Here is a 72,089-nt window from a genome sequence, read left to right as displayed (position 1 = left end):
TTACAGTCATCAATTAACAGCAACGTGTTACTTCTCCTTGGCGCTATCTGTGCCTCATTCCCTTATCTTTTCTCAGCATGACTCACCCTGCTGATCGTTATCTATTCACATTCCTTGTCCTCTCAGGGTTTGTGGCCCACAAGCTCGAGCACATTCCTTTCAGCTAACTGATTGTTACTTATGGTCCTGATTTCCAGGCCCCCTCCTGCAGGCAACCCCTGGCTTAGGGAGCCTGTGTAGTTGGGAAAAACCTTCAGCAGCCCTGCCTGAGGCTGCGCACTAATTTGCACTAGAAGCAAGGAACTTGCAACCAACCCTGTGTGTGAATGAAAATATTACATGTACTATGAATGTGCAAGCACTCTGCTGTGTGTAATGTGTGCCCTCGAGTAACTTGGTGAGCATGTTAGGGAGAAAGATCCCCCCTGCACCCAGTGCTGCAACAAACCAATGTCAGCCTTCTAGACTGTCATTTGGTTTTGAGAGTTTTCCTGGTTACAATCTTGGGTTACGAGATGGCTTGGGGATCTAGCTTATTTCTAGATCTCATTGCCTGAATTTACTTTGCATGTGTCTGGCAGCTCAGATGATTGACTGTGGCCCACACCACAGCGTGAAAATGCATGTAGACACTGCATAGGGTAGCATCTGTCTGCTTGGTTTGTAATGCTGGCAACAGGCTAATGACACGTGTCTGACTGGTCGTAGACATCAGCACAGGTTGCCTCCCGTTGCCTCCTTAGAGATGCTTAGTTATGGTATGCCAACTCTATGCAGCAGAAAGCAATGCCCACAGCAATGCCTATTTCCAAAGCAATGCTCTGACTGAAGCTGGGATGCTTATAGGGTGCAGTGCTTGAGTCCTGGAAGGAGCAATGCACTGCCTACTGTTCTGGAGATGGACAAGCCTCAACCTACTGCATCTCTGGAAAGAAAGGCACATAAGCCCCTCTTTGTCACCATGTGCCCACCTGTTTACTTAACCTAGATAAAGATCTGCTACCTTAAGGATGATGTTAACACTTCAGTTATTGTTGTTTGACTTAAATAAATGGCCCTGAGTAGTAACTGCCTGGGGAATTAAGATGAATGTGTTTTTAAAGTGAATGTAAAAGAGTGGCCAGTAATATGTGTTGGGAAAGGTATTGCAAACATCACTTACTTGTTTTTCTGGGGAGCAAGCCTGCCTTTAGTGCTTCAGACTTAACAGTAGAAGACTCAGGAGGACAGCACTGACATATAATTTGAGAAGGGACAGAATTTCTTAGCCACACTCGTGCAGCTTCCTGTTCAGTATGGTACAAACTAGATCGAACCACAGTAATATCATTAGTGCTGGATTATGGACCCCATGCTCTGTCCCTCTCCAGTCCCCATTGATTGGTCTGATTAGCCTTATGTTGAGCTGTGATTCTGGTCACCAGAACACCAGTACATCAGAACCACAGTTCTAGGTGTCCCCCCAAAACCTTTTTATTTTCTGACTAGGTTAGCACAGTTAATTCAGCAGTCCTACAGTGAGCATTATCCTACAACCTGTCTGCATAAGCTCATACTGTGTGGCAGAACTGAAGCACTGTTAATCATTTAGACAGTAAGACACAGGCAGTAACTCATCAGTAGACCTGCATAAGAATAATTTTATTTCCATTGCTGTTGCTCATCCTTCAGGGTTCCTTCTGCCAAGAATTTCCCCCATATAAATATTTACAGCTAAGTTAATTTCCTGAAAATAAACCTTTGTAGTGGAAATGGTGACAGAACTGCAACTCTAATGATGTAGTAGACATCACTGTAATATACTTTCAAATCAAATTAAAATCTAAAAACTGACTGTAAAAGAAATGTAACAATCACTGTTTCTTATTGTCCCTAACCAAGCTGCTTGTACTGCTAGGTATAAGTATTACAGGCACAGGATGGAGCAGAAGCTTTTGAATCAGGAAGCAGAAAATAACAATGTAAATAAGTATCAGGCTTGTTTTACATTTATAACAGTTGTTAGCTTCTGAAAAATGGGGTTTCGGTTTGGTTTTTTTCAATTTTAATTTAGTTGTTGGTAATCAGAAAGCCATGGCAGTTACTTAACATAGAGAAAGAGCACCTTAATTATATTTAGTACAAATGCATCATACATCATCTTCTTAATGCAAATCAGGTTTTTAGTCATGCTGTTATATCAAGTTGTGTTTGAACAGAAATTGAAATTAATTAGGAGTCTGCAAAACAGCTTTTAAAAATCTGCTTTTATTTATATTGTCTACCTTAAGTCTGTTGAATGGATAAAGAGAAAATAATTAATGAAAACAGGTTTTGCATCCTGAAATTAACTTTTTAAACAAAATAAACACAGCTAATAAAAAAATATGTTTAATTATCCAGTTGTGGTCAATCTGGCTTTCAAGACCTCAAATACAGTTCCCACTCAAATTACACAGGAAAAAATACTTTCTGGTGCTCTTTCTCCCAACTTCAACCATTTTCCTCAATTCCCAGTACACCAGTCACTGATATAAATTTGATAAATAAAGAAAAAGTACAAGGACATTCTTGCTTCAGTATGTACATGGGTGTCAGGCTGAGTCTGTCTTCCTACACCGATACAGCCAGGTTTTTCACCAAAACCTGTCACAGGCCAAGTTTAGCCAATGTTTTGTTTCTGAAAGTGCAGATAGAAGCAAATAATTATAGCAAATGCTAGCAAATGTAGTTACCTCCAGAGATTATTATAATACAAAATTTATTTTCAGTGAGTGAGTTTCCATATGTATATTCAATATTTTCATTTAAATTTCTAAGAAAAATTGCTTTCACTTGGAGCTACAAAGCAATATAGCAGCCTGAGGAAGACAACAAAGACATCTTCTCCTCAGTCAGGAATACATGTTTTTCTATTCAGAAGAAGAAATTACACAGAGCAGCAGGCCTTTTTATAAGTCACAGCCAATTACAAGAAGATGAGTTATAAAAAAAAAAAGACTGTACAGTAATAGATTGTTTTTCCGGTACCTTTGTTTTTTTCTGTACTTGTTATATCATGAAGTGATGATGCCTTTTTGGAAACCTTCTAACTACCAGAATCAGAATCCCCAGAGTTGCTACGAAATTCTCATCTTGGTTTGTGTGTTTTCCTGTCACCATTTGCGAGTGGAGTCTTTTCTCATTCCACTAACACCATCTACATGTCTGTTGCAGAATGTCTCAATGTTTAGCCAAGAGAAGCACAGCTGCTTTCAGTTTCCAAGTGACCTTGTAAGAACCATTAGCTAGTCATGCAAGAAAGAAGATAAAAGAGCATCAAACAGACTTAGGGTTTCTTGACACAGAAGGCCAAAAATAGACATACTTCTTTTTCTAAATACCTGCACTTCCAACAGTTCAATAAGACTATGTATTTCAGGAAAAAATCACTTTCAGCTACAGGATCTCTCTGTGTCCTGCCTCTCTTTAGCAACTGAGAGAAGGAGCTAGTTCCAGGAAGGTACAAGATTTGGGTGCATACAATTTATTGGATGTTCTGTGAAGGATGCAGCTTCATGACTACCACAGCAAACCTCGGTATAAACCATGTGTCTCCCCATGCAGAAAAAGAACTGTTATCCAGCTGTGCAAAGTTTGCCAGGTTTGCTGCTTTGCATGATTGCCTGCCACAGCACCATCAAAGCAGGATGTATTGCAAGGTCATAAGCCTATTAACTCTGGTGATATCACTCAGGAGACAAGCTCAAGTTCAGAGTCCTCTAGCCCTGTACAAGTCCTCACACCCTTACATTTCTTCTTGCAAATGTCCTGAGAGAGGGTAGACTACTGAGAAGAAACTTTATCTAATGTTCTCCAGCCTCAAAATGCCCCAAAAGCATGGAGCGTATACCTTTTGGAAAAGCCAGACCTACCACTGCTGTCCCCACTACATGCAGGTCATCCTGAGGCCACCACTAATGAGCTGTGCAGAATGAAACCCTCTTCCCCCACAATGCAGCCAATGTGTAGCCTTTAGCTCACACTCCATCACAATCTTGGGTACATCCAGCACAAAAAACTGGCCTGTAAACAAGCCTAGCCTCAAATAAAAAAAGATTCTATGGCCCAGAATAATCCAGGTCCATGTTGCCACAAGAGACAGGTTTTAATTTAGAGTCAGGTCTCCCTAATATGTAGGATACAATTATCTCTTCGAAGCTATAGACATCCAGTGTCTGTGCTAGATAATGTACAAACCTTCAGGACAAGAAAACATGCAGTCAGCATCTAAGGAAACGGGAAACCAGAGCATATCCTGGCAAGAGAAAATGGCCTCCTGGACAAGGTCTGCTCCTGCCTTTATATTCAAAGGCAAAGTGTACATACACATGAACACACACATGCATAGATGTTCAGAGACACATACAGGCTTAGATGACAGGAAAGATAAAGACAAAAACATAAGTAGGTAGGTAGGTAGATACATAGATAGACAGAAGGATAGACACACATGAAATTACGCAAAGGCAACACACCACATACAAATTGCTTCCTCTTGTAGAAGACACCACCTGAAAATCTACAGTGTCTCACAGTTTGAGAGGATTGCCTTGATCCTCTCTTTGCAGTCCTCTTTGATGCCAAAGGTGCAGGGACAGGGAGTCCTCTTATCAAGGAAGTTAGGAAGGTAAAAAGAGTGCCACATCATCTTTAGCAAACCAACACACTTCTCCTGTAACGTGGATGAAGGCAGTTCAGCAGACACTTCAGAAAAAAATGCTTTTGTACTTACTGTAATTCTGGAGGATTGATACATTAAAACATATGGGAATCCTTTCCGGGAACTCTGAATTCTCCTGGATTGCACCCTAAAAGAAAGAAAGAGGAAACAGCAACTGAGCTAAAAATTCTGGTTTGTTTTGGTGTGAATCAGTGGTTTTCTGCAACAGTGACTTTCCTCATAAATAGAAAATTCTGGTTTGGTTCCATTACTGACAAGAATTGTAGCAGATTCAAAGTAATACAGAAAGTCACACATAGCAAGTGTGTTGAATTTCTCTGAAACAAACACCAGCTCCCTATGATATGGTTAGTAATCAGTGTACCAGAGACTGGCTTTATGGTTAAAAAGATAGAATGAAAAATCTCAAAGCTTTTCTTTTAACTGCAAGCAAAATCTTCAATAAAAAGGTAACAAATGAGTGCTTTTTTTCTTTTTTTTTTTTAAAAAAAGTGCTTGACAAAAGGAATTGTGGATTACTTTTCTTACAGATTTCAGGAAGTGATGCTTTCTTCTTTGATTTTAATCAAAGACATGTCAGATCTTGTCTTTCATGTCCTGAAAAACATTATACAAGGGATTTAGGAAGAATAAACATCTTGCAGGTTGCATTTAACAAATAGGCCAGTTCTGATAGGGGTTTTCTTTACACTGTGTTCTCCCTGTTGGCTCACTTTTATGTCAAGTAGCATTTTGTGAGGTTTTTCAGTACTGTGAGAAATTCAGTGGTAGTGAATGCTTTATAAAATTTCACTAGGGTTTTTTTATTTTTCTTTTTCAGCTTTAGAAACATGGTGAAGTTTTCTATGTTAACAAGTTTATCCTGACACCAGGTCACAACATTTCTGCAGGCACTAATAGTGATCAAGAGACTGGAATCCCAGCACATTTTATGTATTATGCACTATGTTGATGGTCTTTTAAAATTTCTCATTAGAGAGTTAGAATGCATTTGAGCCTTTCAAATTCTGATGTTTTAATAAAAACTGTAAGACAACAATGTCCACACTGCAGATACTCAGGATTTCTACCTCTATACTTCGAGACTCATGTTATCAGCCCCCCATATCACATGAGTACAATTTTAAGTCCTGGGAAGATGCAACTGCTGGCAGAGCATATAGTACTCCTGAGTACTCCAGTATCTGCTCATTATTTCTGCCATTCCCTAGGACACAGTGCACTTTTCTTGTGTCAGGGAGGCACTTTTATTCTGAATAGGGTTGAAGGCTTAAGGTGTATTTTACTCTGTCAAAATGAGAGCTATAACAGACATTTGTACCAAATGGGAACAAACACAAAAGAAAGCATATAGATTTTAAAGAAGACATTTCATTTTAACTATTTAAATGCCTCATCCTAAACTTATTCCTGTATCATCTTGCTAGTATTAGACAGCCTTCCACCCCACCTCCAGGAGCAGGAGTGACAGGACTCACAAAGCTCTACTTGTTCGCTTTTCACCAGGCCACGAAAACCCTTCTTATTTTCAATTCCTTGCAAAGTTTTAACTTTGTGGTACTGCTGATGGGTATGGGATGTCACACAGCAGTCCATACAATTCTACTTCTTTCTTTTTCTTCTTAAAGTTTCTTTCCCAGCTGTAGTTCTTTGCTGGATTATCTTGTAAGGATCTCTGAAGACAAAGTATCAAAACATGATTTACGACAAAGAAACAAAACAATCCTTCTATAAATCAACTGATCTAACTCACAGACATTTTAAGAGCATTCTTTAAAGAGCTGTCACAAAGGAAACTATAGTGAGCTCGGGAAAGGAGTAGTTTCAAAGTGTCTCCCCCTTTGTATTTTCTGTACATCTTTGGTACGGTTCTTGTGAAGGTGGAAAGCTAGAAGCTGAATCATGGAAATGATCATAAAAACAGGGTTTGAAAATGCTGACTGTTTCTCCATAAGTACAAGTTAAATTGTCCAGGATGTGAAAAGCTGGCAATCAAGTCTGATGAGGGTACTGAAGTAGTTGTACAAGCACTCATGCAAAAAACTGAGTATAGGTGTAAGCTCAAGGCTAAAAGGACCTATGATAGAAAGAACATGGTCAGATCTTTGAAATCAAGGCTTTCGTCATAGACTGAATACATCTGATAAGTCAGCCTGTGCTGCTCTGTTATTACAGCTTTGTTCTTACTAAAAAAAAAATTTAAAGTATTTCTCAGAGCTGTCCAAAGAGTCAAAACCAGGCACAACTTTCCTGTCTTGGCTTTCATGTTTTTTCTCCAAAACATTAGTGGCACTTGACATTTGGCAGATACTTAATCTGCTAGTACGTAGATCCCAGAAGAAAGAAATTTTTGAGTGGGAGAGGGAAATTAGACTGGAAGCCATGCTTTGTCGAAAATACTGCTTAAAGGTTTCAGCAAAAATCTGGGAAACTGCACAAAGAGATAAAAAGTGATGGAGGAAAGCAACTACAAAAGCAGCGTTCACCATCATAATAAAACTGAAAACACTCATTGCCTTTAAATCCAATAGCCGGTCCCTGTAACGAAGAACTCAAAGCAATAGAGGCTTTTGTGGGAGCCATCTAGAGTAGAGTGATGTCACTGATATCAGAGCTATAGGGTGGAATCTGATCCAGTATAACAGGGACCAAAGTAAGCAGGAAATCAAATTTTCCAAAAATGTAGTATAGTCTTTGCCCCTGGCACAAGACATAATAGGATAGCAATATAGCTGGAACAACCCTATACTGTCATTCCATATAGACCACAAGCAATCTAGGTAAAAAATATCTTCAAAACCAGCTGCAGGGCAATGTCAAAGATCTTTCAGATCAGCCATCACTTGTTGAGCTTTTTTCTGTGAATGCTAAGCTCTTATGAGTCACTCTCAGAAAGATGGTAAGGGTAAAGTTCAGAGGAGGAGGAAACTGTCTGTCCCACTGCCTAAAGCTGCTGTTGAAAGTCTTGTGGGAAATATCCTGGAAATTATTTTTATTCCTATACAAAGTCTTGATCTATTGAAATCACAAAGGAAAATACCCCTCAGTTGTAATTAAGTTTATTACTTCCTTCACTCTTCCTCACAAATGACTTAACACCATCTAACATCTAAGCTCCTATGCTATCCCTCAGATCAGCTAAGCCACTAGTTGAGCAAGGTAGAAAGGGTGACAGCACCATGTGAGGAAGGGCTGCTGTGCTCTGCTTGCTTTTGTGACAGTTGCACCTGCAAGTATGATTAGAACAAACTTCCATAATATGTATTCTCCGTCTTCTAAGGACAAAACAGGGGGCAGACAGATGCAGCCACAAGACATGAAAAGATTACAGCTGAACTGCTCAGAGTGAACAGTTGTCTGGGATCTTTGGTGCAGAACCAGAGGTGTTTGCCCTCTTAAAGCCAAGGAGACCATATATTCTTATCATCCAGTTCATGCAGGGATCTGATTCAGAAGAGGAAAGTATATGAAATCCTTTCTTCTAGAGTTTCCTCATGAAAAACAGCAATTACTATTGTATTAAGAAGTCTAACAATAGGTTAGAGAAAAATATCACCCCTTCCCTAAGTCAACAATAGTCCTGGCAGCAGCACAGCTATGACCGTGGTGTAAGTTAAAAAGCGCTCCCAAAGACATGCTGCTGTTTGGAAGAGCTCACATGTTGCTTGTGCCTGTGAGAAGTAGTAATGCAGATTTTTCCCTAGGCAAACAGCTTGGGATCCCAGCTCATGTCTTGGCAGTCAGAGAGAAAATAAGAAGAACTGTGAAGGAGGTTAGTGATGATAGATTTCATCAGTCATCCAGCCTAGCAAGCGGTAACACAGCTTCACCATACACTGGTTATTTTCTCATATACAGGGCTTTCTATAGATGACTGGATTTCTACTGTTTCTTCTGCCTTCTGATTCCCACCCAGAGAATCTTCTTGTATTCAGTTTAGACTTTCTTAGTATTCTCTGGTCATTCTACATTGGAATTATCACTGGTCAATCCTTCCCATTAACTCAGGTAAGCTAGCACTTCCAGTTTTGCAGTCCTTGGTGCACCTCTTGGTTAGTATAAGATTCGATCTAGCCCATAAAGAGAGATCTTTGCAGATGTATGTGGAAAGTGAATAGTTATGTTTGCAGCAGACTGCCTACAATCACATTTTGTGGTCCTGTTGGCCTGCTTTCTGCTTCCAGCTTTCTCTTCTGCATAGCTGACTGCACTTTCTGCTCCCACCCCTGTGCCTTTCTGTGTCATACCGTGATCCCCAGACAGCTCTCCTGCTCCCCCTGCCCCTTCACACTTGGCATATATGGGTTTTAAATACCCCTGATTCATGAAGATGTTTGTAGGTGCTGATACTAACATTAGAAGCCCATTAGAAAAGCCAAAAAAGAGGCTCAGCACCTCAGCTCTGGCTGTTCCTACACAGAATGCACACTTTTCACTAACCCAGTTCAGTCACACACTGCTAGAAAATCACCTCTCCTGTACAGCAGAAGGGTAGGAGCCAGAAGTCAGTCAGAAGAACCTCCTTTCACCAGCAAAGCTGTGGTTACAACCTGTGAAGGTCAAGAAAAGGCACACAGAGAAGAGGAAGAAAGCTGCAGTTTTGCAGGACATTTTCCATCCAAATGGTTTTGAACCTGGAAATGTCTGAAGTACCAGAAGCAAATACATCATGTGTAGACGTGTCACTTCAGGGAGAATGGCAATGCAGAAAAAAGCTTTGTATGAGTGCATCATGTTCATTTTGACCATTTTGAAACTAAGGACCTGACATTTCTAAGTGGGACTGTTTTTTTACTGCAGCATCTTCTGCAACATTTCTGAAAGGTCAAAGCTAAAGCTCAATTAACTTTTTTGCAGTGACATCTGTATTGCTGGGTGCTAGAGGAAGAGTCTTCACAAAAAAGTTTCTTAATGGTGAGTTGAACTAAGAACAATTAATAGGAACATAATCAAGCAGAAAGAGAGGGAGCTCCCTGAAGGTGCCAATTCTCAATTTTAAATTATTTTGATCCATTTTGCTACAGAAATCAACCACAAAAAGAAAAATTATTCTTCCCCACTCATACATGCCACAGATTCAGGTTTTTTCCAGCACCCATAACAAAGATGAACAGTATCTAGGAAGGAGAATTAGCATGAATACGTGTTTTCCAAAGCACTGAGGACAGGAATATGGGATAAAGACTATGAAATCAGTGGGGAATTCCTGTGGTTCCACAGCAGGGTCATCCCACCACATGGAGCAACCACCAAAAGAAGGAAAATTCTTTTATGATACCTGGCCTTTCTCCCTGGCTGGATAGTTGTTAAAGACAGCACAGAGAGAAATTTTGTCTAAGTAAAAAATGGAAAAAATGTTTGACTCCTCACCATCACAATCATCATCATTATCTTTATCTGAAACTAAAATTTTCCTGGGCAAGCATACAAGGAACTGGGCTTTTTTGGCTTGAACCTTTGAATTTCTTCTGTTCTTTCCTGGTGTTGGAAAAATGAAACATCAGACCAGAATTAGCAAGGTAATTCTGAGAAGCAGCTTTCACATACCTATGCAGTTTTCAACCTCCTGGTAATTCAACTTGATTTGAAGATCTGAGTAATGATGGAACTGCTGACAGATCTCACTGTTTCCACTGTATTCCTTCTTTATGCTACAGCCAAATGAAGCCTGAAGGAAAGTTAGTCTTTTGAGCTGATATTTTCTGAGGAAATAGAAGTAGATCCATTCCCTGTACTTTGAGGATGGAAATATTATAATACCACTGTGCCTGGCTGGATTAAGACTATTCCCTGCTTTATTGCAGTAGCAAGTATCCGTGCAGCTATGAGAAAGGCAGTATCCAAAGTACTGAGAGACCATGATGTTGAAAAATTTCAACACTGAGCCTGCATCCTGAAGATCTCTATAATGTCCAAACCTGGCAGAAAACAGAGACAATCCTTTCTAATGTCTGATCAAACTACATAGCCACAATATATCAAACACGGTAAATGAGTATACTGCAGTAAAAGTTAATGTGAACACAAAACCAGTGTTCTTGAATCAAATTAAAAGTCTCCTAATCATGTATCCTGTCCTCAGTTGCAGCCTACAACAGATGTGTAAGTGAAATGCAAAGTATCCTTTTATTATACATCCTCAGTATCCACCAAAAGCAACTTTGAAAAGCTTCCTGCACTAAGATATCATCATATCTTCATCTGTTAAAGTGCCCAGGAATAAACATATGTTTCACTACAGCATTTAATCCCTTTCTAAGACCACTTAAAATTCTGACAAAATTCTGTGGCAGTGAGTTCCACAACTGAAGTATGAATTAAAATAGTTCATTAGATACAGGTGGTTTTCATTTAACAGAGAAAAAAAGCAGAAATACAAGGAAGAAAGAGTCCAATGGCTTAGCCATGATCTTAATAACACTTAGAAAAAAATGCAATTGTAGATGGTAGAAACTAACTGCATATTTCCATGTTAAATTCAGTTAAATTTCTGCTGTGTCTTTGTAACAGTTTTCCAAACTTGTGAAAAGTAATCTGCTCTGTATGAATAACCAGGTTTTGATGAGAAAAAAAACAATTTTTAAAAATTAGTTAGTCAGTCTGAAATTAATTGCATGGGACAGAAACAAAAGAAGTTCACTGTGAGACTAAATACATTTTTACATGTCCTTAAAAAATGGTTTTAATGAGTTTTGAGCATTTATTTATTTTTTTAAATGCAGCATGTTGCAAAGTAACATTTTGTTTTGAGCAACATCAGTACCAATAATGATGCATCACAGGCTTTTTGTGATCCTTTGTCAGTTTTCTTGCTGTTGAAAACTAAGCCAGAAACAAACTACATTTTTTAAGACCCTCGACACGAGGTTTTTTCCCCCCACAGTCAAAAAACATCACATACGATTTTACCTACCTCATATCACTACTTCCCTGGTGTGAGGAGTCATCCTTTTTTTTTTTTACATGCAACATTGTAACAAAACGTGCTAACAAAACGTGCTTGGAAAAAGTTCGTCCCACAAGGTCCTTTCTTTCTCCAGATTTCTCTTAAGTGTTTTGCTAGTTTCTTTTATGGTTTGTGAATATTGAGCCAGCTTCCATGTCCATTTCGCATTTGCTGCACATCTAAGAGCTTATATCTTCTTTCCTTACATTGGAGTCTAGTAGCACTTGAGAGGCCTCCAAGATTTTGTGTTGGATTATGGGGAGAAACCAGTCTGGATTTTGCCATCATATAAGAGAATTTACCTTTTCAGAATTCCAGGATGTCTCATTTGAAAATCAGTGACCACCAGTCCCAGTCCAAAACAAATCACAAAGCTATGCTGATGAAAAGTGCTCCTTGATGTGCATATCATCAGGGACTAAAACCACACTATTTAGTAACCAGCCATTGAAGTAGTGCATTGCTTGCATGTAAACCTCACCCTTGAAGCTACAGGGAGAACTTCCTTCAAGGAAGACATATAAGACAGGAGAGCAGGCAGGCAGAGCAAGAACCCATTCTCTTTTGATACCAATTAGCAGTTCACTCAATCCACAAAGGGAGTGGTTTTGTTGGTTTCCCTCACCCTGCTTCCAAGACCTCAGAAAGCCCAGAGAAGGTAGCTGCCAGGTAGCATGTTCTCCCTCCCCGTTTTTTTGTTGGGTTTTTTTTTTTTTTTGAGATGCAGGAGGAAGAAAGTAACATTGTTAAGCAACTTTCCTCCTGGAGGCAACCCAGTCAGGTCTCATCTGGTTATACTCTAAGCCTCACACTTCTCACAGACAAGCTGTCATCCTGGAGAAGTTCACTATGTTCACCAACAAAGCTGTGTGAACCAGCTCCAAAGAGAATCACAGCATCTTATATGTCCTCCTTGACAGGAAGTTCTCCCTGTAGCTTCAAATATGCCCAAATATTGGTACCCCAAGGAGGAGCAGAGAGGAGAGATTTCAGCACATCTACATGGTATCATCAGTGCTGCCTCTAAGCAGAAAAATCAATAGTGTTGTGACACTAATGCTAGAGAACTTGCAGCCAGTGGTGCCTTTTTCAGTGTCAGAATGAGATTTACCTGTTATTGTCCTTCCTGTTGTTCAGACAAAGCCCAAAATACTTGGGCAAATACAGTAACAGTGCAGAGAAGGGGAGGAGAGGACTTCTGTAGAGCTACTCAGACCACTCATTTACTGTCTTGAGAGCCTGATGAGACATTCTCTCTGTGTCTCCTCCATGAAAACAGGACCAGGAAGCAAATTTTGAATGGCATTTCTGGTGAATGTCTACTCTGCAAACCAACAGCTCTACACTGGAGCTCCCAGCTCCAAGATCTGGAGCACCATCCTGAAGACAGCAGACCCCAGAGTCCCCTGCATCCTGTGTGTGTGCCAGACTTGCCATGCTCCAGCCGCCCCATGGGCATTCAGCAGCATGGTAGGCAAAGTCCTGTATCTGAGGCTGCCCAGCAGGATGAGCATCAGTAACCAGGCTCACAGACAGCTTTCAAAGGCCAGAAACAGGAACATCACAAGAAGCTGCCAGAAAAAAATTACGTAGCAGGGGCTAAAAAGTGTCTGCCAGCCTTCCTGCTCAGGGTACAGGATGCTCTGTGGCACTCATTTGTCTGTAGTAGGGCAGATAGTATATTCATAACATGGTCTGAAGGACTGTGGGAAACGCACCATATTATGGATTGAGCCCTCTCTGGTTTAGAGTGTGAGGAGACTAACTGTGTGTATGAACTGGGCTGCCAAGTCTTAGAGACAGGCATCTTTTCTTTAGAGTCTAAAACTCCTTCGGAAAACCAGAGCTGTCTTTTTATGGAAAATATAGGCAAAACAGTTGGAAGCATCTGTATAAGATTGCCTCTGAGACACTGAAGACTTCTTGGAATAATTTGCGTTCTATGATGGGTGTCCTATTGAAGGAGCAGTTGGGAGGTAGCACTATTTAGCAATGGCTACAGTAATTCACCTGATGTGTCAGGTGCAAAAGTATTGATAAATCAGAGGAAACATGCATTCGAGAGGCAAGGGCACTTGAGGTCCCAAAAAAGATAGAAGATTCTTCCCTGCACCAAGGTGTAAAGCAGACTCTTCAAGAAACATCAAATAGTTGTGTCTGTCCTGGTCAGGACAGACTGGTAGGTACCACCAGCACACGTAAGCCTGCAAAGCACAGAATGCAATTCCCATCAAGGCCTAGACATCTGCATTGAGGACTCTGTTTTCTTTGGCTTATAAGAAGAACTAAAAGCCAAGGTACTCCCAGGGCCATGGGCTGACAGCAGCACCTTGCATCAGGTATCACTGCTCAGGTCCACATTGCAAGTCAGCTGTCACACAGTAAAAGGTATCCTCCAAATCTCTCTCCCTAGCTTCTTTTCCTCCTCCTTGTCTCTCTTCCCTGCTTTCTTCTATTTCCGCCTCCTCATTGTCTTTGCATGTCATTTTATGCTTTGCTCCAGCTCTTGCCCAAACTCCACATCATTCCCCAGTGACATGATTTTTAGCCTCATCCCTCCAGCACCTGCCAAGGAAGAGGCTGAAAAGGTTTAAATTTTTGGTTGATATTGGACCCAAATCACAGCTCCTTAAAGCTGTTCTACACTTTTTTTCCCATCCAGAATTACAGCAAGAAAAATCTGAGAGTTGATTCTCAAGCACTAAATATTCCCTCTGCCTGTTTCTCCAAAAAGGTAAGAATTCTCCAGTCTTCTATTATTCTCTCCTTTGTTAAAACTCCATCTTGCGGAAGATCTAATTAAATTATAAGCTATTTTGGGCTGACAGATGTGCAGCAGACTTATTACTACTGTTCAGTTCCGCTCAGTCTAATTAGTTTCTCCATACACTTCTTTCCATTATTTCCCATTGCTATGGAAATATATGTTTTGAAACCTTTCCATGGAACAAAGGGGAAATTTTGACTTGTCTGCCTTAAGGCCATGAGTTTAATTAAACTTGTCAGGTATTGAAGTTGCTATTTAAACAATATATTCCTCCTTCATTTACAGATGTATTACAAACTACCAGTTTTTAAGTGCCTGAACTTCTCAGTAATTTTTACATCAGACAGGTCCATTTGTCTGTGACAAGGAGGCTCCATAATCTTAGAAAACTTTCATAACTAAATACTTTTGCTGCAGTTTGCTGGAGAAAAACTTCCTTTACCTTGCAGTGTATTGGGTGCAGGTGCCGAGGTTTTGGCAGCAGGGGGCTGCAGTGTGGTCCCTGTGAGGGGAGACCAGGGCCGCCCTGTGCTGGGCTCGGATGCTTCCCACAGCTGCCAGCAGATCCACTGCAGGACATGGGGTGAAGGGGTGAAGGTGAAGCAGGGAAAGAGGGGAGGAAAAATGTTTTCCCTAAGCTGGTATATAAATGCTTTTTGCTTTCTGTTTTCCAATAGTCAGATCAATAGCTTCATAACTTTATATACACACACACAATATTATATAATAGTATGTTTGTAATTATACATAATTACATATAATATACAGTTGTGTAATGTATGTGTTTTGTATTTGTATATAAGAAATTATATGTTTATTTAAAGTATAAATAAATTATTTCTGGTTTATATATAAATATCTGTATCATAGCTTTATACATATAATATATAGATACATTAAAATGGATTTTTAAATCTAGCAATAAATTAAGCTAATTTCCCCAGGTCAGGTTGTTTTTCCCCACAATGGTTACTGGTAAGCAGTCTCCCTCTCTTTGCCTCGGCTCATGAACTTTCTCACTCCTGTTCTTCCTGTTCTCTCCCCTCTTTCTACTTGGGTGGTGGGAGTGAGCAAGTGGTTGGGTGAGAGTTTGGCTCCAGTGCCAACCCACTACACAATGAAAACTAACAATAGCCATCCCCTGGACTGCCTCAAGACAAATGTGTGGCTTAAAGGACTGACACTTAACTAGCTTCTGCTGTATTTTAACTTTTAAAGTGGACTTTTCTTGCTGAATTTTGAACAATATTATTTTTTTTCCCATTTAGCTCCCTCCCTTCAGCTCTTATAACATCAGGGTGATAATAATAAATCCACTTTCTCCATACCCAGAGGATGTATTTTCTTTCATTAGTGAGATGAATCAGGGGAAGAAAACTAATATTTTGCCTGGTTTACAGACAGTCTAAGTCCAAGGAGCTTTACCCACAGCTGTTCTTGGGATGTCAACACCAGATGATCACTCTTTTTGCAAGCTGAAGATCACTGAAAATACATTATACACAGAGGACAGTCAAGCACTCCCAAGAAGCTCCTTTCAGGTTGAAATTCCTCAGATAAAGTCTCACTATTTCTCTAATAATTTCTGTAAACAGAGGTTGTTTCTGTGTGCCCATCTCTCTAGCAAATATTACCCCTGCCTGTTCATTTTGGAGACATTCAATCCACTTCAATTGAATTTGCAAGTGATATGACAGCTTGGAAGGCATATACTACCCAAAGTTTTTATTAAAATGTATGTTTTATAGAGAAGAATACCAGCATTTAGTAGACAAATGTTGATCCCATACAAAGGAACTCCAGAAGGACACCACAAATAGAGCTGGGCAAAACTGTGGCAGCTAAGCTTCAGTGTAGTCAAATATAATATAACACCTTACCCCTAGGAAAAGACAACCCACACCCCGATCTTTGATTCTCTCTGGCTGAAAAAGACTACCTGTGGCTTCTCATTGGCACTGGCATGACATGAACAAGACCCCTGCTGATACTTGTGTGCTTCTTGGAGACAGTGGTGACAGTAGTTGCATGCAGCCAGGTCCCACACCAAACAGGTCCTACGGGCATAAGGAACACCACAGCTAAGGGGCTGATGTGGGATTGTCTGTGCCTGGAGGTGGCAAGTCACTATGAAAGGATCAGGGAGAGAGCTCTGAGGAAATACACCAGTGTTATGTCCTTCCTAGTCCCTCCCTCATTTGCTTTCCACACAAGGGTGAAGGTATCCCTGCTTTCTATGGCTCTTACTTCCCATGAACAGGAGATGGCTGTAAATGTAATTGAACATTTCTGCAGTGCTTTGAACACACAAAATATTAGGAACATAACAGCTATTTCTGAGATCAAGGAGTGGGGAAAGCATATAAAAAGTAAGGTCTTTTCTCTACCCAGCACACTGATTTGACATGTGTATCATCCTTTAACTATGTCACAAGCACAGAGTATTCTAAGTATGAGCTGTGGTCAGTAGAATCTGTCAGCAGAATGATGTTTCTCCAGAGTTAAGCTCAGCTGGGGACAGCAATAATCTTACAAGCAGAGATCGTATTTTTCCCCAGGTGACTTGCTGATTCATTCAAACCAGAAAATTTTCCTTAAATTCCAGAACAAAGAACTCTTTCACACAGGGAGAGAGATGCACAGATTCAGCTGGAAACTGCTCAGCAAAGGACTTGTTCAAGGTGTCCCTAATACATCAGTAATCATAGAATCAAAGTATTTAGGTTGGAAAAGACCCTTAAGATCATGGAGTTCAACCATAAAACTAACACTGCCAAGTCCATCACTAAAAAACGTTGCTAAGCACCAGGTCAATACCTCCAAGGGATGGTGACTCAACCACTTCCCTGGGCAGCCTGTTCCAGTGCTTGCTAACTATTTTGGCAAATAATTTTTTTCTAGTATCCAATTGAAGCCTCCCCTGGCACAACCTGGTGTCATTTCCCCTTGTGCTATCACTTGCTACTCAGAAAAAGAGACCCACCTCACTGCAACCCCCTTTCAGGCAGTTCTAGAGAGCAATAAAGTCCCCCTTGAGCCTTCTCTTCTCTAGACTAAAGCCCCCCGGTTCCCTCAGCTGCTCCTCACAAGGCTTGTGTTCCAGACCCTTCACCAGCTTCATTGCCCTTCTCAGGACACACTCCAGCACCTCTACACCCCTCTTGAAGTGAGAAGCCCAAAACTGAACACAGGATTTGAGGTGAGGCTCGCCCATGCCGAGTGCAGAGGGACGATCCCTAGTCCTGCTTGCCACAAGAACAACGATGCTGTTGGCCTTCTTGGCCACCTGGGCACGCTGTCAGCTCATATTCAGCCAGCTGCTGACCAGCACCCCCAGGTCGCAGTTTTCCAGCCACTCTTTTTGAAGTCTATAGTGTTGCATCGGGTTGTTGAGACCCAAACGTAGGACCCATCACTGAGCCTTGTTAAATCTCATACAATTGACCTCGGCCCGTTGATCCAGCCTGTCCAGATCCCTCCGTAGAGCTGTCTACCCTCAGGCTGATAAATATTCCCACCCAATTTGGTGTCATCTGCAAAGTGACTGAGGGTGCACTCGATCTCTTCATTTAGATCATTGATAAAGATATTAAACAAAATATATATCAATACTGAGCCTTGGGAAACAATGTTACAGCAGCTGTGAATTCTAAGGAAAAAAGCAAAACTAGCCTGGTAGAGAAGTATGCAGCTTTTCTCAGACCAACTAACAACAATAGATTTATGGTATCAATGACCTAAATTTCCTCTAATTTTTCCTATTCTGTCATTTGGTCTAATATGACATTTCCTCTCTCTGTACACAACTTGTCTACCTCTACATGTAGGTAAGATATTTTACTAGGGATCACCCAGTTTCTAAGGAAGCTGTGTACATGTTAATCAAATGATGCAGTAAGCTGGACCTAGCCCTGAGACACTATTGAGGCTGGAGTCCCAGAATCAAAATTTATTGAAAAATGTTCACAGAACCTCCAAGTGAGTTGTATAGATCTTTAAAAATATGCATAATTACATCAAGTTCTTTCTTAAGTGTTCTGAAGCCTTAGAACAGTTGCAGTCATATTTACTTTATTAAATAGGCAAGTGTGAAGGTACTGGCCTGTATGAAGGGTTTGATTCAAGAGGAATTAACTAACTTATGGATCTTAACTCAAGAGCTATATGACAAGTAGGGGAAAAGAAGCTCTGTTTTCAGCTACTTGCCCAAAACCAGGCATCTTTGTGTTGTTGAGACATTTGCATGTCTGGTGCAAAGACTCACCTCCTGAAGTCACTATAGCCTTGGGGACATTTATGGATTGATTACTCAAACCCTGCACTGTGATGGGAGGATTTCTCCAGCACGATCCAGTAGTGATCTGTACTCTGAGGCCATGTAGCATCTGAAGGAGATGGCACAGCCCTGAGCAAGGTATTTCTGAAGCTGCTTTCAGGTTTCATACACAGGAGGAAACAAAAGACAGTGTTGTCCCATTCTTAGTGTCTTATTCAGGCACTAAGTACCTGACCTTTCCCACTGTGATTGAGCAGACCATGTGTTTCCTCTGGGATGCAAAGTCAGGCACAGACAGCTTTTGCATGTCATTTTCAGCAGCTGGAAACTGGGCTGGTAAGTGGCATAATTTCAGCAGGGAAATATGATTTACTTTCTGCACCCTCTAAAGCCCTATAGCAAGCAAGGGAAGGATTGCTCTAGCAGCCTTTTTTGTGAATTTCCTTTCTGTGCATGATGGGAGAGCAACTGGCTTGAGAATTTGGAAATCTCATCTTAGTACAATACGAACAGATTCTACTCTGTCTTAAATTAAGAGACCTAAGAAACAGGACATTAGTACAATGACTGATTACTTCCTAGAATACCAAAAGAAGATCAGAATATACCTTGCAAAATATGTGAATAATTTCTTCTCCTTAGTCTTCACCCTGCAAAAGAAGGCAACAAAAATTCTGCCTAATTATTAGCTGACAAAAAGGGAAGACAAATTTAGACACTGAGAAAAATTGTTTCCAGAGGACAGAATTTGCCAAGGCATTCTAGCACTTGGTCCATGCTTCAATAAAAGCTCTTATTTTATGCTGAATCTCACAGGCAGTGGGCATTCAGGACAATACAAGCATTGTTCTTTGTAAGAGTATAGATGCCTAAGTATCACAAAAATACCTACATGATTTTGAACATTCTGGATACCATTGAAATGTGCAGAAGGGGTGCTTATAGAAAACAGCAACCTAAATTTCTGCACAGGTGGAACCCTCACTTTAATTCACAGTGAATATCAGAATCGGTTTTAGTATTACTGCTCCTGGTGAAAATTTTTCTTGTGTCAGGATATATTTCAGGCTTCACCTCCTGCAAGATGCATTATCAGCGTTATAATATTTACTGTTCCTTTCTCTGATCCATATCTTGGAATCACCTGGCTATATAGACTATCTATTTCCACTTGACTAAGCCTATTTCTAGCCCTGAGAGTCCTGAGGTGAGTAACAGAGCATGCTCTATAAAGATTAACTATGTCAGTAATCTTTTTTTTTGCTCTCTCTTTTTTTTTTTCTTTTTTTTTAATGAATAAATCATTTTCTTGGTTTTGAACTGTGACCTGCAATTTTCTGCTGGTTTTCCTTATGATGTGGAAGCAACTGGAATCAGTCCTGTCATGTTGTCCATCATACCAGTGTTATGCCCTGCTCATCAAACTGTTCTATGCCTGAAATCATACCACCCACTAGGTAGCTTATTAAAGAAGCTGATGCAATACCTCTTCTTGACCACATGAAATCCCTGTAAATATATATTAATAACTGTTAAAGCCCCCATCCTCACCACCTCTTAGCACCTTATAGGCTCATTTGCACAGGATTTTTGTATTCAATCTTTGTTCTGTTTTATTTCAAATTCTCCTGCAAGCAAAACATCACAGATGTTTCCCCACATCTTGCTTGCCATTATCTCCACAGACAGCAAATTCCTTCTTTGTGTTCCCATAAGTTTTTTGCTACAACATGGTTCTGTCACTACCAAAATTCATTACAAACCAGCTGCTGAATTGCAGGAAGATGTATATTATTGGCCATAGCAAGTCCCACATAGAAACAGATTTTCATTGCCGATGTCTCTACTAAAATGTCCTGTTAAAGGTGTGAAGCACATGGATGCTTCTGAAAGCAGGACATAATCTCTGGTAAGGAATTGTGTGTCTTGAATTTCTCCTAGGTAATGCAGGAGAGCAGGTGTTTTAATATCAGCATATGTCATGTAACAGGTAGACTGTTACACTGTGGCCACACAAAAAAGCATAATTAGCTACAAGGCGATATGCAAGTATGAAATAGGTCAAGAAGGCTATCCAGGACACAGCAAGGGAAAACATGGACTGCAGCATATTCCTCTTCTGACAGAAATTATGTTGAGAGATCCTGTCACAGAGCCCAGTCCTTTAAAGCTGGAGGCAAAAGCCCACCCTGGCCCTACTACTGTATCTAGCTGATGACTGGCATCAGAGGACCAGGTTCTGCCAGGTGTATCCACCTCTCCCAGCCAAGGCAGCAAAGCAAATGTACTACTTTTCAGTACAAGCATCAAGTAAAAGTCAGCCCAACACTCCCCCACCAAGTCTGAGCTACAGCAATATGTTTGAACAGCAGTAGCTTCTCCAGCAGCCTCTTGTTCAATCTGCATGCTCCTTCTTCATTACATAACTCCCATGGGCCTCTTCTCTTTCCCTTTGGTCAGGGAAGCAGGGGGTTGGAGACAGGAAGAAGAGGAGACTGGACATTGTGTGCCTCCCCACGCCCAAGTCATAGGGATGGAAATCTGTAACAGCTTTGCCCCTGGCACTTGATGGTATTGATAATTATTTTGTGTCTTATTCAATGTTACCTCATAGTCAAGCTAACATTTGTCACCTAAGCACTGAATTTTGTTTGCTTCACCCTCAATTCACATGGTATCCATCAGGTTTCTAACCCCTGTGGAAAATGAGTTTGCTTTCGTGTGTGTTAAGGCAGGCTCAGGATAATGAGAAGAGAAACCGTTCACTTGCATTGAGAGCTTCAGCATCTTGCACTGCTGTGGCCCTTCTGTATCTTCTGTTTTATTCCCATCACAGATTTTTTTTCCACCTCAGCTATCACTCTATCAGGTCATTTCAACAGGTTGAAGACTATTCTCTGCAACACTATTTCATGTCCTAACAACTTTTCTCCATGTTGTGATGAAGAATTCCATCAGAAAGTTTTTTGCTTCCACAAAAGCAAAAGGTTTTTGCTTCACTCCTCCCTTTCCTGCTAGCTTTCCATGCTTCCACCAGTCATCCAGCCAATAAAAGCAATAATAATTCTTCCTTAACAAAGTGATGTGACATTTACAGGAAGAGAAGACCAAGGAAGTTACAAGAAACAGCATAAAATAAATCATATTCACTACCCCATCAATGCTGGTAGCAGCAGCCAGCCTCACCAAATAGCAGATCAGTCCCAGACCACCCCAGCCATTGCCAAAGAGTGAGCTCATCTGGGGAAAGCAAAAAGCTAGCTAAAATGAAACCTAATACTACAGGTTAGATGAAGCAAGAGCATGAGAGCACAGAATCAGCCAGGCCTGAGCTGCAGCTGAAAAGCTCTGAGAAAGGAGAGCCTGAAAGCTCTGCAGACTATTCATTACCCTTTTAAGTTACCTTAGCCCATGCCTAGATCTAAGATTGTATCACGCCTTTCACACCTCATGGTGCCTGGTTAAAGACAAGGATGAGAACCAGCCTGATGTGCCCAGGAAGCGGCAGTACAGCTACGTGCCTTCATTGACTAAATCCCACTGCTTGACTGCAGAGAGGTCTTTCACCCTCTCTGTAGAGTTTTGGGTGTGGAGGACATGTGGAGGCAATGTTTGACTGATGAGAACACACAACCTGGTATTGGAAGATTCAGGAAGAGTAGAGGATAAAGGCTTCTCATTGCACAGCCTCTATTGTACCCAGATGGCCCAACACTGTATGAGAAAAAGTGTTTCTGTAATTAGGTAATCAGACCTGGTGTCAGGATGAAGAATAGAAGCAGTTTCTCCAGTCTTGATTTCCAAATGAAAATTAAAACCTCACAGATGAAAACTGTGAACACAGCACCACTGGTAAACAAGTATTTGAACAGCAGTGACAGGGATTCAACACTTTGCAGCATCAAAGTACCACAGAAACCTCTGTTCCTGCTCATTGCTTCCAGTGACTTAATTAGTGTTGCTAATGAGATCTGAATCTGCCTGTTAGTTGTTTTGGAAGACTACCTGTCCCTCTTATGTTGGTGACAGCAGCAATTAGCGCACTAATTTTCCTGAGCTGCAGCATCTATTCTTTGTCCTCCAGTCCCTTTGTACATCTCCAGTTGACTCAAGGTTACGTAACCTTGTAGCAACTCAGTGTGCTACTCGGGTCATTTTCAATTCCTTAGTCACTGCTGACTCAGTCCCTGTGTTCAAAGAGCACCAACCAGCTTCACTTTACTTCACCCCAGTCCTCACCCTGCAGCAGGCTAAATTCCTTATTACCTTCTAATTTTCATTCTCTGAAGCCAAATGCACATGCTTTCTAAACAAAGGAGCAGCTTGTACTTACTACTAGTCCTCCTTGTGGGCAAATCCTGCTCTCTGCTCTATCATTACCTGCCAGCAGTGTGGCAGGCAGGGATTATCCAGGAACTACCATGGCTTACCATGGCTGGTGTCTCACCAATAACTTGTATTTCAGGAGGAAGTTACAACTGTTCACTTTCTTTGTCTCAGGTCTACAACACCTTGACAGAGATCAAGGACCCCCATGCAACAGGTAGTTCTTGTTGACGGAGAGAATCATGGTGTCTTTGCAGGATCAAGCAGGTTTAGTCTAATATCTGAAAACAAAGACCATCAGGAGCATGCTCCAGACTCCTTTAGGGTGTATCAGTCACTGCATTTATGAAAGATAATAAATCTTTTTCTTATACTTATATTCTACTCTTGGTTACATTATTTAAAAAAAAAAAATAACCACCCCACAACAGATATCTCTGAAAGATCAGAAACTCCCAAGTGATCAAAACCTCATGGTGCTCTTCCCTTTCCACCTTGGTTCCCATCTATTGGCCTGTTGAGAGTAGTTTGGTCAGCCATCAGTTACACCTTGATGTCCAGTGCATTCCTGGACTATACTTCTAAAACTCATCCATCTGTTACCACGCTGAGTTCCCTTAAATCTTAGCAGTCACTGCAGAAACACCCCATATGACACCAAGATGGGGACAATTCTGGTGCAACACTGTACTGACCTATGAGCTTCTTAAGCTTCAGTGAGTCATTGCACTGTCATGAGGAAAGAGCATTTTCCAAAAGTAAAACCTGTGTGTCCTGGTTTTGTCTGGGATACAGTTAATTTTCTTCTTAGGAGTGCAGTGCTGCCTTTTGGATTTAGTAGGAGAATAATATTGGTAGCATACCATGTTTTAAGTTGTTGCTAGGTAATGTTTTTCCCAAGTTAAGGACTTTTCAGTTTCTTGGGCCCTGCCAGCAGGAGGGCTGGAGGGGCATGGGAAATTGGGAGGGGACACAGCCAGGACAGCTGGCCTGAACTAGCTGAAGGGACATCCTATACCATAGAACGTCATGCTGAGTATATATAAGCTAGGGGAAGAAGAAGGAACAGGGGCCTGTTTGGAGTGATGGTGTTTGTCTTCCCAAGTAACCATTATGTGTGCTGGAGCCCTGCTTTCCTGGAGTTGGCTGAATACCCACCTGCCCATGGGAAGTGGTGGATGATTCCTTGTTTTGCTTTGCTTGTGTGTGTGGCTTTTGCTTTATCTATTAAACTGTCTTTATCTCAACCCACAAGTTTTCTCATTTTTACTCTTCTGATTCTCTTCCCCATCCTGACATGGGGAAGTGAGCAAGCAGCTGTGTGGGGCTTGGTTGCTGGATGGGGTTAAACCACAACACTGTGTAAAAAGGTAACCTGGAAAAGAGCAGCAGATCTCCACTGAGCACTCATAGTGAATGAACGAGGACGGGTCACCCTGAGGTGCAGCATCGTAACTCCCAAAGCCAGCAACAACACAGGCAGTTTGTGCTACTGTAGTCATCTTTCTTCTGATCTCCTTCTCTCCTCTACTCGTAATTGCTCCTTACCCACAGACCAAGCAGTGGAAACTCCCTATTTTAAGAGCCAGGTGACTCTCTCAATCTGAAGACTCCTCTTTTTACAATGACATTGCCTATCTGATGAGTGTCCCCTCTCTTCCCTCCATGGACATCCCCAGATGCTATGCACACTGACCTCTAGAAGGAGAATTCCCATTCTAAGACTACACAGTAGAGAAGGCAGTAAGATACCCAGAAATAACTACAAACTTAAAAGCCTAGATAACACTTTAGCTGGGGGATTTCACAAAATCACAGAATCACAGAATCACAGAATGGTTGAGGCTGAAAGGGACCTCTGGTGGTTACCTTGTCCAGACCCCTGTTCAAGCAGGACCACCTAGAGCCAGTTGCCCAGGACCATTTCCAGAAGATGTTTTAATATCTCCAAGAAAAAGTATCCATGGCCTCTCTGGCCAACCTGTGCTAATGCCCTGTCACCTTCACAGTGAAAAAGTGTTCCTTTATGTTCAGGACTAATCTCTCATGTTTCAGTTTGTGCCCATTACGTCTTGTCCTGTTACTGGGCAACACTGCAAAAAGCCTGGCTTCACTGCCTTTACACTCTCAAGTATTTGTATACGATGACAAGATTACCCCTGAGCCTTCTCCAGGCTAAACAGTCTCAGCTCTCTCAGCCTTTCCTAATAGGAGAGATGTCCCAGTCCCTCAGTCAGCTTAATGGCCCCTTGCTGCAGTAACTGTCCCATCATCCAAATCATAAATCAAGTTATTGAACAGGATTGGACCCAGTATTCATCCCTGAGGTACAACATTAGTGACTAGCTTCCAACTAGACTTTGTGCCACTGATCACCATGTCCTAGGGCTGACTATTCAGCCAGTCCACCTCACCATCTACTCATCAGCTTTGCTTTGAGAAACTAATGGGAGACAGTGTCAGAGCCTTTCTGAAGTCCAGGCAGACAATATCCACTGCTCTTCCCTCATCTACCAAGCCAATCATTTAATTGTAGAAGATTATTGAGTCAGTTAAACACAAGGTGTGCTTCGGTTAAACACAAGGTGTGCTTCGGTTAAACACAAGGTGTGCTTCATAAATCCGTGTTAACCACTCTCAATCACCTTCTTGACCTTCTGCATCTGGAAATGGTATTCAGGATTAGTAGCTCCATCATCTTTCCAGGGATCAGGGTAAGGCTGAATGGCATATAGTTCTCTGGGTCCTGCTTCTTGCCATTCTCAAAGATAGCAGTGATATTTGCTTTCCGTTAGTCCTCAGGCACTGCTCCCACTCACCGCAATCTGTCAACATGATTGAGAATGGACACAAAATTACACCAGCCGTATCACTCAGTACTCACATATGCATCCTATCAGGGGCCATGGACATATCTATTTCCAATTTGCTTAAGTAGTCCCTAACCTGAATCTCTTCCAACAAGAAAAGAACAAGTCCTCCTTGCTCCAGACTTGCCCCCTGGGGCCAGTGATTTCTGAAGGTCTCACTGGTAAAAACTGAGGTGGGTATTGTGTTCAGTACTTCAGCCTTTTCCAAGTCATATGTCTCTAGGGCCCCTAACCCCATTCAGCAGTGAGCTCACATTTTCCCTGGTCTTCCTTTTGCTGCATATGTACTTGTAGAAGACCTTCTTGTTTCCTATGACTTTCCTTGAGACATTCAGCTCCAGCTGGACTTGGTCTGCCCTGTACCTCTCAGATACTTCTCAGACAGTGTCTCTTATGTTGTCTGTCCTGCTTCCATCATTTGTATGCTTCCTTTTTGTGTCTGGGTTTTGCCAGGAGCATCTTGTTAAACCATGTAAGCCTCCTGGTTTCTTTGCTTGGCTTCCTGCTCATTGGATGACGGGTGTTGTGATTGGAGGAGATGAACCTTGAACATCAACCAGCTTTCTTGGATCTTATTCTCTCTAGGGCCCTCTAGGACTCTTTGAAGCAGGTCATTAGAAAGGCCAAAGACTGCTTTCCTGAAATCCGGGGTTGTGATCTTCTTTTTTGCTCTCCTTCCTCTCAAGACCCTGGACTCCTCTATCTCATGGTCACTGTAGTCAAGGCTGCCTTCAGCCTTCTCATCCCCAGTCATTCTTTCCTTGTTTGTAAGTAGAGGCCTAGCAGATCACCCCTTCTTTTTGGTTTCTCTATCAATTTTGTCAGGAAGTTGTCATTGACATTCTCCAGAAATGTCCTGGATTGTTTATGCCCTACTGTGCACGGCAGATATCGGGGTGGTTAAAGTCTCCTATGAGGACCAAGACCTACAAACATGAAGCTACTTTTACGTGTCTATAGAAGACCTCATTCATTTGTTAGTCCTGGTCAGGCAGCCTGCAAGAGACACTTACTTACTACAGTGTCGCCCATATTGGACTGCTCTTTAATCCTTACACATAAGCTTGCATTTGGCTCATCACTCACCCCTAGGCAGAGCTCCATGCACCCTCTAAAAAGGCAAACTCCACCTCTGATGCAAAACTCTAGTAAATATCACAAGCCTAGTGATCACTACTATGTACTACACATCTCTCAGTAGTAGTGTCCCTGCAGTACTATCCCAACCACAGATGCTGGTCTCTTTTTTGTCCTAGAGAGGTGCGACCATAATTTCTAAAAGGCTGAATCAGAAACACTCACTGGTATTTGTAAAGCCACATAGTGCTAATTTTCAGTTGTCTTCTCTATTGCTCCCATGAAGTCCTCCTGATTAAAAAACCACACAAGTCTCAAAAGTAACTAGTGACTGGGGACATGGTCTTTTCTGGGCCCTGGGAGACTGTGGCTGTCAGTGATGTTACAAAAACAAAAGCCTTTTGTTATAACATACTGTCACGCCAAGTAACTGAGGATGAGGTGCATGCTACTGCACCTGGTATGAATGCACAGCATTGAAGTACCCAGAGATGCTGGTAGTGAACTGAAGGAACTGAGTACAACATGAGGTACATCCATCTTGTATGTCTAGACCCCAATGGCTCAAACTATGTCAAAATTTCCAGCTACAGAACAACTTTGTTTACTCTGGATCAGAGGTGAGGATCAAAAATATACATGGTGTGGATAACGCAAGATGCTGATTTCTAAAAGAAACAAAAGCCTCATGTGAATCGGGATGTAGCCGCTGCTGTTCATTGCCTAAGTCAGGATGTAAAACAATCATCCTGATGCCCATTTTTTTCTGGTATTCTACTGAGTTTGACAACTGCTATTGAATTGAAGGGCATCCAGTCATTTTTAGGCTATGAACTGAAGCTAAAAATGTCCCTGTGTTTCCTGAGCCTGAGCCTGGTGTGATATGGGTTGTCCTAGAAATTCAGAAGCTATAAAAAGTCACCCTAGTTAGTCTTTCCCATTAAGCCTAGCTACCTAATCACTAAGCAGAGCATTACAAAAACTGAAAACAAGCGAAAAAACAATTCCCCCCACCTTAGGGACTCTTACAGAGAAGAATAAAAGCCAAAACAATTTGTAAGAACCCACGGCATGTAAACAACCATAGCCATGTTGTATCAAAGGTGATCTGTCTGCGGGCATAAATGTCTGAGAAAAGTGGGGACTAGATTAGGTCACAACTTAGATTTGCAAGGAATGTGTAATGATTCAAAAGGCCACAGTGACTTTCCACAAGTCCATGCTCAGTCACCTAAGTGAACAAGTTTAGAGACACCATACCACACAATCTCGCCTGGATTTGCACCAGGTAGCTGTGATCTGACCACTGGAATTCAGCAATTGTTACTGAAGGTCACAAACAGTATCATACCACAAAAGTATCAGCAAAACTGCATCCTACTGTTATTGTGTTGTCTCTCTGCATCACTGACATGCTGAAAAGCATATTGCACTTTCTTGCTTTTTGGAATTCCTCTTTTTTGTGACTTCTAAGGGAAGATAGATCTGAAGCGGTAAGGACAGCAGAACAAAGATGAATATGATGTTTGTAACAGTGAACTATAACTCTTCTACCAAGGTGATTTTCAGCTGATTCAGCAGCAATTAACCTGGCTCTTCACACCATGGGGGTTCAGGATGAGGACACATGATTTAATTTTTATATCAATAGATATATGTTTTTAATAAAATATATAATTTTAATTTATATTAGACTTGTTAAAAGAAGGAGAAGCTGGTGTGAGTTTTGTCTGACAGCTTCATACTCAAGAATATGGGTTCATATCTTTGCTAAGCCATGTGCTTTGCTCATTTATTTCTGGTACAGATTTCTACAGGGCAGGAATCCCTGGGCAAGCTGAAAGCTTGTCCTTTTCTTGCAAGGAGGTAGTTCAGTGTTGGAAGAATGTAGCAAGAGAAGTTGACAGTCAGTGTCTGTCCAGTCCTTTGGGGAAGTCAGGGCAGATCTGTCACTGTAATGATAACGTTCCTAGATTCTTGTTGGACCACCTTGTCTGGTATTACAGTATTACACATAGAGAAAAATCAGACAAGCATCCACCAAGTTCCTTTTCATAGGGTCCTAGAAACAACCTGAATACAAGATTGCTCGGGTCCTGGCACACAGAATTATTTTTCTTGGAGAGTGTAAGTTCTTGCTTGTAAGGAACATAGATCATACCTGTTCTAGCAATAGACAACATCCAAGACCTTCTAGGAAGAATATAGTATTGCTGTCAAGGGAGAACACTGGTCACCTTTCATGTTGGCTGTCAGCAGCTGAAGGGCAAATAGGAAGGCTGGAGGCTGACAGGAGCTAGGTCTTACTGATAGAGCTGTGAACAGGCTTTGTGGAGGCGGGATTTCCAAGCTCCAAGTGCCCTAAGGTTTTCCCTGAATAATACCAGCAACCATAAAACTAGAAACCGCACTTCTAGACTTGGCCATTGAGTGACAAGGGGACTGTTTTGCCCCAAGGGTGCCTGGAGAGAGTATTCTACATGGCAATGCAGATGCAGCCTTACAGAGCCAGGAGACATGGTGGAAGCAGCTTTAAAAAGAGAGAGACAGACAACAGTAACCCCCAAGCTGAAGTGGCCTTACTGGCCTTTATCCCAGTCATGCTGTCTGCTATATGCACTACACCCTGATAGGCTGATCCGTTAAGCATCATATAAATTTACCAGCGCACCAGGGATCATAAACTTCACCTATGACCTGGCCACAGAACCCTAAGTGATTCTTTCATTTAATAAATTACATGCTGTTTACCATTGTTTCTGAGATTTCTTTATGTTATATAAAACAATCAATGAATTCATTCAAATTATATTTTACAAGCTGTGGGGTTTTACAGCAGCCAAATTACACTCATTGGATTTCCAAGGCAATACATTAAGCTAGCTTTCATTCTGTTTCACGTAACATATGGTTTCTCTTTTTAAAAAGAAAAAAATGTATAAAATAGACAAACATTGTAACTTAAGCCATTTACACATTTCTCATGTTGCATGATTTAATGCTTTTCCCTTAAGTCAATTTGAAAAGAAGATTCTTCATGCATGCAGGTAATACACACAAATCTCCTACGAACTCCAGTTTGACTAATAGGCCCACCATCCCTCTACAGCAATTTTCCTTCTCTTGCTTTCTTTTTTCCTTCTTGACCTCTCTGTAAAAGCTAAAAATACAATATATCAAAACAAATAAGCCAGTTTTATTCAAGTCTTTCCTAAATAAAGACAATATGCAGCATGGAAACCACTCTTCACATTTCATCTTTAGCAGAAAATATACACTATTCATGCTCCTTCTGACATCACGTAGAAACCTTTAAGAATAGACTGGACAGAAAAGTCTTCCAGTTCTATGTGGAGAAAAGCTCTAAGTGAATGCCTGGTACATCCCATAGTGACTCTTGCAGCCCACCTTTTCGCCATTGTGGTTGGAAATTAGTTTGTTCCTGTACAAAGCATTACTTCACTCCTAGCTCTGCTGATGAATTTACCTCCAAATCTGAACACCTAACTAGCAAAAGAGATGTAATCATTTAGTGATTTTCACAGCTGAGACCGCAGCCCTATGCAAATGACACATCAGTGTTTCTAAAGATATTAACTCTTCCAGGAACTAGCTCATTCACCTTATGCTATCTGTAAACACTTGATTTATATTATCTCATGTAATACAACATCTTAGGGGCATGTGTGACATATTCTGTTTCCTAAACAGAAGTAGCCAAGGTAGGAAAAGAGAGTGTGGAAAGGGAACATGCTGCAGAGCTGATGTCAAGGTGAGCAGGCCAACCCAAAACTCCTCCCTGGGAAACACTGTTATTTCCCACTCTTTCAGCACTTTGGAATGCCACAGATGCCTCCTTCCAAAACCATGTTTGCATACTTAGGCATCACAGAATAAAAGAATTGCCCTTAAAGACATACAGGGAACTGCTATTAATAACTTCTATTGTCCTCATCGTTGACGTGATACATTTTCCACAGCAGTATTTGTAAATTAGCAAGTAAAGATGGGCTGCAGCAGATTTGTAGGTGACTTATGGGGTTACAGCCCCGCTCCCTGCCTCATAAGCTGGATGTCCTTGTGTCTCTGCACTGCTCTGCCATGGCCCTGTTCTCGCACTGTAAGCTTCAGTGAAATCACACATCTGAATAACCATTCCACTTTACAATAGTGTTGATGACTCTAGGCTCCTTTACTAAAGTCAGAGAGAACAGAGTACAGCTGGGCAACATTTATAAAGAGAGAATTAATCACAAAGCATGCTTTTAGGGATACATAACTTTTCTGAGAATTTTTGTGAAATGCAGTTTGAAATTACATTATGATTTTGGCTAAAATTATCATTGTACTATTTTGTTTACTTTGTAAAGAACACATTCCAGACATTGTTTTTGAAATAACAATTTTGCTTTTAAAATAAAGCTGAATGGAGGAAGAGGTACCAGGAAAATAGTGCTGAACACTCAGGAAAAGGAAATAGAATAGCACAGTTTATGATGAAGAAAATATGGCTGAGAAAACAATTATTTTTTAGTATTTCTGGTTTTGCCACCAGCCCAAAATAATCCATTGCTCCCAGAGTTGTAAAACTCAGCAATGTAGGGAAGCTAAATGCTCAGGTATCATAATAAAATTTAGGTTTCTCATCTAAAATGACCTCCAGAAGCTTCTTCTTCAGTGAAAATCTTGCCCTAAGAACTCTGATCTAGGCAGCAAGGGTTATCTGTAGACCAGCAAGCTGAACAATATCCCTATGCTTTTGAGGAGTGGTAGATGGGATTTTAATTTCTCACCACTTCACTATGGGTCTTATATTTTTTGTTAGTTTTCTTTAAAGTCCCAGCCTCTAGATTCATGGCATTAAGTAAGAATCTAATCTCACCATGTTTAAAAAAGTAATTTTTTCTTTTTGCAGTGTTGGAGAAAATTGGAAATGTGGGCCAAGCAAATCAAGGAAATAATTTAAGGAAACATGCTCATCAGAATTTGGAAGTTTCAACTACGATTTCAAGGGTACAGAATGATACTAATTTTGAATAGAGCTACGCATAGATTTCACAGAAGAAGAAACTTCTGGAGGTCAATGCTCACCACCTAAGAAAGCAATACCCAGTGAAAACAACAGCATCTAGTGAGCAATGTGCCCACACAGTCCTTCAGCACCCTGCAAAGGGCTATTCCTGTACTGCCAAGCAGCAGCCAGGCATGTCAGAGTGTCGTCACAACTGTCAGGCTCCCCTGGGCCTGTGACGTCTGTGTAGCCTAGACCAGAGGGGCAGGGATCTAGACATTAGTATGTGTGTCTATGACAGAAGAGCAATATTAGAAGAGAAATTGCTAACAACCTGCTTTATGCATCCTACTTAATAAAAATCAAAAGTTTGTGTCACTGATGGTCTGGATTTGCTCTTGTGGTTACCTCACACCACAATGTCCAGAAACAGACAACCCGTCACCTTCTAGACCAAGGGACAGACATGAGACTAGGCCCATGGTGATGTAGTTCACTGTCCTGTGCAGAGACTTCAAAAAGAAACAAAATTACCCCCTCATGAGGCCTGCACATAAGGAAAATTTGCCTTTCCTTCAGGAATAAACCTCATTCTTCTGTCCTCATTTAGCAAGTAGCTTTTTTATTGGTGGAAGTTTTAAGAGTAAATAATTAAGCGGAATACTCTAACTGAAAAGGTTTTGCAATCTAAACCTTTCGTCCCTAGGGTTACAGACCTTATATACCTTTTCAGTGAGGTAGTTAATTAAACATTGTAATTATCCAATAACAGTTTGTAGATTGTAGTGCTAATTAAGTGGCAAACGAAAAGTAAGCCATTTGATGCAAGAGCAAAGGAGCTACAAAGAGCCTTAATAAGAACATAGTCCTAGGAAAGAGTTACTCAACACTTCACTAGGATCTGCCAAACTCCTTGGTGAATGGTTCATTGCATCCTGTCTTTTGTCATTGTGCAGCTTTCTTCCTTCACTTTTTGAGCAAAGACTCAGAAAGTGAAGGCAGGGCTTTCAAGTGAATGTAAGAGCAGAAATATATGATGTAGAAACAAATGGCAGGAGGTGGGAATCCACCAAGACCTCCCTCATTAAATAAAGCTCAATGGAAAATAAATAAATAAATAAATAGATACCTCTTTTTTATGAGACACCCAGGAACAAGTATTGTATTTTGGAAATTTTAAAGTAAAACTTAAAATAAACTGATTTAAATATATATCTTCTTGAAATGAAATAAAGAATTAAAATACTCTTTTAATGCTTAGAAGAAACAGGAATTGCTTTTCTTAGCAAGTTGTAGTATTATTGCTCATAAATACTGCTGCTTTAAACTACAGATGATAGGGGCTGAAAAATGATGACTACTATTGAGGAAATATTGTGGTATTTTTCATGTAAAAGCCATGTATGAAATGTATAGGGAGTATGAGAATTTTGATTTTTCAAAAAACATTTTTTCTGGAAAAAGCATCTCTCATAGTTTAACACCAGCTGGCAACTAAGCACCACGTAGCCACTCACTCACTCCCCCTCACCCAGAGGGATGGGGAGGAGAATAGGAAACGAACGTAAAAATCAAGGGTTGGGATAAGAACAATTTAACAGGTAAACCAAAAGCCGCTCATGCTAGCAAAGCAAAACAAAGAATTCATTCACCACTTCCCGTGGGCAGGCAGGTGTTCAACCATCCCCAGGGAAGCCGGGCTCCACTGCATGTCGTGGTTACTTGGGAAGACAAACACCATAACTCCAAATGTCCCCCCTTCCTTCTTCTTCCCCCAGTTTATATACTCAGCATAAGATCATATGGTATGGAATACCTCCTTGACCAGTTTGGGTCACCTGTCCTGGCTGTGTCCCCTCCCAATGTCCCGTGCCCCTCCAGCCCTCTCGCTGGCAGGGCCCAAGGAACCAAAAACTCCTTGACTGAGTATAAACATCACCCAGCAACAGCTAAACCCATCAGTGTGCTGTCAGCATTGCTCTCACACCAAATCCAAAACACAGCACTGCACCAGCTGCTAAGAAGAAAATTATTGCTGTCCCAGCTGAGACCAGGACAGCGTCTTTCAAAGAAAAGAAAATAATGTATGGATACAATAAGTATTCTTTACAAAGAGAGCATGTCCTCTTGTTTGTTTTCTATACAAATCTGTAAAGATTATAAAGTTTTTTTCTGGTTGTTGAGTTTTCCACAAGCACAGTAACACTGTTAAATGCTAGTAAAATACTTACCGCTGTTTTATAAAATTTTACATCCTAAAAGCATGTCTGCTATAACTATTTCAGGCAAACAGCCATAGTAGCAAAGGAAGTTAAGCAATTAATTTCCATTTATTACTATGTTTTCAGTCCTTTTTTTGTTTGCTTGCCTCAGGCCATCTGTATGTTAGAGTGATGTGTGTCCATGTGCTCCTGAGATCCAACAAGTCTTGCAGTTATTTATAGACTACCTTCTGTTGACCTATGCTCCACAGATCTCAGGCATTCTGATCCTGATCATTAGAAGCACAGGCATATTCGCAAGCAGCAAGTTACTGACCTGACAACGTCTGAAAAGACGCTCCGAGGTGAGACTGCACTGACTCCAACAGAGCTGGGATTCATCTCTTCCCTGCCCCCCTGCCCGCCGCAGTGGGTCATTTACAGTGAGCATTCAGTGATCCTGATTCACCCAGTCCAGAAGCCCTGGGTGGTCCTTAGGAGACTGTCTCATTTCAAATACAGGCTGCTGCTTGATGATAAGTTAGTGTGACACAGGGAACAGAAGACATGCTCATAGTAACAACCTCCCCTTTACCTCCATTGCCAGTGCACTGTGTGCTAGGATATGAGGCAATGGAGTCATGGGACAGACTTGTTACAGACCTCCTCATCATATTCCCTTCAGTCCTTGTAACAATCAAGTTTGTAATACACCAGCGGGATACGCACCAGGAAAAAAAAGACCCCATTGTCTCTCTCCCATCACTGGCAGCCTACAGCCATCGCCTGCAATTAACACTAAAGGTGCTTTTTTAATTTCTGTCTGAATTTAGTTCTGCAGAAATGGTTTTCAGATATCCTTTATTTGCCAGACATTAGTCTGTTCCTACTGACTACTGCATTACTCCTTTTTCCAAACTTCTTTTTGACTCCTTTCTTAGCTCTGTGCATTCGACAGTAGTGCTGAGTGCGGAACAGACTTCCATGGAGAGACCTTAACTTCATTTCCAAATGTTGTCAACCAAACTGCTTCCTAAAATCTAGCCATTGTTCCAAACTTAGCTGACTTAAAGCACTTTTTCCAAAGAAAACATAGAAATCCTGGCCTTCCCTTGCTTAAGAGCCCTGCCTGACAGGCCATGAATTCCAAGGCTGAAATTTCAAGAAAAATCAAAAGAACACTTTCAGGGAAGTGAACAACCAAAGCCTCTGAGAATTTGTCCAGCTTGAGGTTTCACCAGGGAACTCTTTCCCTGTTGATAGGGATGTTTCTACTTGTCCTCCGTCTTCCCCTTTCATGTGACTGACATGGGAATAAGTGGTCAAATCCCTTCCCCACTCTGAAATGGTGAGTAAGACCAGCCACAGCTTCTGGGTGCTTTCAAAGTTGGGACAGTGCTTAGACCTGCCTTGCACAAGGCAGCTTCTTTGGCCAAGCAGGTAGACTGAAATGGAAGCTGCCTGTGGAAGAAAATCTCCCCTGGGCACATCTGTCCCTTTAAGAAGGGCAGCAAGTTCCTCAGGACTGTTTTTTAATTTCAAGGCATGGTGTTTCTGTCATCTGAGACAAAAAGGTACTTTTTCAGGTCCTCCACATCTGGTGTGTTCTCTTTCATGGGACCCAAATACCTGCTAGGGCCCACCATGCCATTGCAGGTGAGTGGCATTACCCTACCTACATGTGACTTACTAGTTATAGGGCAATTTGCTCTCACTCCCTAAGCCAACCAAAGGAAACAATGCACTTCATAGACTGTCTCAACAGAGTGCTACCCTGGGAATCCAAAGCTCCTGTGACTTTCTGTTTTGCTATGGGACAGGTTAAGAAGCCTGAGCAAGCACTAGACAGGAAGCCAGGGGTGGTGAGCCCTGCAGGAATAGTACTAATAACAAGTACCAGTTCCTTACCAGGAAGCTTTCCTCCTGTGGGAATGTGATAAACGCAGTCATGATTCATGTCAAAAATAGAATGTACTGTGATAAGTGTAATTGTTGTACCCCGTGTAAATCTGGGACCTGTATCGCAGTTGTGGTGAGTGGGCACGTGTGGCTCTCCTTTGAGACAACGTGATGGCTTCCCCTTCCCCTGAGGTAATCGCTGCTTGGAAAAGCCCGCCAGAGGAGATAAGGAAAGCGAAATCACACCAGGGAAGGCCCGCCAGCCACAGAAGGAGACAAAGACCTTGACATTTGAAAAAGCGCCAAAGGAGAGCCAGTAGGAGGAGAAGGTGTACCTTGACGGCCCAGTGGGGAAAGGGCAGGACGGACAGCCGGCGAGAGGAGACTGGTCAGGATCCGGGCATAAAAGACGCTGCTTTTAGGACTCAGGGGTGCCTGTGGTGGAACTAATTGAGTCCTCCACGCACCCAGCGCTGTTTTTGCTTATTGTTTCTCAACCTAAATTGATTGAACCCAAAATAAAATTGTTTTAATTGTTAACGTTTAGAACAGGAAGAGAGTTACCTCAAAAAAGCCTGGAGGCTTTCCCCCACCAGGAAAAGGATCAAAGATGGCACGGCTGGGTGGGATCCAGATCCATTAGAGGACAACAAGAACACCTAGTCTGTAGATATTCCCCTGGCAATCCCAAGGAGACCCTGCTGTGTGTAACTAAGGCAGGACAAGGCATGGCAGGAATTGCAGCCTTCACATATGGGCCACAGCTCTCAGTGGAGGCACAACTGTCAGGAGGTCTGAGATGGGAAAATACCAACTGATTGACAGAAAAGACACAAAAAAAGAGCAAAACCACCCTATCTGGACCAGTGCAGAAGGTTTAGAAAAGGAGTAATTTCTTCAAGATGACTAATGGGCTTCCATTGACTCTATGGGTCTTGGTTTTGAGTGTTGCATCAGCTGAGCCCTCTGTACAGGCACGAAGCAAAGCACCTCCAGGATTCCTCTGGAAAAAAGACATCTCTGAAGCTTCTGTGCATCTCCATTCATATGCACCACCAGCACTTAACTAGCAGACAAAGTGTGGGGGCCTAAAGAAGCAGTTCCCATGACTTCTATACCTGCTGCTTACCTGTGAAATGAGGAAATGGTTGTCTGCAATCTGCACAGAAAAGTCTTGTGAGCCTGTGTTTACATAATGTAGAATCATTTATTAAAGCAGGTAGTTCAAATTATACTGGAAACATATCTCAAACTGTTTGCCAGCTGGGCTCATGAGCTACAGTCCCAAAGGCTGAAAATGCATATTTAATAAAAAGATACTGCTATTAAAAATTAGTTCCTCCTTGCAACATTACATCTGATTGCTCATATGTTTCATTTCCCAAAGTCAACCTAAGATGATTTCATTCCAGACACTTGTTTTCTCTGCTGCCACTTCTTTTCCAGAAAAGCTTTTCTGTTCCCAAAAAGCTGGATGCATGCTGCAGGAGTTTCTTCTTAGGGGACTGTTTCTTCTCAGGTCTGCATTCACATGGTCTGGCATTTTTCCAGGACCCCGCTTTACCGCATACCAATGTGCAGTGGGCAGAACTGAGTTTCTTGACAAGGCTGTGATTCCCCTAATTCTCACACTGGTTCCCAGTATAATGGGTGTTATACTGTTCCTTCTTGGAAGTGCCTTAAGGGCTGCTGACAAGGTGCCTTGCTTGAAAGGCACAAACAACAGTCACTATTTAACTGTTTCTATCCCCAGACTCCTCCTTCACCAAGAAGGTAAAGACTGTCTTGTGGAGATGTGCCAGGTAGGTCCTGAGTTCCTGTTCAGCTTTCAAGCACACTCAACTCACTTTTACATCTTGCATTGTGAAACCTATGAAACCCACCTCCTTGCAGCTGCTGATGTCAGCTTGAGACCTGAGCATAGAGATCCTCTTCCCCATAAGTGCCTCACAGGACGAAAAGACAAGACAAACATCCTGTCAGCTTTTGAGGAGGAGCTGAATGAAAAAAAGTAAAGGACAACTGTGAGCAAATCTAATCTTCAGTCCTCGTTTACAACAAAAAACAGATGAGTCAGAGGAACTACCCAAGTCATGGTTGCACTGCAAGTAATATGGGCAGCCAGCTCTGTCCATATGTCCCCAGAGAGAGGTCACCTTGGTCTTATGTTATTGACAGCTACTTTGCAGGATATCTAAAAGAAAGAGGGAGACTGGTTTTCGTTGGAGAAGTCTTTTACTGCTAGAGGCACATTTACATCACTGTAGTCCAGCTGAGGAGCTTCATTCTCTGAAGAGGATGTTATTGGGACCTCACAGAGAAAAGCAAGTGGGGGACACTGCCAGGTGTGGCTGCTGGATACCAGCAGCCAGAAATAGTGGTTAACAAAAGCAATAGCTCTGCTCTTCAGGGTCAACCAAACCTCAGGTGATGCCTTTCAGGCCAGCAGCCTAACTGGTGAGAACTGGTAGATTTCCATCACTTGACATCTTACCAGGCCGACAGCTTATGAGTGGGGTGTTGATGAAGGAGGCAGCACGGGAGCAGAGTCCTTGCTTTGATTTAAGCCAGCAAGCTGCTCAAGAACTTTCCCAGGGGCACTGCAATTCAGTCTGTTGAACTGCTTGCCATCCCTGGCTCCAACACAAACTTCCAGGATGACCTTGGCAAGTCAATTTCTGCATGCCTCATGGTTCAGATACTGCTAACATGAGCTTGGATTGTAAAGCCTTTGCTAAACCACTTCTAGGCCTGAGACAGCCTTTGCTGGAACAGTAATAATGTAATTCATACCTCAGCCTGGCCAAGATCTCTGAGCTTGAATGTTGCAACTTGCTACTTGTAGGATTTGTCTAAAGTGCATGCACTTTTCAGCGTGTCTCAGAGCTCTGATTTCTTGGTTGTCCGAAGCATGAACACCACCGCTTCCTTCCATAGCATACACCTCTCTGGACTGCTGGGCCCTCCAATTTAAATGTGATATAAATGAGTTCTGCCATTTTGTGTGGGTGGAACTGGTAAAGTACCAAAAAGCAACTGAAAGGCACATTTGCTGTACTGAACACAGGAAAACCTGCCTTTCATTATCAGCAAAAATTGTCATATTCCACCATTTACTTATGTGTAAACATGCAAGTCAGTATCACTTCTGGCACGGTGACCTGGAATTAATGAAGGTACCAGTTAAAAAAAATAGCAAAAGGAGAAGGAAAACCTTACAGGTTTATTTTTCACTATTTCTTTCTCCTTTATGTGGTGGGTTAACCAGTAATTGGTAAGTGATCTCCCTGTCTTCATCTTGAGCCACAAGATTTTTTATCTTATTTTCACTCCCTGTTTTGTTTAGAAGGGAGAGTGAGAGAATGTCTTAGTAGGCTTCTGGCAGTGAGCCAAATGTTAACTCCCTACACCTTCAATTTGATTTCTTCACAAACCATTAGTGTTTATTTGATTGATTTTGCAATTTATGCACAAATGACTAAGATTTATTCACAGCCAATAAATTCCAGTGTCAGAACTTAATTAAACAGGCAGCATTAGTACATAATAATGATGCTTCCACTGAACTTATTCCTTTAAAAGATTGTATGCGTATTAACTGTGGAAAAGGGGAACGTAACTTAAGTTCAGCTAAAAAAATAACAGTATTCCCATACATTATACAAGATTTAATTAGTTCCTTTCCACCCCAGTGAGTTCAGGGACAGGAATTCTGTTAAATATATATTTAAACTTACTGTGGGCTTTAAGTGGGCCTGTATCTGCACATAAGACATTCCCATTACAGACATGCAAAAGAACATACAAATGGAGTTCAAAACTAAACTGAAATCAATGGCATTATGAGGCTTGCAGCTACTGTAAGCAAGCTGAAATACTTGGAATTCCTTGCAAGTTTTGCTAGACTAAGTCACAATGAAAGATTTGCTTATTTGCAATAACACCATTAGTCTGTTAGTCATTTAGGAGGATGCTTGTTGTTGTTCTCTGTTCCTTTGGTCCAACCATAGGGATAATATTTCATAAGCAGCTTTTTATGCTAAGTTAATTTTCAAAACTCCTAATGCCGGCAGATGAAAGAATCATCCCACGCATAATTTTGAAAAATTGCAATGAGCTCCACCTGGTTGTAAGTATGCAGAACAGGTAATAAAACAAGACACTCCAAAGATATCTTCTGGTCTGGTATTGCAGTAGGCACATTTGTTTTATCTAGTGTGGGGAGTATCCATCCTTCTCCAAGACAATATCAAGACCAGCAACAGGCTGAACCCTGGAGGTCAAATAAGCTCTCAACATTGAGGCACGTCAAGTTCCAGCTTTACAAGTTGTTTACATTAGAGATGAGGATTAGAGCCTGAGTTAGGCTGAGAAGAAATTTCAAGGGAAGAAAACTCATAGGAAATGGTTGTAGGTTAAAGCAAGAACTTTTTGCCTTCACAAAAGCAATGGATCATTCTGGAGACAAAACACAAGTGTAACCACCGGCCAGATCCATAGGAACATTTGTATATGGCTGATGGGAGTCAATAGATCTGAGATCTAATATCAGATATTCTACATTCCCAAGGATGATGGTTCAGCTCAGACTATGGTCTTGTTTGCAATAAGTATGCCTGGCTGACCAACCAACTGAAGGTAGCATGGCCACAGAAAGAAGAATAAGCACCTTATTGTCCTTATAACCAACTGCCCACTGGGATGTGTACCACTCAGGCTACTGTTTAAAAGAAAAAAACCCCAAAATTCACCTGCCTCTGTCCAACAGAGTATGCCTCACACGTAATGATTCTAACACCTATCTGTGGTGTTAGAAAGCCAGCTAAGTATAACTGTAAATGGAAAAATCTGTTAGACTGTTGAAGTTGTGCAAAATAGGTATTATGTATATAAAATCGTACAGATTTTATAATCTTGTAGTTATGTAGTAAAAACATGCAGATTTTTGTTCCCTCAGGTCAGAAAGGTAAAAAAGTTAAAATCACACTTAATCAGGCTGTGACTTGAGAAACAGGTCGGGTTTTATCTGCATTTACATATGTTTTGTACATGCAAGATAAACATAAAAATCTTTGTGTCATATTCTAGTTCTGAACATCTTCTCTGACCTTCAACACAGTTTTCTAAAAGGCAGTGAGAGGGACAAAAAGGGAAGCAGACAGGTTTAGGGAGACTATCTTTGATTTTGGAGAAGTAGATACTGAAGTTTCTTCGGTAATCTCTGAGGATCTTTGCATCTGCACAATAAACACTGAATAGAAACTGTTGTGGGAACTGGCACAGCCAGAAGTAGGAAGTTAAAGAGGAGTATGTGTGCCACAGTCTGACAGAGGAAATATTTTCTTTTGGGCATTGTTTTCAGAACATAATGGAGACATTGTTATGGATATATGTAGATATCAGGAGGGATATTGATACAGGTAAGGACAATTTTATTTGATGGGAAGTATTGAAATGCTGAAAGAAAGTCAAGTTTCCCAGGCACTTTGGAACTCCACACAAATTCTGTTAGTTTTGGACCCTTAGTTCTGCATATGTGATCCCAGTACAAACACGGACATGAGCAGAACTTAGTATGCCACTGCTTTGTCAATGACCAAAGTTTGAATCCTGCCCAACTGTCCAAGCTTACTTCTCCATCCATTCTTTTCTTCAGTTCTTTTTTCTTTATTCTCCAGGCACACATGGAATGGTCTCGGAATATGAAAACTGCTTCACAGCTTGGAAAAAAAGACAGGCACTAGACAGACAGATGGGCCTAAGCTACAAAGACACAGCCTAGAGCTAAGCTCCTGTTATGGTTGGCTCTGTTCTGAAGGGGGGGAAAGCTCTTCTTGCTGACTAGCCTAGCATTCCTTCTCTAGGTCTACGCAGGTGAAAAGGTTAGATATTTTATTTCTTACTTTGTTTAGGCATCTGATTCTTATTCACATCAATTTCCATGCTATGTCTCCACAAGCTTATGTAGTCTTCTAGAGGTTTCTGCATTTTAGCCCTCAAATTGACCTTTCCAACACCATTACAAGCACACCGGTAGGCACAGAGTTAAGCAGAAGTAATTACACCATGATATATTCTGCAGTACAGTCAAACAGGACAAAACTTTTGCAAGGTTTGGCCTTGGAAACAGAATGCAGTTAGAGAAGAGAATAAGAAAGGATGTTGATTGGAAAAGATGGTCTCAGTGCACAGCAGTATGAACATAGGGCACAGCACTATAAATATGACACATCTGAGGCACAGTCTTTCCGAGTCCCTGCGCCGCCACGTCAAAAGGCACTTTCTGAACAGCAGGACTGTACATGACCACGCCAAGATACAGACAAGTATAACTCTGCATGGCCCTCCCTCATTTCCATGGGACAACATGCAGCCCCAGCATCCTCTGGCAAGACTCATGACATAGACAGTGCTGGGCAAGACCACAAGTGCCTGACCCTGCATTTGAGTTTTCATCCAAAAAACTTTCTGATAGTGAAACTCAAGAATTCATTTTTCATGGTACAACCCAGTTGCTACTGTTACGAAGGGGGACAGAGGTCTCTGGGTGAGATAAGCCAAGAACACAGCTGCCTAAAGTTAATAAGGGAGTGACTGAAATATTTTTCACTTTCTTGTCCTGTGGGACAGAGGACCCTGACACATTGATACAAAGTCCACATACAAGACAAAAAACAAAGCTCTTCCTTTCAAAAGCAGAACTCTTCATTGCCATGTCCCATTGTCCAGCCTCTTCATTGCCACCTCCCTCCCATTGAAGGATGGACTTCTCTGACTTCAGGACTGTCTGAAGATGTGACTAAAATCTCATCATCTCTGGGAATGGGAGGAGAAAAACTCCCTAGTTGCTATGCTGTTGAAACTGGTACTGTGCCCTTCAGAGGTTTTGGGGTTTGATTAATCAAAATGTATCTCAGGGGCCCATTTAAAGAACATTGTTTCAAAGTGCCAACAGTGAGATTATTGGAAAACTGGAGGCTCAGAAAAAATGTTTGTGGAGATCAAAATGATTCTCCCAGAGCTCAGAGAAGTAGATAATGTGGTTTTGAGCCATATGAGTTCTAAATTAGCCTTGAGTAAAAATTCATCCCAATCATGATTTAAGATCACTATAGCAACACAATCATACTTGCCAAGTATGCGACAGTATAAAATTACCGCAGACTTTACAAAAAAACCCTGTATTTTCTTCCAATTATTTTTTTTTTAATAGATGTAAATCTCTATTATGAAAGTGGCAACAGTTGTTCAGGATCAAGAACTAATTTTGTTCTGTGGTTAAAGAAAAACCATGAGAGTCATAGGGTAGTTAAGTTCTCAGTAGGTATCTCCTGGAATATGGAACCACCATGTTTTCTAAGGGATCCATGAACTTTTACATGGCAGAAACAGATGATACAGTAAGATAAGGACGAAAGGAATGATGCAAGGAGACTGTGTTAATTGTGCAATGACAGGGAAGACTGAGAAGCAAGGTCTGCTAAGGTAAATCCTTCCCCACAGATTTTCAGACATTTGTGTCCAAGGAGAACGTATACATTTTGCACAAGAGCAGAAATTACACATTGGTTCTGCATGCTGCACAGTTCATCTGGATACAGAGTTGGGGAGCCAGACAAACTAGCAACCTCGAACTATGCCCTGTGATGTGTACCACCCAATACCTCAGCAACAAATGAAGATTCACAGCTCATTTATTCCCCATGCTTTAAGCACAGATGAGTTCCCGGAGAAAGGACTCCAAACAGTTCAGCCATGCTCTTCTTTTGACAGCAGCAAAGCTCCATGGTCCTCAGTGGAAGCATGCTGGTAAGATCCCAGACACAGAATGCAGTGCTGACCTGTTAAATGCAGCACCATTATTGGGACTGGCACACGTAGCTTCCTTGCACAGGAGTTTTATTAGCTTCTCATAACAGCTCTGCTGCAGACTCGCAGGCATTTATATCCACTGAACATATCTACCTGGGATGCTGCAAACTCAAAGTTAAGTTTGAACCAATGCCAGACTTGAGAAAAAACCTGTAGACTCATCTACGCCTGCAAGCAGGATTTCAGGGTGTACAGGCATATACTTGTATTTACAGAAGCTTTGGGGAAATCTGAATCTGGGATGTTCAAGTGAAAAGGGCGGGGGGCGGGGGGCGCTGGGGGTGCAATTTCCTTGTACCTCTCTTCCCTAAGGAAGGTTCATTCCCTGCCAGCCACAGAACAGGGAATAAAACGGCTGAATCATTTCATACGCTGCACCTTCCATGGCACGTTTTCTGTCCAACAAGTGACATGGTGTGCACAACAGTCTTGGGCAGCTCTCAGACCAGCCTTCCCATCTTGTAGAATGAGAAGGGGTTGGAATGGAAACCTACTAGTCCTGAAGGCTGGATGAGGCACAGATAAATGTTTGCAGTGTTACTTGCTCTAGCAGGGGAGCATGTGTGTCTAGAGTGAAGTGACTATTGCAGGCAAGCTGCTCTGGGCAGAGGGCTGGAAGACAAGCGTTGACAGTATGCTTTCAGCACCACTGCTGGGAAAGGGAGAAAGAAAAAGTGCCTTCCCTTCTACCCCACTTGCAGCAACAGGCATACCTAGATTTAATAGAAGACAGGAAGATCCATCTTATCATCAATGTAACTTCTTAGTGGGGGGGAGCTGGTGCCATTTGCAGATGTCCCTTCACTACTCAGCTATGCAGTAGGTGGTAATTTGTGGTGGTCAACAGCATTCACAAGTGCAGCAGTGTTCAGCTGTTTCATCAGTGCTTCCTTTCACACCTGTACAGAAGTGACAATCCACATACAACCTGGAGGACATTACCCTGTGGTCAACCTGAACATGACTGCCTGATTCTAACCAACCTGCAAGTGTCTGATGATCTTTAAATTATATTGGTTGGATCAATTTCTTAACTTGAAGGCCTTTGATTAAGCAGTGAACTTAATTATTCTCAGAATCAAGGCATTTCAAGGTCTACATAGTCAGTCTTCCTCCAAAGTCCTTTTTCATAAGTATGCTCACTGGAATTTGTCTCTTTAACACTAACATTAAAAGTGTGAGTTTGCTGTGGCCCTGCTACAGAGGTGCATAGTATTGCAGAGTGTATCTATACCTCTGTAATTATAGGAGACACTGATTCAGCACCCATCACTGCCCTGATTTCTCTCTTCCATGCTGAAAGAGCTCTTCCAATTTCCCTGAGCACTCCCAGATCAGGTGGGATCATCCCTTGGGAACCTTTGTTTTGCTACTGTTCTCTTCTGTGTTTTTTTAAGGGGTAATGAGTAGAAACAAGGAGGAAAGTAGAGATTTCTTATTAAAATTTCCCCAGGACTGCTAATTATGTGAATAATTTCCCTTGTTATGTGACAGTCTGATCTTTCCAGAGATTGACACCTTTACAGTACAGATGTCTATCTGAAACTTCCTCACAGCCTTACTTGGAGACAGCTGCTCTGCAGCACTCAGCTTCAGGGAGACAGAGAACAGCATTTTCTTTGAAGAACTGCCACCCATTCCACCAACAGCCAACTGCTCACCTTTCAGCTTGCCTTGATCCAAGTAAGAATCTGGAGAGCAGCAGGGCCTAGGTGCTCTCCACCATGACTAGCATTCATCTGTCCTGAAGAACAGCATGCTGCTAACGCCATCCATACAGCCTCACATACTCTTATTTCTTCTCTGTCAGGATACAGAAAAGGTGAGCCCAGCCTGGCTGGCTGTTGAACATTGTTTATTTATCTCCCATCACAGTGTAAAAGCAGTGCTGTTGTAACCAAAATTACACCCAGAGCTTTAGAATGAGCATTTGTATCTCAAGTCGAGCGGGATTAGTGGGTGGAAAAGGATGTGTCAAAACAGCAATTGTGTTGTAGGATATGAAGCCCTGGACAGACTCTGTCTCTCCACCCTATCTGGTAGAACTAAATTACTTAATGCACCATCAGCAACCTACACTATATTCCAGCTACCTGAAGTGATGTGTATTGAGCAGGCAGAGGTTCCTTCTGCTTGCATTATATTTTTGTAGTGCTCCGTCATATCCCTGAACATCAATGTTGGGTAAAAACTTGTTGCTGCTGCATTTTCTTATACCACACTGTCATGGTTTAACCCCTGCTTACAACCAAGCACCACACAGCTGAAAGGAATATAGAACTCAAGGGTTGAGATAAGAATGATTTAATAATTTAAATAGAATAAAAATAAAAGAACAACAATAACAAAAGCAGCAATAATAGTAACAGCAACAACAACAACAGTTATAATGGAAAGGTGGGGGAAGGGATAAAATCCAAAGGGAAAGGGACAAAGGAAAACAAGTGATGCACAGTACAACTGCTCACCACCTGCTGACTGATGCCTGGCCAGTCCCTGAGCAGCAATCCCCAGACCCCAACTAACCCTCCAAGTTTATAAACCAAACATGACACCCAATGGTATGGAATACCCTTTTGGCCAGTTCGGGTCACCTGTCCTGGCTGTGTCCCCTCCCAGCTCCCTGTGCCCCTCCAGCCCTCTCGCTGGCAGGGCCCAAGAAACCAAAAACTCCTTGACTGAGTATAAACATCACCCAGCAACAACCAAACCCATCAGTGTGCTGTCAGCATTGCTCTCACACCAAATCCAAAACACAGCACTGCACCAGCTGCTAAGAAGAAAATTAACTCCATCCCAGCTGAAACCAGGAAATATTCATAAACACATAAAAATTACAATTACTGCTGCTGTGTGTAATGATCTGATGCCAAACCTGCTCTGCTTCATTTTGGCAGAGGAAAAACTAGTCCACACAGCAGTAGCAGAAGCAGACCCTCTGTGTCTAGCATCCTCACATATCACCACAGCAGCCCAAGAGAAAGAAAAGCAGAACAAACTTAGGCATTGCTTACAGTAAACTGCCTAAGAACTTAACTAAGAAGTCTGGGACAAGATGGAATTAGCAGCCATGTCATCTAGAGTCCCCAGAGCAGGCCTCGTTGTCCTTTGTGAGGCTGGGGAAGTGCACTAGAGAAACTAGGTCAGTAATAATAAGCAAAAGAGTAAAAATGTTTTCTAAAATGGCTGCTACTAAAAATCTGCATGAAGAACAGCCATGTTTTGGCCAAAATGCATGCTCTCAGAGAAGTGTTTGTGTAGATATAGCAATTTTTCTTCTTGAGACCTAGTAGGACCCTGAGGTTTCCAAGTGTCTGGTTGCAAACAAAACACTAGAAATAAAAATACGTTTTCTGTTAAACCTAGAGGCCTGGCTAATATTAGCTACATTAAATATCTCCTTAAAGTAGATAGCACTGCTTTGCCACTTGAAATGAGACAGGCTTAACCTTTTCTGGCTGGGGACCTGAGAACTTTTAGCAGAATATTGAACAAGGATTTCAGCTGCTATCAACAGTACAACTCCATGAGCATCCATGGACATCCACCAGCTAGCTGGCCTAAATCATCCTGTGGATAATTAAGTGCCTACTGCCTCTAGCTCCTTGTGTTCTTATGCTGATGAGCATTTCTCTACTGTCCTACTAAATGAAAAGTTTTACTTAGTCAAAAAGATTGCCAGTATCCCTTTTTTTGCCTAGGCATTTTCCCTCATTATTAGTAGGTTGTACTCAAGCAAGACAGATGGCTTTGCATTGTCCTCTGACATATGACTAATGTCAAAACCACTTAAGTGGTGACAGCTATTTTGTACAGTCAGATACTCAGAAATGACCATCATAAACCATTTCACTTCACACTAGAAAGTTTTGTCCAACATGAATGATTTCTATACTCTTCCATAGTCAAAACATACATTATCTACTGTGGAAAATCCCTTCTTTCTCTGCACATGTGCTGAAAGATTTCTGTTTTTTATTAAGAAACATACTGAAAATATTCTTCCTAATGTCTAGTGGCTGTGGAGAACAGGTTATCAGGATGAATGTGAAAAATTCAGTAGACTGCTGCTTCTGGTGATGCCCTTTTTGCTATTCATTTAGAATTAACACAAAGCACAGGAACTGTGTTATACTTGGGCAACTACTTTCAGGCCTTGAGTAGCCCCAATAGCAACAGTCCAGAGTCCTGGAGATGTTATAGGAACTGAAGCAGTACAGCTGGGCTTGCAGGCAGCACTTCAGAGTCATCAACTTGATATGCTACACCATTGTCATGGTCATGTGTGGGCCAGGACACTTCCTGTATGGGGAATACAACACCTAACTTTCACACTAAGATACAAGTGTTCATGAACGACAGAGTGGAAGACTGGAATGGCTCCTGTCAACATACTTGAACAAGATTACCTCAGCATACTTGAACAAGATTGGTAAGAATATCTCACGTCTGTTTATTCCATGATTTGTATACAGTGAATGATTGCTGCATATGTATTCTATGTGGTTCAGGACATTACTTCTTCTGAGTATCAAAACTTCACTATCAAGAAATCTCTGACTTTTAATAAGAATGTTATTTTTTGCCTGCTTGTCTGTCTCCACTGAGCTGTATCTTTCTTTCTCCTCACAAAGACAAGACAATCAAATAATCAAAAGACAAAGGAGGAACTTCTCAACAGGGAAGGAGAAATACTTTTGTTTGATTTCATCAGGTTTACAAATAGCTGTCTGACTAAGCATTCGTGTCAGCCACTGCCCAGATGGACCTCTGTGAAGAACAGATGTGAAAAGAACATGACCAAACGGACTGTATGCTGATGAGACAGTATAAGGATATGCAAGCAGTGGGCACTCATAGGTTTCAGAGTGCCAGCACACTGAAATGTGGGCAGGGAGGCAAAAGAAGCCATTTTCCCAGTTCTAGAACGAAGATGGCTCTCTTTCAGCTCAGGAAGAGGAGGCTAGCAATGCACTTGCAGATCCAATGTCTCCTCTGCAGCAAAGTCTGTCCCTTCTGTCAGTATCCCAAAAGCCACACACTTTTAGGTGCTGCAATGACCCAGAATGGATATTTTGGCTGGGTCAGCTGTGATACCGCACATCTTTGTGAGGAGTATCAGTAAGCCTCTTTCAGCAGAATGACAGTGAAAGGTCTTTTTAACTATGCTTCTAACAAAAGTCGGTGTCCTCTCTGTAACTGCCTTCTTGGCATTCATGACATCCAAGTCTATGCTTTGTCAGGAACTGATTCTGGCAAAGGCATCCCTGGGCCAGGACAAAACTGGTTTGTGCTGATGCCTCTCCTGATTGATGTTATAGCATCCTTTGAACCTGCAGATGCTCTAGAGGAGTCAGTGATATGGGCATGACAAAGGGATACCAGTAAGCTGTCACCTGCTTCCCCACATTTTAGCTCTGTGTGTGCTTGCACGTACAGCACGTATTTGAAAACAGCACACTGTCTCTCCACAGTGACTTATATTGGGCCTAAAGCTTTTCTCCAGCCTCAGACCTACTAGCTTTGGATAGCCATCTTTCATTTCAAAGAGCTTGCATTCAATCTCTGCATATCAGCAGCTCATTCTGGTCTGGTGCCTCACAATATATGGGCATGTCAGCTGAAGCGTGCATGAGAGCCTACCTGTTGGACCGCATTAACAGCAGACCCTACACCGTAGCAAGAGGAGACGCTATGGTTATGTGGGTGCGGAGTCTTTGCCTACATGCAAAAAGCCCGGACTACACGGTCTGTTTCTTGCAGAAGGGACTCCGCCTTTTTTTCAGACACTTTCTACTTAAGGTGAAGAAACTGTCAAATGGCATCTTGTAACTCCACTGGTGATGGCTTGTGTGACTTGTCTAGTAGCTGTCTTCTAATGAGCTCTGAATTGTCAGGGAAAGGATAGAGTTCATTATCACGTAAAAATCCATAGTGTCTGTGCTGTTCAAAGACTGACTACAGACCAACTGGAAATTAATGACACTGCAAAGAGAAGATTGGCTGACTACAGAGACTGTGCAGAGCAAGAGCCATAGGGGACTGTCCTGGTCTCAGCTGGGACAGCAATAATTTTCTTCTTAGCAGCTGGTGCAGTGCTGTGTTTTGGATTTGGTGTGAGAGCAATGCTGACAGCACACTGATGGGTTTAGCTGTTGCTGGGTGATGTTTATACTCAGTCAAGGAGTTTTTGGTTTCTTGGGCCCTGCCAGCGAGAGGGCTGGAGGGGCACGGGACATTGGGAGGGGACACAGCCAGGACAGGTGACCCAAACTGGTCAAGGAGGTATTCCATACCATATGATCTTATGCTGAGTATATAAACTGAGGGAAGAAGAAGGAAGGGGGGACATTTGGAGTTATGGTGTTTGTCTTCCCAAGTAACCACGACATGCAGTGGAGCCTGGCTTCCCTGGGGATGGTTGAACACCTGCCTGCCCATGGGAAGTGGTGAATGAATTCTTTGTTTTGCTTTGCTAGCATGAGCGGCTTTTGGTTTACCTGTTAAATTGTTCTTATCCCAACCCTTGATTTTTACGTTCCTTTCCGATTCTCCTCCCCATCCCTCTGGTTGAGGGGGGAGTGAGCAAGGAGCTGCGTGGTGCTTAGCTGCCAACCAGGGTTAAACCACAATAGGGACACTGCTTTTTGTTGTGTAAGAGTGTTCCAATAGAGGCTGACTAAAGTTGTTAGCTCTTTCTGTCTCCAAGCCTGTCACAAATGGCAAGGTTTGAGAAAAGTTTTTTACTCTATTTTTTAGCATAGACATTAACTGAAGGCCTGAATTTCTCAAGGAATTATGTACCAGTATGTGTCTTTGTCACCACCATAATTTTTGCTAAGTGCTGAAAGAAGTAGGCTTTTTCTGTTGTTATTAAATGGGTGATTTTTGTGTCAAATTTTTTTCTAGGTTCATGACTCAGGTATAATTTTGATGACAAAAGGTGATCCATTTTGAACTTCATTTACCTTTCCTCTCATCATTGCCATAATTCTACTAAGTAGCAGACTGATTAATCTACAAATAACAGAAATTATGTGCCCTCATCTCTAGTTGAATAATGTTGGTTTTATTGTCACATTTAAGCCAATTATTAATATCTTTCCTATATGTGTGATGTAGTGTTTGTTCCAAGATTATATAGTTGTATGCAAATGGAAGTCCTATACACAGAGAGAACAAGAGATACCCTAAATTAAAAGTACTTTGCAATACCAAATGTATTTTCTTTCTTTGCAGCAAGGAGAAATGGTCAAATACATTATTTTCATACTGCATTATTTTGGTGTAATGTCAGGAATACCAATAACTGTTTATAGTATGATTAATGCTATTAAACCTGCTGGCAGTTAAATTTGTCATTCCAGAAAACACTTTTGTCACCAGAAGCCAAGCCCCAATGTCTAGAGGGAATAGGAGGTAAGTACTCAGATCTTTTTACCCACTGAATTATTCTTGGAAAAGAAGAAAACTATTTTTACTGGGTTTGAGTCTCCATCCTCAACAAGAACTGAAACCTTTTTCAACCAACAGAGTCACACCAGGGTAAAAGCTGAATTATAATGCAGAGTCACAGAGACAGTGAATGCCTACCTATGGATGCACGATCAAATGCACAAGTGCACTGAAGTATCAATGTGCAAACACTTCTTTTCAGCTTACTACTCTGTGGAGCACATTCTCCCTAGCCACAACCTCTAAAAAGATGCTTTAATATTCATATGAAAAATTGATCTGATCCAGGAAAATCAGAGCAATTCACTGTAATTACTTGTCTTAGTTTCACAGTGCAGCTGATGTTGACCTCAAATACACGTTCCAGCTCTAAAAATAGCCCACCTTAAAAAGGTACAGAGGAAAAGTGCATCATCTAGAATTAAGGCAGTAATCTTGGTTAATCCATTACCAGAAAAAAGATCCCTTAGTGATAATATTTTAACAAACACTAATAACTTTTGCTACTTTCAGTAACGGCACAGGTGGACAGTTACATCTAGATGAGTGGGTTTGTGGTTTGTTTGGCCTGGGATGTTCAGAAGGACAGAAGATCCCCAAGAAGCTTTCCTAAGAGGGTGCACAGTCTCTTCTTGGCAGACTGTTTCCTGAATAGCTTTTTGTACTCTGGATATCCATCATGCAGACTCTTAATCAGCATAAACCAGTATTTCACCAGCAAAAGTACATTGATTTGAGGTTCCACACAGCAGCTCACTGTAAACTCTTCCCTCCATCCTGATGCATATAAAAGAGTCACAGCTAACCCTGGGTGTGAGAAGCACCCTTTCATGCCAGCGTCCTCCCGCAATATTTGTATCTTTGAAAATCTCTCTGGGATATTGAGTCTGAGGTAAGAATCTTGAATCCCATTTCCAAGGATCACCTCACATAAAGAAATGGAGAAATTTGTTATTTGTCCAGTTACCCATAAAAATTACCCCCAAAATCACCTGCAAATAAAACATAGAATGTTTTAAGTAAGGAGAACAGAAGAATTTATCTACTTTATTGTAGGTACTAGTAACAATGTTACTAAGTTTACAGACTGTTGTACAAGAGTTGGTGGCAAACTATGTTTGCATCAGCTGCCACTTTTTATAAACACCATGAAGTTTGTCTCTTCCTCACATCCAGCTATCAAGCTGCCAAGTTGCTGAAATTCATAGGTGAGATTCAGTCCCTCAAGGAAAGCCAGATCCTACAGATTGCTTCTAGGAAAGGTGAAATGCTTCAGGACTCTTCTGAAATTAATAACACCATTCCAGAGGTGGACCTGGTGTGCAAGGACCACAAGATTTTCTCTCAAGGCTATTTCAGTATTTCACACAACTAGCTTTGCAAGCCTTGCCTTTTCTTTACCTCTGGACCCCATTCTCTCCTTCTTCTCCCTGATTCTTTAAAACAAACCCAAGTCTGCCATGGGCAACTGTGTGGCTGCAACCCCAAGATATCCCGACACTTCAGCTTCACCATCTCTAAGACTACCAATAGAAAGATGAGACTGCAGGGCTCTAGTCTTTGTCTTCCAGATGTATATGTCCAGGGAGTGAAAAAATACGCAGATTCTGATAAGTACTTTTGGTGGTGAAAATTGGTGGAAGCTCCCCTCCTACCTGCACTGCACTGCAAGAGACAAATGCTTACTTACGTGGGATAAAGCCAGAGATTATCTGAAAACACCAGAGAGTTGGAGAATAGTATTTTTCCTTCAGGAAGATTTCCTTCCTACTCTTGAGAAGATGGTTTGCTTATGCTTTTCTAGCTAGGTTGTTGGTTTGATTTTATCAGCCTCTGGAGTTTGAGTTGGAAGGTCAACCAGTTGTGGAGTTTTCTATATTGGGGTCCAGCACTGTTTAACATTTTCTATATGTGGTCTTCTTAAGCTAAGTGGTTGATGTGGAGCACCTTCATGCAGATACTTCTCTTCAGATCTTGTGCTTCTCATGGAAGTGCCTGCATAAGCCCTTTCCCCTGCTGGATGGCTGATTTGAGAGCCTTACCACAACATACAGAGACAGAACTACCCACTTGTGGATGACCACTGCATATTGATGTGCTGGGAATGCCATTCCTTGGGAGCTGGTTCACACATTGAGTGACCACAGACAAGAATGGTTGAGAAAAAGCTTACCTGCAGAAGTAAGGCCAGATCTATGAATATGACCACTCCACTAGCCCAAAGGTCTGGCTCATTAACTTCTCCTTTCCTATTAAGCAAGGATTAGGTCTAGTTCCTGTTAGAACAACCTGGATTTCAGAGGTCCATGTTGCACAAAGACCTGATAGTGTGCCCTTGCAGCAATCTCACAGGTGCCTGAAAGGACCTGCAGTGCAAGGGAGACACCGTCACTAGGTAGCTCTCAGCGTCCATCTGGGTGCAGGGTTTCAGCTGCTGACCCTCAGCTTTTCTCTGCCCACCCCAATAGGAGCCTGCTGACCATGGGGTCACAAGGCAGGCAAAGGCCTGTGCCGGTAGGCATGCAACACAAGCATGCTGCGGTGAAGAACAAAACTTCAACCAGGAGGACAGCCCTCCCACCCCCTCCATCCTGAGTGACGCACCGCTGGGACAGGCCACAACATGGCCTCTGTCCTCCTTCATGTAGCAAACAAAGCGAGTCAGAAAATCCCATCTGGCACACCCAGGACAACTGACACAAATTACCCAAAGGGATATTCCATACCACAGAATGTCATACTTAGCATATAAAGCTGGGGGAAGAAAAAGGAAGAGGGGATATTCAGAGTGATGGTATTTGTCTTCCCAGGAAACTGTAACACATGGTGGAGCCCTGCTTTGCTGGAGGTGGCTGAACACCTGCCTGTCGATGGAAAGTAGTGAATGAATTCCTGGTTTCACTTTGCTTGCATGTGTCACTTTTGCTTTACCTGTTAAACTGTCTTTATCTCAACCCACAGTTTTCTCTTTACCCTTCTGATTTTCTCCCCCATCCCACCAGAGGGAGTAAGCAAGTGGCTGTGTGGTGTTCAGCTGCTGGCTGGTGTTAAACCATGACAGAACCCCACTGAGGTTTCTGAGTCAAATTCCCAGTAACAGAGAGCATACAAAGGCTTGTATTCTGGTGCTGAGAAAAAGAGCACAACACTGACTCCATTGTGCTCTGGAAAGTGCTAACATGAAGGGTATAGAATCATCAAATTATAGAATCATTTGGGTTGGAAAAGACCTTTGAGACCATCAGGTCCGACCTTTAACCCAGGACTGCCAAGTCTGTCAATAAACTATGTCCCTGAGCACCGCATCTACACGTTTTTAAACACCTCCCACGGATGGTGACTCAACCACCTCCCTGGGCAGCCTGTTCCAATGCTTCACCACCCTTTCAGTGAAGAAAGTATTCCTAATATCCAATTGAAATCTCCCCTGGTGTAACTTGAGGTCATTTCCTCTTGGCCTGTCACTTGTTAGCTGGGAGGGGTAGGTCTCTTTCAGAGAGACCTACAACCCGCTTTCAGGTAGTTATAGAGAGCAATAAGGTCCCCCTTGAATATCCTTTCTTCCAGACTAAACAACCCCAGTTCCCTCAGGTGCTCCTCAGAAGATTTGTGCTCCAGACCCTTCACCAGCTTCATTGCCCTTCTCTGGAAACACTATAGCACCTCTACATCTCTCTTGAAGTAAGAGGCCCAAAACTGAATGTGGTATTCGAGGCGCAGCCTCACCAGGGCTGAGTACAGGGCCACCACTTCACTTGTCCTGCTGGCTACAGTGGTTCAGATACAGGCCAGGATGCTATTGGCCTTCTACAGTGGTTCTGATACAGGCCAGGATGCTACTGGCCTTCTTGGCCACCTGAGCACACTGCTGGCTCATGTTCAGCCACCTGTCAACCAGCACCCCCAGGTCCTTTTCCTCCAGGCAGCTTTCCAGCCACCTTTCTCCGAAGTGTAGCATTGCATGGGGTTGTTGTGACCCAGGTGCAGGACCTGGCACTTCTTCGTGTTGACCCTCATACAACGGACCTTGGCCCATTAGTCCAGCCTGTGTAGATCCCTCTGCAGAGCCTTCCTACCCTCCAGCAGATCAACACTCCCCACCAGCTTGGTGTCATCTGCAAACTTACTGCAGATGCACTCAATCTCATTGTCCTGATAGCTGATAAAGCTATGAAACATGGCTGGCCCCAATACTGAGCCCTGGGGAGCACCACTTGTGACCAGCTGATGGCTGGATGTAACTCCATTCACCACCACTCTCTGGGGTTGGCCAGCCAGCCAGCTTTTTACCCAGCATAGAGGACACCTGTACAAGCCATGAACAGCCAGTTTCTCCAGGAGAATGTTGGGCGAGACAGTGTCAAAGGCTTTATTAAGGTCCAGGTAGACAACATCCACAGCCTTTCCCTCATCCACTAGGTGGATCACCTTGTCATAGAAGGAGATCAGGTTAGTCAAGCAGGACCTGCTATTCATAAACCCCAGCTAGCTGGGCCTGGTTCCCACCTGTCCTTCACATGCCATGTAATGACACTCAGGATGACCTGCTCCATAACCTTCCCTGGCACCAAATTCAGACTGACAGGCCTGTAGTTCCCCAGATCCTCCTTCCTGCCCTCCTTGTAGACGGGTGTCACACTGGGAAACCTCCAGTCTTCTGGGACCTCCCCGGTTAGCCAGGACCGTTCATAAATGATGGAGAGGTGCCTGGTGAGCTCCTCCACCAGCTCCCTCAGTACCCTTGGGTGGATCCCATCTGGCCCCATAGACTTGTCCATGTCTAGGTGGAGCAGCAGGTCACTAATGGTTTCCTCCTAGACTGGAAGCAGACTTCATTCTGCTCCTTGTCCCTGTCTTCCAGCTCAGGGGGCTGAGTACGCAGAGGGAAGCTGGTCTTACAAACAGTATGAACAGTTCTCCACTGACCTCGGATGCACAAGAGTACAGAGACATAATAATCAGTAGCAGCAACGGCAAGACTGAAAGAGAGCTGTAATGAGGCCTGCCAAAATTTTATGTCTTTTTGGACACGTGTCTGCAAGCATATTTCTTGATCTCTATGGCGGACAGCTGTTGGAGGCTGTTTCTTACCAAACAGACATGACTCAGGTTCTGAGAAACCAGACAGTCAGGCACTAAGTGTTAATGTTGCATGAGCCACTGGAAAAGACAGAGCTGGAAATTCAGAAAGTAAGCTGGGGGCTTTGAGCATGGCAGGCTGAATATCTGACACCCCAGAGCACTTGCAAACACTCCTGAGGACCAGGGAGAATAAATAACCTTGCTTTGGTGATGTGAGATGAACTCTGAGTGTCTATCATGACATAATTCCTGCAGTACTAGTGATAAAACATGAAAAAAAAGTCTAAGGGGAAAACTACTTTTCTACTAATGGAGGACTTTGGGTCTGTATTACAGCCAGGAATGGTTAGAGTTTTGGACTATGTCATAGCTGTGAAAACTACAGTTGACAGCTACAGAGATCAATATACTAGTTCTTAAAATCAGAACCCTCTGCCTCTGCCCAAATTGTGAGCATATGTTGGTGATCCTGGAGTCTTCCAGACCAAGCAGAGAGCCAGTCATACACCCGCCAGATTCCACCAGATCCAAAGAACAAACAAAGCAGGAATTCTCACCCTTACACTTCAGCTGTCCATTTATCCATTTTTAATGACAAGGGAAATCCTCACTTTACCTCTAAGTAATATTCATGCAACATGCTGAAGAGTAAAATCTCCAGTACCAGATCCACTGGACTCCTTTGGTCAGAAAGTGATCTGCCATTGCAGCCCAGCACAGTGATCAACATGCAAAGCTGCATTTGTGTGGTTCAAATTGCAATTCTCTTTTCAGTTTCAAGTTCTGATTGTGTCAGTGCAGCTTCTGTTGCTACTGCAGAGGAGCTGCTCAAGAGCTCTCATGTGTTTGAGATGTGCATAGTTCTCTGCACTGGTGAGCTGCTGAAGTTCTGCAGGAGACAGGTCTTTTGCAAAGATGGTCTGTGTATACCTTCATAAAAGAAAAAATATTATATTTTTTCTTACTGACAATCGAATTATATCTCTCCTGTGTCCTGGAGTAACTAGAAGATGTTAAAGAGAGTTGAGGACACAGTATTCATTTACATTTGGGACTGCTTTATGTTGCCTAGACCAAGTTCAGTACTGTCCTCCCACTTACAAGTCTAGCTCTTCTGTTAACCTTTAGGTCCTAACCAGGGTGAGGCAGTCTTCTCCAGAGAGTTAGTCATTATGCTCCTATTCTCATTGGCTTGCTGAGTGCAAAGAAGAAAGTATATCAGAATAATTTTTTTTGAAAGGCAGAAGTCTGATCTTTATTTTTTTCCACGGACTGTAGAGTCTATTTAAGGAGAGCACAAGCTCTGTCCTCCCCTGTAGTCTGTAGTGCACCAGGTACAGTTTCACACAAGAAAATCATTATACAAAGTTGAAGAACATACCCATTTTAGCCTGTTGCATGTTTTAAAAACAGGTAACACTATAAACTCCATGAAAGCCAGGCTTTATTTTCCAAATCCTTGTTTCTTTAACAGAGACTATGATAGACTATGAACTCCCAGAAAGTTCAAACTGACCATCTACATTCTGTACTGCTTTAGACCCTCTCAGCCAGCTATAAAGGAAAGGCATACATATAACCCAGACCAAAAAAAAGTATAATAGTGGCCTGGAGTCATTAGTTATTCAGTTATTGTTCAACTGTTAATTATCAATGAACATTCATGTATTTTTCTTGCATTCACAATATGAATGTCATAAGAAATGTGGGACCTGTCTTCTGTCTACAGCAGTTTTCAACTCCTTTACTACAGTCCTACAAAAAACAAGCTGTAAGTTAAAAAGTTTTAAATCTCAGCAGCTGAAAATGCAGGCAGGTGCTTTACTGTGTTTATAAGCTTGAGGTTCTCCCTGTAAAAAGTATAGGTTACTTGTAAAAATTCATAAACATTTGCTCCTGTATCTTAAATAAAACAAATCCTGTAACTGAGACAACCACTTGCAGGACTGCACTGTTCACCCATCATAGATATGGTTTAATTTAATCAAGCAGAGAAAAGATTCCCATGATTTCCAGTAGAATGTTAAAGAATTCCCTTTAAAAGTAATTTCAAAGTGAGCAGAATGTAGGAGGGTGGATGGGAGGACCTTGCAATGAACTGATAGAGTCCACAGGTACCAAGAAGAATTACTTCAACCTTAATTACAAACAAAAATAGCAGACCAGTCAGGAGGAGAATGTCAAGGACACAATCAATAGTGCGTCTGGATTTTAGACTGTATTGATTTTTTGATACATTCAAAGTTTGCCCTTGCAAAGCCAGGTAGCTAACCTAAGGGAAAACTCAGAAGCACATAGGACTTTGCCCTCCTGCTGTTTTCTTGTTCTGGTGACCCAGCAATAAACTCCAACGCTGTCTACTCATGCAAAGGTCACAAGGAGCTGTAACTACAGTAGCTGTTGACCCAAGAATCCACACTTCCAAACTTACTGCTTCATCCATCTGTAGGTGCTTATTGACCTCGTTTTGGAAAGGCAGTACTAGAAGACCTTGGAGGATTGGAAATGGAAACCTGAGTCTGTTTTCCTGCCCTCTCTACTACACTTACCTGCTTGCACACATAAAGCAGCCAAAAAGAGGACTTGACTTGACTTTGGTGTCCTTCTCAAGGTCAGCCAATGCAGCTGTGTTTTGTACCATGTCATTACTGACACTAAGGCTCCTCTGAGGTTAGTCGATTCTTCTGCTTTTGATGAGAAAATCCTACCCAGGATTTGCATGCATCCCTTTAAAACTGCTTTTCTGAAATCCAGTACATTTCTTGAAAAAAATCTGTCATTTTCACATACAGATTAACGCCAAAATGTCTCCTTTGAACTTGTCCAATCATATAAGCACACTGACTGGCAGCAAACAGAAAATATCTCAGGAAACTTCAGCCTCTTGGTCACCAACAGTCTGTGGATCCCATCTGTTTCAGCTAGGCTAGAGACCAGCACTACTCTAAAGAGACCACTAGACTACTGTTCCAGTAGGAAGAAATACCAAGCACCTTGGTTTCAGGCATAAAGCAGCATTTGCAGCCTGCGAAAGTGGCAGTCCTCAGCTACACTGTCCAAGGAAAACTGCAAAGACCTAAGGTCCCATCTGGCTGTAATGCTCATCATGTTCTGCTCTGCTGACTGCCACATCAGGCAGAAGTACATCTGGGATGAACTACCATCTCCCAGAATTTTGTTTCTAAACCCTCATGTTTGAACTTGCTGCTGAACATGCCTCAGGTTTATTCTTTAGCTTTGACTTTCTCTCAGGCTGAGACAGAGGACAAGAACTAGACTTCAGCAGAAGTCAATACTGACATTGTGAATATGACATTGACAAGAAAGAAAGATAGATTTGTTCCCTCACTCCTTGCTCTCCCTCTCATCTGCTCCCTGGGTTCTTCGCCTATTACTAGTATCCTGCTGTATTTACATTTTATCTATTGGAGGGAAGTAAACAAATATGTAAGTTAAAACTTCCTCGTAGATCTGGCTGCTTATCACACATATATTGCATATTTGTTTTCATTTTTATCTGATAAATCTGTGTGCTTTTCTGGCCCAGCAATCAGTTTTCCAGAGCCCACTGTAAACAATGCAGTTTTTCAGATCTGTGAAACATCTGGTATGGCTGTAATGTGCTGGCAGTGCTACCCATGCCATTCAGCCACCAGTGAGAATTTTTCTCCTAGTGCCAGAATAAACCTGCAGTGAGCTGTGGGAACACTGGAGCTTTCCCTAGCAGGCCATGAAATGAGTCATGAGGAAGCCACAGCTCTGAATGAATCTGTGTGTTACATGGATCACATGTTAAGGGGATAAGTAGTCTCACTGAATACATTTTCACATCCTGAGAAAAAGCAAGGATAGCATTTCAGTGATTCTGTTAGCCACAGGCATGAATACCCTTGGATTCAGCCTCATCTGTACTCCTCCTTTCTTTCCGAACAGATCCTGTTCCTCCCTGGGAGAAAGAATAAATATAATTAACTGCCTGTGATACATCTAAAGATATCCCTTTTGTATCACGTCTGAGGCACTTAGCCTAGAGTCTTGTGATCCCTGTGCTTCACACAGCCAGACCACACACACAAGCAGTACTGTGGATTCTCTCTTGCCTCCGCATCAAGAGCTAGGATGCAGCAACATCCAGTCACAGAGTAGGAGAAAATCTGAGACTGCAATTCATTTAGGGACTGTGTCTGCTTGGTTTCCTGTGACAGCATCCCTGTTAGACAAGAGTCAGAAAAAGAGGCCTTTCTTCAGGCCTCTTGAGAGCCTGCCTAATGAGCTGCCTAATTTTTCCAACAGCTCAAAGCATGCAAACTTTCAGAATGTATAAAACAGCCCAGGCTTTCAATAACATGCAGTCATAAGACAGCAACCTTGTCACCTTCAAGAGAACTCTGCATCTGGGAAGGATTCTGTTTCCTCCCACTGTGCTATCCATGCATCATGTTTATATCACCCAGCCACCTATCTCTAGAATCAACCTCATGCTGATACCAGACAGTAATAGATAGATTATAGCACAGACTGCTTTGGCAAAGGAACAGCCCCTTGCTTTTAGCATCTGGTTTTCTAGTTTATTTACAACAGATCAAGCAATGGTTTTGTGAATGTCTAGCCCTACCAGCACTTCACATAAAAGTGTGCCAGTTGATACCCAGAATCACATTGGTGTGGTACCACTAATAAAAGCAGTATTGCTGGAGGTCAAAAAATTTAGTACAGCAGGCATCTCCAAAGGCTGCAAACTGCATATAAATTTGAAAGAAGTTTGTGGGTAGTGTCTGCACGGACATCAATGAAGCATCCAAAGACCCAGTCCCATACCTCAGTGCCATGGCTAAGCACCAAAGCAGTGCTACAGGGAACCAATGATCCACAGATTGAGTATGAGTGAGTGCATGTTTGTGCATGCAGCAGCTGTAGCTAACAAAAATTTAGATGTTTTTTTCCCTTGCAATGACCTTGCTTAATTCAATTAAGGATATTATTGAGAACTATTGTTGTCAATGATTATGTTTAAAAGGTAACAGTGAAAAAGCACATCCTTTCAAGATGAACTCCCCAGTCTACCCAATATCTCATCAGAGCTTATCAACTTAGAGACAGAGATTTACAAAGCCACCAAAAGTTTTGAGCCAGGTCAGCTCATGTTTCCTCCTGTGACTTCTGAGGCTGATCTCAGTCAATCTGAGCCTCTGTTTCGCTGCTTGGAGAGCTGACTGGCTTACTTTGGAAGAGCACCAGAGAACAAACCAACACGTATATGTCTGGAGAGTACTAAAAAGTGGATGGAGGCCTTTGTTCCTGTTGTGTACCGTGTACAGCATAGCACCTTCCTACCCATGTCAAATTCATTCACTGACACAGCAGGCCTTTGAAGGGCAGTACCATCCTATCTAGCATCCCTATCTGGGTGAACCAAGACACAGGGTAACACATCATACTAAGCACTTAGGGATAGGACAGGAATAAATCCCAGGTCACCATTTAGCCTCCCTTTCCCCATGCCCATAATGCTCCCTGCCTCCCACAGACCCTTCTCCCTGATTAATGATGAAACATTTCACTGTGTTATACAAAAAGTCAGGACCTGAAAGTCAGGACCCAAGAGATGCCTTGCCAGGCTACTTCCGAGATAGTTGCCATCTAATGGGGGCCCTGCATGATGTCACATCCCCATCCACTGCACCACTCCATAGCTTCTGTCCTGCTGGGAACTCTGTATCCCATGTATTCGATGTCCAGAAAGCTAGACAGGTTTCCTCTCATGTTACTTCATGTCCCTTATCTGGTGCAGAGGGACACAACTGTGGGATTGCTGCCTAGGGTTTGAGAGAAAGCTCTTTCAGCTCCCCTGGGGTCTGATTATTGCCTTTACCTTTGCTGTGTGCACTATGGCTTCTAAGTGAGAACAGTGTGTAGGATTAAGCTTCAGAACATCTTCAGAGCTGTTCAAAGCCCCCTTCCACAAGTGGCAAAAGGCACAGCATTTCCCAGAGTCCATATAAGAGCTCCTGGTCCTGCCTTACGTCCACCATTTCTCCTGTTGCTCTGCTGGTTGACATTCCCAGCAAATTTGTCTCAAGACATCACAGGTGAGTCAGAATGCTCTGCCTTTACTGATGTCCTATGCACCACAGGAATGCTGGTGCACCTGGGGGAAGGACTCTTTTCTTGTGCAGTAGGTGGAAGGATTTGTCTTCTCACACTTTTGCTGCTCTTCAAAGAGCAGCAGAAGATTCACAGTCTGCTCTTCCCAGTGCAGCACCAAGCAGATCTGACAAGGTAGAGATAGCATGTGTGAGAAAGGGGCCGGGGGAGGTGGGTGGGGGGTGGGGGGTGGGTGTAAGTACTTCTGCTAATAGTTCATGCTTTCAAGTCCACCAATATCTGCTTCTACACAAATCAATGTTGAATCACAATGGATTAGAGAGGAGGGAAAAGAATAGTTACCAAGATCATTAGTGTCTCCTTTACTGCATTCTGCAAAGGGAAAATTTTGCCTGATGAGTCCAGTGAACTGCTTCTCCCTCATATTGCCCTGCCTCTACCACTTGTAACATACAGGTTTTTCAGTGTTGCTGGAGTAGCCAAGACTGACAGGGTATGAAAGGAGGAGCCTGTGTATCTTACTGTCTGAGCAGCAAGAGACACATTAGCAATAGCATATGCCACCTGATCCCAAGTTCCCTTTACATCCCTGATTTGCTGTGAGCAGTGACTTCAACCTTGATTTCTATGATTTCATCTGACAAATGATTTAATTTCTCCCTCTCTGAGAGTGGGGCTGGGATGTGGGAATATGACCCCTGGAAGGAACAGTGATAGTTTAAGCCCAGGCTTGAAAGTCAGCCCTGCAATCTCCTCCTTTTTGCCTCAAATAATCCCAGCAAGTCACTGCCTCCAGACTGCACAGCCCCCAGCCTCTCTCCCCAGCCAGACTCCAGACAAAAGAGAAAACACACCCAGCACCAAGCATCAGATATTTCATTGTGTTCTTCCAGAGCCTTAGCTGAATCCTAGGCCACAAAAATTAATCTGCAGTAAAGATCGAGCCCCAGCATCCTGCTCTGTTTTACTGCCAATTTCCACCCAGGCACAGTTTCCATTAATGTTGGTCTGCTGCCTACACAGGTGCTCACTCCCCATCCAACAAGCTCAGATACAAGCTGCCCAGCCTCCACTTTAAAACATGTCACTCCTCTGCTTAGCCTGGGTCTGTTCATGCCTGTTTCTGGCCAGTTTCAGTGAGAACCTGAGTGGCCCAAGTTACCCAACAGCCACTGCACATTAGACTACAGCCGAAAGGCATAGCCTTTGAGCACAAATCCTTGAAGCCTGCCCAAATCATTTGCCAACTGCTTCTTATCAGAGCCAAGCCTAAATCTAAGACAATCCCCGTTCTGTTACAAAGCTTTCTCCATGCCATAGGCATGCTTGCTGTATTTCTAATATTTATTAGCTATCATTATGGCACAAACTCTGTCTTTAGCACCCCAGCCAAAGCTATGGTTACAGCCATCTCTCAAAGGGTCCTTCAGGCCTACCTTATTCTTTCTCCCAGCTTTAGACCCACAAACACACAGTCTCAGCCTTCATACCTTCATATTAGTATGTTCCTGTGGAATCAAAGCAAAAGGGTGTAAACCATAAAGCAATAGGTGTAAACCAGCAATGCCCAGAGCTTAGCTTAACTTGACTTCAGATGCAAGCAATGAGATCTTAGGCTGAAAAGGTTGATCTATAAGTTTTTTCTAAATATATCATGGAGTTTTCTATCTTAAGAAAGTCCGGGGAAATTGTATTAACTATTCTGCAATAACTTGAAAGAGATAGAGGACTGCTAACAAAAGGGTATTGTGAATTCAGTTGCCAAGACAAAGGAGCAAACACAAAAGATAGGTTTGCAAATACAAAGTTTAGTACAGGTCCGTGCAGAATTTTTGGACAAACCTTCTGCAACACAAAAGCCTTTTACAAATCTGAGTCAGGTTCACTCAGTTCCCTGCCTTTTAAAGCAGATTTTTCCAAAGTGTTTGTTTAAACTATAGTTTGTATTTAATCTTGAGAGGTACCTCTTCTTCATTCCTCAAGAAATCCTTTTAAACAGAGCCCATGTCCAATACCTGGCTCAACCTGAATTTTTGAATTCCCATTTTATCTTACTAAAAAGTAAATTGGAGGTTTTTTGGAAATGCAAAACAACTCGGCAGCCCCAGCCCCACCACCAGTATTTCCATTTTCTCATCATTCTAATCACGTGGATCTGAAAACACTTTCATCTTTCCATGGTGGACATAAAAGATCTCCTTGACTCCTGCAGCTACTTGTATTGACTACTTCCTAGGAGGCAGAAAAACACAAAGGCAGTCATGGAAATTCCAAACTCACACCACGTCTTTGTTTCAGCAAAGAATTAAGTGCTTCTAGCAACTGTGTAAACAACAAGGGAAGCTACAAGAGCCACATCCTCTGCACTGGTCTTGCAGGGATAATCCAGTATGAAGCAGATACTCCCTCTGTCAATTCCAGCAAGCGGAAAAGGTGGCTTATTAAAACAGCCCACTGCAGCTACAGAGCAACCCTGCTTTACCCCTACCTCTCCAACCATGGAGCTTTAATGTTGATTCAGGCAGCCCTTATGCTTTCAGAAACCTGAAGGGATAATGGCTTTGTGGAGCTAGTGAGGAGAAGGATCTGCCTCCAAGCAGTGGGAAGTGGGTGTAAGGAACTAATTAAATGTACCAAAAAGGGATTTTATAGAAGATTAGCTGTAGAAACAAAATCATATGTTTGTCTTAGGGAAAGAAGGAGCTGAAGAAGGGGTAAATATTTGGCTTTTTATATCTCTCTTCCTCCCTCAAGGTTTTTATCTTACATAAATGAGCATGTGGTACCATGTGAATAGTGTTTATAAACTACAAATGCATAGAGCTAGGGCAGAAAGAACTGGCAAGATCAGCCTTGTCACTCAGCAAAAGGCATCACAGGTACAGGGCCTTGTTTCTGGTGGTACACAGCATGACCAGCAGCTGATTATGGGAAAACTCTTGCAGCTCTTTCCAGTCTCCTCAGACTGATCTGTGGCAGGAGCTATTGGCATCATAAAATCAAAGCAGAGTTTGAACTGACTGAACCCTCCCCATTTTCCCATCACTAGTCTATGTTTCAGTGGAGGAGTCTGAAGTAGAGATATACACTGTAAATGAATAACAAGGTGTGAAGCTGTGGAAATATCTGATGTAATAGGCTTCCTTCAGTGGAAAAAATCTTTACCTTTAAAAAGATTGATTGTCTACCTTCAGTGCAACTACAGGAACATGAAGTGCCATTAGCAATTTTCCATGACTCTGATTTGCTTTTATCTCAGAGCTGTTTGGCCATTATGGAACAAACAGTGAGAATCTTTAAGAACAACTTCCAGAACACATAGCATTAAAAAGATTACAATTTGTTCTGGTGTCAATGGAAGACAGATTAAAAGAGCATTGCATGTAGCATATTATCTTGTATGTATTGAGTTGATATTATCCAAAATAAAGCTTTCTTTAAAAGTTACTTAAATCTCTTGAACTGGTACTGGATTCTTTTTGAAGTGGACATAAAGAGAAATGTGGCATTATATAAAACTGTATGAAATGCAGAGACTCAAAAATCCTTCCCACTAAAGTAAATTATTCTACGGTGTTCTCATCTTCTGTGAACAGCTAGTACTTTTGCAGTGTTCTTTGCCTATAAATCTCAAAGAACATCAATAAGGACGAGACCCTTCGCTCAGCCAGGTGGCATTTCTCTTTGTCAGCTCATTGAATGTAGTGCATGCAATAACTTGAGCGACAGCTTCAGGATTTCACTACACTGTCCATGTAAAGGGCAGTAAGCTCCTTATCATCTGCTCTCCTTCTGACCAAGGCATCATCAGGACGTCTCCCTGGTAAGAAGCAAATCCATCAAGACCTAAGCCAGCAGCAGAATAAATGCCTACGTGCTGAGAAGCACCCATCCAAATGTCTCTTAGAGCTAAACTAGGTGCTATAGACAGCAGAGACCCCTCTCCACAAAATATACCACAAGAGTTTACATGCTCTCTGCACAAAGATCTTTAAGCAATTCTCCCTGCTAGTTACTTCCAGCAATAATGTCAAAATTATGACACAGACATAAAAAGAAGACAATGTGGTATCAGTTTCCTGTATTTTTAGAGTTTCAATTTTTAGCTAGATGAAAGAGGGGTACATAAAAAGTCCAGCAGAGATGACAAATGGCATTGGTCATCAAGTATAATGAACACCACACAATTAATGCAATTACACACCTATATGATGTGAAAGAAGCAAAAATGCAAGCAATTCAAGTGGAAAATATCAGCAATTTCAATTCTTTTTAGCTACATTTTTCTTTATGCTTCTATTTTTCTCTGTTAAATCAAGTCAAGGTTTGGAGCTTCATCAAAAAGGGTTTAATCAGCCTGTTTATCTGAGGTAAGGAGTAGGTTGGAGTAATGATACCAGACTGGTATCTTCAGTTGCCTAGCATTGTTGTGCCAAATATAGACACCATGTGTCACATTCCAGCCCAAGTGATCACAAAGCGTCTTCTTCTGTAAGTCTTTTTTGGTTTTGGAAGGCAACAGCTAAACATACAGCCAGCTCACAGAGGGAGAAGTACTTTCCATTGATTCTGGTAAATGACTATCTATATTATGCTTCTCCAGAAGATAAAGTCTATTTGAGAAAAGGAGGTGTACATGTTCCTGGAAAGCTTTAAAAAAAACAATTCCATTTTTGTAAAGCATTTTTGAGTTTCAAAAGAAAAAAAAAAAACCACTTACATTTATTTTTAAAAGTCAGAAACAAATTATTGTTTGCTTATCTTTTCCTTTCAAACAGAAAATACAAAATGCATGATAATAAGCTCTCAGAAGATGAAAACATTTGCACTGAAATATTTACTAGTGTAGAGAGTGAAATTTCCAGGCTGCTTAATTGATAATCTAGGAACAGTCTGCTTCTGGAAAGTGTGGTGAGGAACGTAACAGCCAAGCAAGAAGCAGTAGGTTGTTTCTGAACACATAATGAAGCATGTGTGGTGAACACATAAACTAGCTCAGAAAGATACTGGAGGTTACCTGTCCCTCAATAACTGCCCTCTGATTTCCAAAAATCCCAGGTATTTCAATGCTGCATTCTCACACTTCTATCAGCTGTACACAAACTCCAAAGAGTAGAATGCTTTTGAGATTCATAATAGTGTAAGGTAAAAAAAAAAAAAAAAAAAGTATTATTCTTTCTTTAGCAGTTCACAAAACAAGTTGCCAGTTACTGACCCATAGTAGATTTTCATAGATGTCTGGTACTTTTCTGTGCACAAGATACTTTTTAAAGTAAATTTTCAAATCTGATATCTGTCTTTCCTTGGATTGTATATAGCTGACAAAGCCCAGGTAATGAGCAGCACTGTGAGCAGAAATAATCTAGATTAGCACGAGGAGGCTTGAACAGAGTTGATAAAATATTTCCTTGTGAACACTTAGAAAGTTTACAGAGCTTCTCATCAGTGATGGAACAAAGTTCAAATTGGCTCCCTGATATCTTCTAGGGAGGAAGAGAAGAGAGAAAGGAGAAACTATAACTCCTTAGTTTCCTTATAAATGAGATCCCCTTATAAATGAAAACATATATTAAAGCAAACAAAAAGTTTGTTTTAAAAATGCTCACAAAACCCTCATGTGATGAACAAATCCAAATTCAGAATCCTCCCAAGCTATTCCGAACAGCGCTGATTCTCCCACCCCCACCTGAACTACTATGACTCAATTACAGCATTGTGAAACTTTCTAGGTTTTATAGTTGCCTTTTAACACAGAGATCTTTCCGGCTTATTACACTTGAAATCTAGTGTGCCTTTACAACAGACTTTTAGCTCCCTGACAACATAAATTGGTAAAAGTTTTCATGCAGCTCAATTGACTGTTCCTCATATAAGAGCTGTTCCTTACCTTTTACCTTTGTCATACGCAGCACAGTGGAGAAGGTAAAATACCTTAAACATGCTCAAATCTTTTTAATGATCAACTTTTGATGCAATAATATTGACAGACACAGAACAAATGCAGCCCTGTTACTCCAGACTTTTTCAAATGGAGCTATAGGGATCAGTGTATTTAGTATTGCTTTGTCAATAACTAATCATACCCTCTTACCTTCGAGGAGGTGATAGCCAACAGCCTTCATGCATCACAGGAAGCATCTCCTTGAGTCAGGAACAAGGGATCCCTTGATTACCACAAGACTCAAGCATTGCCCCAGTGCTTCTGGCTGATTGTATAAAGCATTAGCCTGACAGTCAGGAAACTGCAGGGCTAGTCCCAGTTCTGTCCTGTTGGTGACCTGAGAGAAGTCACTTTCTCTATGCTGCTGTTTCACTACAGTGACATGGTGATAAAAAGAACCCCATCTTTTGTAAACTTTGTTTAGATTTAGAGGCAGGGAGCTCTATTCAGGGCATAGGGATTATTCTCAGTCACAGAAACGGCTTGGTTTCTGAAGTATAAAACAACCTTCACAGCCAAACTAAAGATATTTCCTGTTCTATTTTGGTTATCCTTCCAGCATATTTTATACTGTAATTTTTAAAAATAGGGACTAAGCCTACAAGGTACAATTTTTAATGTTTAACCATAATTAGTACAAGAAGGTTTAGATTATACCTGGTCTTAAGTGTGGTCATTGCTGCCCACAGAAGCACTTGTAAAAGGACACAAAAACATTTGTTCTTGTTAGCAGGATGAAACTTGAAAGTTTCAGTCCTGGACTTAAAAGATTGAATTTATTTCAGCATGAGATAGGAATTAGCAGGATCCAGGGCATTAATGGGACACACACTTCAGATTTCTTATTCCTGCAGATCCCTTCAGGGCAGCTGGGAGATTATTTCCTGAGGTATTTTAAGAGACCATGAAAGCACATTGCTTTTATTGCTCTGACAGAAAAAGCACTTTTTACAGGCTTTATCTGGTCTGGAAACAGCAAAAAAAAACCCCATGTTCCAATAGTTAGGCCTGGAATGACTACATTTAAATGTGTAAGACCCACTAAGTCCCAAATGATAGCAGCTGAATACAGATGACATGGTCTGTTGATCAAGCTGCTAGTCTGGGAGTTTGGGTACCTAGTTTCGTTGTCATTCATTTCCAGTGCTGGATATCCTTAGATCAGTAGTGGCCTAACACACCAAGTATCACATTAGGCAACAATCAGTCCATCACAGGGCAACAACAAAAAATCTAGTAGTACAGGAAAAGATTTATTAGAAATCATATAATTTATAACACCAGGAAAACCAATATTGCCAGTTCGGCAAGATGTCCTTGTAGAAATAAACGGTGATGACAATTGCTCAAAAGTACCAGAAAACAAGAAGACCAGTGCCACAGAAAAAGAGTAGGAAACCCTGCTCTGAGCAGCAGTAAACACTAGAGTTAGTCTTCCAGAATATTGCAGTAGGAAATCAATTTGTTTACTTAGGAAGACCAGCTGAGATTAATGGCAGGTGAAAATCTGATATAACCTGTTATAGTTCAGATCACATTCCCAAAGAAGAAATGTGCTTTTCTAAATGGTAATTTTGTGTGTTGTGTGTGGTAGATGCATCTATGCCACTAGTACAGTTTATTCATGTGATTTCCTAGAGAAAGCCTAAAAATAGAAAGCATCTGATTGCTTCTGAGTCCTTAAAAAATATGAGAATTGTCAGACCATGCCAAACACATTGTCCTGGTCTGTGTTCCATGCAGTGTTGCAGGGTATTGAGCAAGGTGTGGTGGCCATGTGACAGGTTTCCAGGTGTTACTTGCCTTCTGCATACCTGTTAGCTAGTGCAGGGGTGCACTGGGTGGGAGCTGCAGGCTGCATTTATTCGCTCTCTTTGCACCCTGTTCCTTTCTGTCTCCTTCTCGCTTGGCTCTCAGCTAAAGGTGAGAAGTGAGATACCCACAGTAGTCACATGAGAAGAAAAAGCTGTGAAAGATTAAGGCCAGCTCAAACTGGAAAAGCAGCTCTACCCAACTTAGGGAATGATTTGTGCCCAAAAGCAGAGTGATTTACAGACAACAATCCATCATGACATGGGAGCAGGTGGAAAATGAGCCTAGAAAAAAAGTGAAGAGTTCCTTTAGTAGCCTTAAAATTACATTGTAAATCCCAGAGGAAGACATTGAAAGATCAGAGCTGTGTATCCTCCTGTTAACACCATAGGTTGTCCTTTGGGTTCTGCTGCTAGTCAGAAATAGAAGTTGAAGCTTGGAGGATCACACCTCTCTTGCTCTGTCTACAAGCTTTAGCAGGACCTCTGCATACCCCCTGCAGAAAAGCTGTGCTTAAAGTTGTTTACGTGATAGAACTGAGGCTCTTGTCAGGCTGGATCTGAGGTGGGTGGAGAATTTATAGCTCTCATATTCCTAGTCCATGATACTCAAATGTTGCTGTTCACATGAGCAGGGCACCTGCTTCACAGCTCTGCAGTCATTTCTTCCTCTGCTTCCCTACATGTAGTCTGCAAGGTGGTGATTATAGCTTAGATGGAAACAAATGCAGTGGTGCCAAAAATGCTGAGCACAACTCTCTCATCTGCATAGTGTAGGGGATCAGGATAGGGAACATAAAGCTCTCTCCCAGTTTCAAATTTCAGGAGCCATTAAGGCAACTGGCAACTTTCATCTCTGTACTTTCCAAGGCACAAGGTAGAAGCATGAGATTTTATATGAAAGATCCCTACTTGATCAAGTTCTTTTCTGCTCTTTTCTACCTTTAACTTCTGTTAATACTGTACTCTAGATCCATGAACTTGAAGTGAGAACTGCATTTTTTTGGGCAGGATTTTTAACCCAGTATCATGCAAGGTACTCAAAGGCATTTACTTCATATCAGGCAAGAAAGTGAACACATTTAGAGAACACAATGGCACCTCAGCAGAAGGAAATTAACAGAAGGCATTAGCCTTGCAGGGAGGTAAGAATGCCATGACTTTACATAGAGCACAGCATGAAATTATTACACAAGAAATAGGCTGGGATCACAGTACAAAATACAACTTATTGACTAGATAGGTGGGCTCTTCCATAGAGAAGCATGGCACAAATATGGAAATCTGTTTTAGTTGGTAGACCTCCACTCAAAGAGTCACCAGTATCTCAGCATACACTTGATCTTCATTGCTGGAATGATGGGATAAATGCTGGCTATCAGAGTCAGAGGCTTTGGCAAAAGGCACAGAATGTGACCAACAGGCCACGGCACCAAAGCTAAACCCTGAACATCTTGCTTGCAAAAATAATCCCGCTGTCAGAGTAAACTGTGTTCACACAGAAGCAGCACTTCTTCCTCCTCTTATGGAAATCTGCAATTTTTGCTTGACATTCAACAAAGCAAGGGAAAGTCTTTCATCTTCATTCATAAGCTGAAATCCTTTTAGTCTCACCACTGTTGAGCTACCAGTGCACCTATAGCCATCTGCCATAAAATAACATACCTTGTTTCCAGAAGGAAAGAAGATCTCATGAACACTCCAGAATAGTTTCCAGCTACTGAGTGGCATATCAGATCCACTCTTGC

The 72,089-nt window shown here is 41.9% G+C and overlaps 1 long non-coding RNA gene across 1 annotated transcript; it reads right to left on the bottom strand.

The window, feature by feature from the left end:
- Positions 1 to 45,725: 45,725 nt before the first annotated feature.
- Positions 45,726 to 54,833, bottom strand: LOC119141845. The gene is made up of 3 exons (XR_005102057.1): positions 54,715 to 54,833; positions 54,343 to 54,345; positions 45,726 to 45,736 (listed from the first exon to the last, which is right to left on the bottom strand). It is a non-coding gene; the product is annotated as an uncharacterized LOC119141845 (long non-coding RNA).
- Between the last annotated feature and the right edge of the window lie 17,256 nt (positions 54,834 to 72,089).

This window comes from Falco rusticolus, chromosome Z (genome assembly GCF_015220075.1).
Source record: "Falco rusticolus isolate bFalRus1 chromosome Z, bFalRus1.pri, whole genome shotgun sequence".
Classification (NCBI taxonomy): domain Eukaryota; kingdom Metazoa; phylum Chordata; class Aves; order Falconiformes; family Falconidae; genus Falco; species Falco rusticolus.
Note: the sequence above shows the minus strand (reverse complement) of the source record. Positions and strands in the feature narration are given on the sequence as shown.